This window comes from Erpetoichthys calabaricus, chromosome 3 (assembly GCF_900747795.2).
Source record: "Erpetoichthys calabaricus chromosome 3, fErpCal1.3, whole genome shotgun sequence".
Lineage (NCBI taxonomy): Eukaryota > Metazoa > Chordata > Cladistia > Polypteriformes > Polypteridae > Erpetoichthys > Erpetoichthys calabaricus.
The window spans coordinates 215,795,032-215,867,120 of record NC_041396.2 but is presented as its reverse complement, the minus strand read 5'-3'; the positions used below and the strand labels follow the sequence as shown (position 1 = coordinate 215,867,120).

The following is a 72,089-nucleotide window of genomic DNA, read 5'->3' as shown; positions in this document are numbered from 1 at the left end:
CAGTTCTTGAAGGGAGTGTCCTAGACCTAAACTCTGCCTTATTAAGTGGCAGCGGCGTCTTCACTGTGCCACCATGCTGCCTCAATTTAAGCCGTTAAACTTGGCCCCATTGTTTTGGACCTGTCAGAGGGACCGCAACAATGATGCATAATTTTTTTTTAATCCAGAAAGAACCATCATGTACTTATACAGTATATGTAGTAGGCACTATACAGTAAATAACCATTAATAAATCTGTGCCTCATGATTTTAAAAGGACTCTTGCTGCATAGAATAAAATAACTCCATGTTTTCTTAATCTGTTACTCTCCTGCTTGGTAGCCTACCATACATTAAAGAGTTCAGTTTGCTTTTCTTTATATTAGGACGTTTTTCGAAGTACAAAGATCCAACTTCATACGCAGAGAACCCTTCCCAGAATGGAATGGTGCTTTGTCAAGCAATGGTTCAACAAGGAACTACTCAGCTCAATAAAGAACCATACAATGCCATAAAGAAGCAATTGTTTGCTGCCTTGAACTAAATTAGGTGTGCATGAGAATGTCATCATATAAATGATGAACACAAGTTCACACAGTGGTATAAATCATTATAGTTCTTATTGCTTTCCGAGTGTGTTAACATTATCACGTTTTTGGAATCACATCCATTACTTAGCATTCTTTCAAATCCCACACCCTCAAACTACAAATTCTTAACGACTGTCCACATAAAGGACATATCGCAATTCATTTTGGTTCATGCTTGTTCAAGGCACACCTTGTTTTTCTGCAGGCCCGGCCTTAGGCATAGGCGAAGTAGGCGACCGCCTAGGGCCCCGGCGTCCGGGGGGCCCCGGATCGACGGCGGCCAGGCCCCCGGCCCGCCCCTCCCCTCGCAATGCATTCCAAAAGTTTCAAATATCCCAAAAAATAAAAAAGGACAAAAAAACTAAAAAAAGAAAAAATACAAAAAAACTAAGCTGGGCTTAGCTACATACCGCCACATGGTGCCCAGTGGAAACAGTTCAAACTGGCTAAATTGTAGCAGCTAACTACTCCATGCGAAAAAAGGGACGCAGGGTGATGACCTCGTAACGTTACAAGAAAACGTCTCCTTGGTCTAATTTTCACGCATTTCGCAGAGCTTCCAGGGGGGCTCCGCCCCTCTCAGGGGGCCCCTGGACCTCCCTTTCGCCTAGGGCCCCATAATACCCAAGACCGGGTCTGTTTTCTGTAAAACCCAATTTGATTTAACGTTGAGGATTTAAACAAACGAGTCGGAGGTACCCGATTTGCTCGTTCTAAATTACAATTCTTATGAGATCCATTTCATTTTGAATTTAAAATCACTGCAAATCTGGATGAAATATCATAATTCCTCTTCTTTTTTCAGTACTACTATGTCAGTTTTGATTGCCCTTTGCATATTTGTCCCATTTATTCAATTAGTTATAGCGCTCGGAAATGACATAAAAAATGGTGGTATTTGGATTGGACTTTTCAATACGTAAACGACAGATTTTATGTAATATTTATTGTTCATATTCAGGGCAACAATATTTTTAATGAATATTTCAGGTTAATCAGCTCCTTATTCTTCATTTGTCCAACGAATACAAATTCGACCTCTCATTCTTCCGCCCGCCACCTTTGTTGAGTTCCGATGCGCAACACTCCCAGGAGGCGCTATACGGGAAACACTCACTCACTATGGGCCAATTTAAAGTCTCACACTGTCACTTACTGATCTTTTGTTGAACACGTGAAGGGAAACCATGCATCTTGTTGCAGCTGGCACCTACACAACCTATTATGTCCTTACGCAATGGATCGTAAGGGCAAGATAAAAATGCAAGACAAATCCGATTTCAGCTCGCTTTGATACATGAAACTGACATTAAAATCTTACACTAAGGGCAGTCTTAGAGCCCCACCTGTCTACAAAGCCTGCGCACAACTCTTACCTACCGAACTTATAAACTTCATTACATGAAACCGGTTGCTCTTTCCTCAAGTTTAGTGACCACAACAGGATTTTTACTTGGCTAAGCAAAATCTGAATATGCATGCGTGGCTAATAATAACGGCGGAAAAAATTAACAAAATCAACCTCCAACATAACAAGATGAAGTAATACTTCTTAGAACGTGACACCTACATTGTATTCGCCACTGAGCTTTGCTTGTATACATCGAACGATAAGTAAGAGTATCTCGCTTTCTGGATTGTCAAATTAAGTCACTGCATATTATAAATATAAGCATGCAGTTTTAAAGCGCACGGCTAACAACATTCTTACCTGGCTTTTATCTGATGAAAACAGCTTGAATATAACAAAACAAAACATAAACAAAGCGTTCTACGCCGAGTTTAAAATGTATTTTAGCATGCATTTATATATGTAAATTCCTGTTGTATGTGAACTTCTTTTTTCACAAAAAGCAACAAAAAAATTCTATTCCAAGTATAATCGTTGAACGGTCACAGGAAGTAATTTTATCACTATGGAAACAAACCAACAACACGTCATGTGGGGTTCTTAGTGCAATGGATCATGGGAGTAAGGACTACGTACACAGAATTTAGCTGGTGTAAAGAAGCACTGCGCATTAATCATCAGATACAGGGATTCATTCACGTCAGACCCAAAAAATAAATAAACGAATGCGTTTATAAGCGGTAGCATTTCCATCATGTTACAATAGAACAGCCAAAAACAGATAAGTTAGGCGTCGATTTGCACGCAGATACGATGATGGATGGATGGTTGGGAATAGAATAGCATAATACATCTTAATTCGTAAAAGTAAAAACCAGTCTAGTCTGTTTAAAACACTGAATGCACACTTGATATTAAACATTTTAATTTCAGGTTTTTTAACGATATTAAACATTTTAATTTCAGGTTTTTTAACAAGATATTGTAGCTAGCAATATATAAGTGAAAAACAAATGGCACAGTGGTAGCGCTGCTTCCTCGCAATAAGGAGACCAGGATTCATGTCGGCGCACACTGTATGGAGTTTGCATGTTTTCACTCTGTCTGCATGGGTGTTTTTGCATACCTCAAAGAAACACAAGTTAGGTGAATTGGTGATGCTAAGTTGGTCTTGGTGTGTATGTATGTATGTGCTCACCCTGCGATGGAATGACATCTTGTCCCGGCATTGCACCCTCCTTTTGTCTGCTGGTTGCTGGTATAGACTACTTATGGCCACGCTCTACATAAGCTGATTTGGAAAGTGGATGCAAAAATTGAACCTTTCCAGGACAAACATGTTAAAAATTGAATGAAAAAATGGGCGCGAATACCTGGAGAAGCCGGCAATAAAAAGCAGTCCCTTAAGCAGTGCAGTGGAACAGGCGCAAACAGCCTCTTTCGGCTTTTTGCTTTACACTTACTACTGATTACGATGATCGCTGCCTCGTTGTGCCCCCTTAAGCCTTGTTTATACTTAGCGCTGTTAGCAATTAAAGTACATTCTGTTTGAGGCTGCCTGTTCGATCCGCACGTAGTCAGTCAGCAAGCAGGTGATAGTGTTCGGCCAATGTCGTATACCAAACAATTTTCATAAAAAGAGTTGTGCCTGTTTGTACTGACTTTATGAGAAAAAAGAAGGAAAAGGTGGAATGTCAAACCTTTTAAGCGACACTGGGAGGGGAGGGCGAGTATAATATTCGCGTAAGTGGGTGACCTACATGATGAAATACAAATATTTTCCTATGTTTTCCTTGCTGTTTGACGATTTCATGTGTCATAATCAGTACTGCGCTCATCATTCTAACACCCACGCAGCAATCGCCTCCTCTGAATTCATAATTTAAGATGCACGGGACCGCGTCCGTGAGCAGCGTGCGAGACACGCGACAGCACATGTCTTCTCGTCTGATGTCAGTTTTCACTTGCGACCCACGCGATCAATGTGATGACTCAAGTGTAAACCAGGCTTTGACCCGACCGGGCAAGTTTTTGTTGAAGAAGTAAATAGCGCAGTATATATAGCACTGGTATCACCCGTATACATTAGAATATATTACATTGGCGGTGTTAGAAGTTGTAACGCTTATCTGATTATTTTAAATATCACCAATATTTTTACTTCAAGAAAATCAATATTGCGTAACGATACACGTTACTATACGTAACGCGCTCCACTTTTAATGCCTTACTCCCAACACCAGGTATGACTGATGAGGGGGAAAGCGTGTGAGGAAGGCTAGGCCAGGGGTAGGCAACGTCGGTCCTGGTGAGCCGCAGTATGTGCAGGTTTTTGTTCCAACCCAGTTCCTTAACGAGAACTCAATTACTGCTGATGAAGCACATATTGCATAAGTGACATTTTGATGCTTCATTTTAGTGGTCTCGCTTGTTAAGGTTCTCCAAACTTAATTGCTTATTTCAATCTTAAACTGCTGCATTCAGTGTTTTAATTGGGATTAATAAAGTATCTATCTATCTATCTATCTATCTATCTATCTATCTATCTATCTATCTATCTATCTATCTATCTATCTAATTGCTCCTTATTAGCAATAAGATGTAAAAGACAAAGCAGCCAGCAGTTCTCCAGCTAGCTTTTTTCCAATTACATCTGTGTGTGTTCATCATGCACTGTTTGATTTAATAAAACACTTAATAGAAAAATGTGACAGACTGAAAATGATCTGTTTTAGGCTTCATATCATTTGGATGATATCCTTGGAAAGGAAAAAAATCTACGATATAAGAGCCTTACATTGCACAGACTAACAAGCCATAAAATTAAATAAGGTCTGAGATTGGCAATGATTGGTTTCTAATTAAGCAATTGGGTTGGAATGAAAACCTGTAGCCACTGCGGCTCACCAGGACCTACGTTGCCTACCCCTGGGCTAGGCCAACGGCAACCTTTAAGGAGCTGCAGTAATTAAAAGTAGCCTCTCCCTGCATATTATATGCATTTTGCCCCCACTAGTTTGAGGTATTGAGTAGCAGCCAGGATGGAAAATAGTTCCCAAAAACCAGAACGTTCATGCCTGTGTATATTTTTCAAGAAGATTCAACGAATCTCTGAAAACAATGCCTGTAACCAAGATAAAATTTTTACCCTTAATTTAAAAAATGTCTTGTTGAAAGCTAAAACTGCTCATCACCCAAAAATTGAATTCCCACCTTGTCAAACACAGCTACACTATAAAATAAAGCTGCCAAAGCGGTTCTTCAGAGCAATGCCTTAGGGATACCATTTTTTGTTCCCAAAAGACTCATCCACATGAAGGTTCCAGAAAGAACATTTGTTTAATTAGATGTGTAATTGGCTCCATACAGTAAATAACCATGAAAAGATGGTAACAGATCTGTGAAATACCAGTAACTTATGATTTTAATAGGATTGTTGTTGCATACAAAAACACAAGCAGGTTTTCATCATGTTAGTGTTCAGCTAGGTAGCCTACCATACATTAAAGATGTGTTTTTTTTTTAGAAAGCTTTTCAAAGTAGAAAGAACCAACTTCATATGCAAAGAACCCTTCCCACAATTAAATGGTGCTTTGTCATGGAATGGTTCTACAAAGAACTACACAAACTAGTAAAGAACCATAAAGTTCAATTAAAGAACCAATATTTTTAAGAGTGAATGGCAGCATCAAGCTATGGAGATGCCTTTCCTCAGCATGTTATGGGGCTCCGGTCGACACAAAGGGGAAGATGTATGGTTAAAATATCAAAGGTATTTTGGAACAAAACCTGCTGGATTCAATCAGAAAGCTGAAGGTAAAATAACATATTTTTTAACACAACAACAGAACTGTGAAAAATATTAAAACATGGAATGTCCCTGTCTTAGTCCAGAGCTCCATCATGTAGGGTCAAAGGAGCCTATCCCAGCTACCATAGGGTGCAAGACCAGGAACAACTCATGGACAGGGTGCAAGTGCATCTCAGGGTAAACACACACGCATATCACACAAACACTTGGTTCAGTTTCATGGCTAATTCACATAACCTGCATGTCTTTGGATAGTGGGAGGAAACTCGAGCAAATACAGGGAAAACCTGCAAACTCCACATAAGGAGGACCTGGGATGTGAACTCCTGTCTCCTTACTGGAAGGCAGCAGCAGTACCACTGTGCCACCCTATAAAACAAATAAAAAATTTGACATGATTTGTCTTGTTTTCAGTTTTTACATTGAGAGGAACAGATACTTCTGCAAGGGTGTGTAGAATTTTGTTGCCCACTAAAATTAAGTGCTATAAAATGCAATTGAAATACTTCTATTTATAGAGAAATTTAAAGGATACTCCACCTGAAAACTATATTTTTTTATATGTTAACTTTTCTAATTTCTAATCCCATGTTTTTAAACAGAATGGAGAGATAAACGTTTATGATATAACAGAAGCCAACAGTCACCAATGCAGTACAACAGTTAACAATGTGAAAAACGTATATGGAAAAAATGAAAATCTGAAGTTTATTGTGTTGCCTAATTATGTTGTGTTGCCACATTATCAGTCATCCAGTCGTGATGTGCAAAACACAGGCTTTTTTGCTAAAATATTGTTAGTTACATCTGTAAAAATCAATGCACAATATAAAAAGGACACTAAAGCTTCATGGGATTGTCTTTTGAGATGAAGACAGGACTCTTGACCAACAAATGAAAGGGAGAGGCAGATACTGGGACAGCACACCAAATCCAGGTGAAGTCGTACAAGTGGGGGTACTTAAGACTTAAGCCAAATAATGACTCAGGCACCGCCGAGAGTGGCAGCCTTTTCAGCAGGTCCACGTACGACTTAATTTTTCTACCTTTTATTTCTTTATTTCTTTTATGTGGATTCGTTCCCTGGACACTTTTACTTTTACAACGTGGACATGGATTTTTACACGCCGAGACTCGTCTATTAAAGTAGTCAACTTCAAGTGCTGAGAACAAATGCCAGTGTTGGTGTGTTTCCCTATTTACCTGACGAGGTAAGAAGGCGGTATCGTGGCAGCAGAGCCGGCACTAAGCTAAAAATGAAGCGGCTTGCGAGAAAGTGGCGTTGTAAGCCTTCAATGCCTTCTGTGATCCTGGGAAATGTGAACTCAATATCAAAAAAGATCGACGAACTGGCTGCGCTGGTGAAGAATGCAGTTTGTTGTGCTTTTGCGAAATGTGGCTAACTACCACCATCCCAGATGCTAACGTGGAGCTACCCGGGTTTAGCACAGTTAGAGCGAACAGAGATGCAAGTACCTGCGGGAAGCACAAAGTAGGAGGTCTAGCTCTCTATTTCAATACAAGGTGGTGTAACTCTGGACATGTAAACGTCAAATTCTCCACTTGCTGCAGGGACATCGAACTGTTGGCCGTAAGTTTGCGTCCCTATTACTTGCCCAGAGAGTTTGGACACGTCATTGTTATTGTTTACATCCCTCCTCGGGCGGACGTGGAGATAGCAAGTGACATAATACATTCTGCTTGTGCTAATCGCTGGAGATTTTAAACATGTGACGCTGGACAAAACATTACCTGCCTTCTCCCAGTATGTGGACTGTAACACCCGGGGAAATAAGACTATTGACTTACTGTATGCAAATGTTAAAGACGCATACAGCGCCACCCCGCTGCCTGCGCTTGGGAAAGCAGATCATAGCCTGGTTCTGCTTCAGCCTCACTACAAACCAAGAGTGAGGGAGCTACCTACAACCACACGCTCATTCAGGAAGTGGTCCCCTGAGGCACAGCAGGCTCTGAGAGACTGCTTCGGAACTACGGACTGGGATATCCTGCAGGGGTCACATAGTGAGAACATTGAGGAGGTTGTTGACTGCACTACTGACTACATCAACTTCTGTATGGACATTGTAGTTCCAGTAAGAACAGTACGCTGCTATGCTAACAACAAGCCATGGATTACAAGCGACATCAAGGGCCTTTTGAACCAGAAGAAAAGGGCTTTTAAAAGCGGTGATCAGCATGAGCTCAAGCGTGTGCAGAAGGAACTCTGAGTCCAGCTCAGGGCGGTGAAGGAGCAGTACAGGAGAAAGCTGGAGCAGAAGTTGCAGAATAAAAGCATGAAGGAAGTGTGGGATGGGATGAAGATCATCACTGGCTGCAGCTCGAAGCGGGGTACCACCATCGAGAGAGATGTGAAGAGAGCAAACCAAATTAACAACTTCTTTAACAGGTTTGACCGCCCTAACCCACTCTCACCTCGGAGTACTACACCCTCCACCCATCCTTCTGCTGATACCAGCAAAGGAGAGACATCCCCACCCACAATTACAGCAGCGCAGGTGAGCAGAGAGCTGAGTAGACTTCGTGCCAGCAAAGCAGCGGGTCCAGATGGAGTATGTTGAAGGTCTGTGCGCTGGAGCTGGGGAGTCCTCTACAGCGCATCTTCAACTTGAGCCTGGAACAGGGGAGAGTCCCGAGGCTTTGGAAAACATCTTGTATCACCCCAGTTCCAAAGGTATCACATCCTAGTGAGCTGAACGACTTCCGGCCTGTCGCTCTGACGTCACATGTGATGAAGATCATGGAGCAGCTGCTGCTTCACCATCTGAGGCCACAGGTATGCCATGCCCTCAACCCTCTGCAGTTCGCATACCAGGATAGATAGATAGATAGATAGATAGATAGATAGATAGATAGATAGATAGATAGATAGATAGATAGATAGATAGATAGATAGATAGATAGATAGATAGATAGATAGATAGATAGATAGATAGATAGATACTAGAAGGTGGGAGTGGAGGATGCCATCATCTACATGCTACACCGATCACTCTCCCACTTAGACAGAGGCAGTGGTGCGGTAAGAATTATGTTTCTAGACTTCTCTAGCGCCTTCAACACCATCCAACCTCTGCTCCTTAGGGACAAGCGGACAGAGATGGGAGTAGATTCATACCTAGTGGCATGGATCATGGACTATCTTAAAGACAGACCTCAGTATGTGCGTCTCGGGAACTGCAGGTCTGACATTGTGGTCAGCAACACAGGAGCGCCGCAGGGGACTGTACTTTCTCTAGTCCTGTTCAGCCTATATACATCGAACTTCCAATACAACTCGGAGTCCTGTCACATGCAAAGTTCTCTGATGACACTGCTATCGTGGGCTGCATCAGGAGTGGGCAGGAGGAGGAGTATAGGAACCTCATCAAGGACTTTGTTAAATGGTGCGACTCAAACCACCTACACCTGAACACCAGCAAAACCAAGGAGCTGGTGGTGGATTTTAGGAGGCCCAGGCCCCTCATATACCTCGTGATCATCAGAGGTGACTGTGTGCAGAGAGTACAGACCTATAAATACCTGGGAGTGCAGCTGGATGATAAATTGGACTGGACTGCCAATACTGATGCTCTGTGCAAAAGAGGACAGAGCCGACTATACTTCCTTAGAAGACTGCCGTCCTTCAACATCTGCAATAAGATGCTGCAGATGTTCTATCAGACGGTTGTGGCAAGCGCCCTCTTCTACGCGGTGGTGTGCTGGGGAGGCAGCATAAAGAAGAAGGATGCCTCACGCCTGGACAAACTGGTGAGGAAAGCAGGCTCTATTGTAGGCATGGAGCTGGACAGTTTGACATCCGTGGCAGAACGACGGGCGCTCAGCAGGCTCCTATCAATTATGGAGAATCCACTACATCCACTAAACAGTGTCATCTCCAGACAGAGGAGCAGTTTCAGCGACAGACTGCTGTCACTGTGCTGCTCCACTGACAGACTGAGGAGATCGTTCCGCCCCCAAACTATCCGACTCTTCAATTCCACCCAGGGGGGTAAACGTTAACATTATTCAAAGTTATTGTCAGTTTTTACCTGCATTTTTATTACTCTTTAATTTAATATTGTTTTTTTGTATCAGTATGCTGCAGCTGGAGTATGTATGTGAATTTCCCCTTGGGATTAATAAAGTATCTATCTATCTATCTTAAAAGTAGCTATACTGAAGTCTCATTTTTCTTAATGTAGCTGTACGTGTGAGGCACTCTAAAGCAGTTACACAGAAGTCTCAGTTTGTTTAAGGCATATGTTGACATGCAGGTAATGCTGTACACATGATGCTCTATAAAGTAGGTATACCTAGCTTTTATACGCAAATCATCCATCCATCCATTTTTCAACCCGCTGAATCCGAACACAGGGTCACAGGGGTCTGCTGGAGCTAATCCCAGCCAACACAGGGCGCAAGGCAGGAAACAAACCCCAAGCAGGGCGCCAGCCCACTGCAGGGCACACACCAATGCACTTAACCTGCATGACTTTGGGCTATGGGAGGAAACCAGAGCACCCAGAGGAAACCCACACAGACACGGGGAGAACATGCAAACTCCACGCAGGGAGGACCCAGGACGCGAACCCAGGTCTCCTGTGAGGCAGCAGCGCTACCACTGCGCCACCATGCCGCCCTATAACTGTGCAGCGTAGGTGAAACAAAATAGCAAATAGGTGAATTTCCTTGATAAGACAACTGAACATACCTTAGAGAATGTAAATGTAAAGCTTTGACATTGACTCTTGGTACAAATTGGACTAGACTGCTTTTTAGACGCTATAATCTATTGTACCCCAGGGCCTATACAGTATCTAGCTGAAGTTCCAGTTCCTGTTTACTTATACTTTCCTCGGTCTATTTTTCTTTTAGGTTTTAAATTACTTTATGAAGTGAAATACCACCCAAGTGTGACTATGCTCCACTCTTACTTCCCTTAGTTATACATTGGGCCAAAGAGTATTATTTATGCAATACACTGTATAAAAATACTCCCCCCACATGCAATTTGATTTGAAAGGATTGGTTAAAAGGGTTTGGGGCTCTTCTATGTGTCCCTGTTTACTTTACTTTGTCAAAGAGTCACCATTAGTCACAAAATCATGTAAATTTTAATTTGGGGGGGGGAATAATTTTGATTTGGCAAGTAGTTGAATGAATTTGGGAGATAAGGGGAGTAATGCAAGTTTAATATTAAACAGTAACAAGCCTGAAAGCAGAAAGGGTAATAAAGGGAATAAACTGAGTGTAGCTGGGTTTAAATTAGTCACAGTTCAATAAACGTTGGTGAGCAAAGAATGATAATGGACTTTAACCAAGCTTTACAGATGGATGACACTTGGTGGGCAAGTCATGGTAAATTACTAAGCTTAGATCAGTTTTAAGTTTTTAAAGATTGTTAGTGATAAAAAAATGTTATCTGCATTAATAAAAGGATAACTCTGCCCGGATGGTATGTCTCTGTCATTTCAACAGATAGCACATCACAAACAATAACACTGCTCTTACCAGTCCCTTATCAAATGGCATGTAACACAGACAAAGGAATTGCACTTGTCATTCCAACAGACAATGAACATTTGTAGTAATGTATTTTATTACTGTAAATGTTTGTGAGCACCATAAATGCTATGCATTTTCTTGCTACATGCATACAAAATACATTCCTATAGATAGTGTACTGCAAACTTTAACGCTGAGGTTTACATTGTTCACTTAGATTTCAACCTTAGACAGGTAGCACAACTAGCTTGACATAATGCTCTATGAAATCATGGTTTTGCATCTTCTGACTGAATAAGATAAACAACTTCAAATTATTAACCCTGTTTTTGATTATTATGGCTGTATCTTTTTCCATTCACTCATCTTGTAGCCCACCTAATACAGTTGTGTTGTTGGAAGCAAGTGTCAATTCTAGCAGAGCTAAACACTAATTCAAAACCAATCCTAGACAGGCTAGCAATCTACAGTAGGGAACATTTACATACACACATGCCCAATTAACTTCTTACCCCAAGTAGATGTAATGATGGCTGAGGAAAAAAAATATTCTAATGTTTTTGTGTAGGGTAGTGATAACATTTCTGATGGAATAGGAGACTATGTAACCAGTGCTGGACAACAGCACACAATATTATAAATGCCCATGAAAAAATCTCCTGAAGAAAGGACTCTTGACCAATTAATCAAAGGAGAAATGGACTTCAATTCAAAAGTACAACCTGTGTTAAGGGTTTGTGGACTAATTTCATTTGATTGTGGTATTTCTTTACCGATATTTTAACAAAAAAAAAATGCATGCGTTTTGCATATTATGAGCATACGATTTGGATGACTTGACGAGCAAAGGGGGATTTTTTCATGTACCACTTATTCAATCCTATTCAGTTTTGGGTGGGCCACCCTGCTATACATAGGATTATCACATACTGTAGTGGTCTGTTTTGTTTTTTTGTTTTTTTTTTTTAACTGGACTCTTCAAATGATTAGCTTCATTTACCTAAAAGGTCTTCTTTTATTAGTAACTCAGGTTATTGAGATTACCTTTTTATAGTCATAGTCTAATGTGTATGATTCAGTTTCCCCATCTTGATTACTAAGCTAACATAGGAAACTTGAGTTTTTTGTTATTTGTGCACCTCTCCAACAAACAGTCATTTTGATTATTTTAGTTTAGGAAAAGCTCTTACAGGATTTCAGTCAGATGCACTTCCCAGTGCTTGTGTTAGTGAGGCATCTTTATCCTGAAATTAGAAGGATAATTTAGGAAACAAAGGCAAAGGCCAAACAATTCACTGCAAGCCAATTTAAAGCTTTTTTTAAATCTCTGATGCAAAGCTGCTAGTACACAGAAACTTAAGTAGCCAACGTGTCCCAATTTCTTTGCAAGTCTCTTTTTTACTTGCTTTGTGTTACCAGTGTCTATTAACATTTGGAATATATTTGCTGGTAAGGCTTTTCCAGTTTTCTCTTTCATATTTCACAAATACTTTTTATCTAATTGTAACATGTGGTTAACCACCTCCTTTGTGTAAACTGTTTAAGAAAAAAACAAAAAACAACAAAAGACAATGTTAATCATAAATTTATCACTTTATTAAGGAACAAAAGCATCATAACACATACTATGTAATTATCAGCTTATTCAAACAAGGAAAATATAACAGTACTACTACTGTATGCATAAAAACTGGAAAAAATGAAAAAAAATTATACCACTTCAAAAAACACCTAGTCATTCATATTATTCAATTTTAAATGTTTGTACATATACATACTTTTTATACATAAGTTTTTATATTTGTTGCTCATTCTGTCTTTTCAGGAACATCAAATATTTTAACATCTACTACAACAGCTCTGAATTTTTATTCAGACATTTCTGCTCAGTATGAAATTATTTATTCTATTTTGCATAAGACACATTTATTACAGTACCAATGACAAAAGCTAGCATAGACTTTATTTTCTAATCATCAGCTTTCTGTTAGGCGTTTGTGAGGGTGATGTTACAAAAATGCCCATATGCAACAGCCTCCAAAGTGATGATTTTTCTTTGTAATTTTCACTCTATGACTCTTAAAGACATATTTGTAATGATGATCTATTTAATTAGGCCACTAAACAAAAACAGATTACATATAAAATACTTAGTAGTATTTCAGTATTCAACACCAAAAAGACTTTAAACAATAAATTATCCTTGTAAGCAGTTTCTGCTTATGAAAAACATTCAATAAACGGTTTTGCCTTGTAAATATTCTTATTTCTTTTGCATTCACAGGAGGGAATTTTTTAATATTATCAATAAGGGAATTCACATATCTGCTAGCTTTCATATAATGCAACTTGGCTAATTACAGTCTTTATAGTTCACTTAACATAGATGCAAGTTGCTGGTAAACCATTTAGTGTACAAACAGAATATTTCAGTCTTTGTGTTTGTATTTGTCAGCTTTTGAATTAACTGCTAGACTTCTGCTCTGCTAACACTTCTTCAATTATATTTTCTCATTAGATTCATCTCATGCACACAGATGAAACGCATATTTAACTTGTGATGAATACAATATGTTTATGTAACAGAGGACAAGGTCTACTCTGTCACATTGAACCTGTTTATGTTTATATTATTAAAAAAAATCCTAAAAAAATCCTTAGGAAAAAATAATGGTATAAAATCTAACAAACACATATATTTCTTAACATGAAAAAATGACATATCCTATGAATTTAAAATGCATAAACATAAGTGATTAGTGTTATCAGTTAAAACAAAATCTATTAGTCAAAAAATATATTTTTATTAAAGACAGCTTCTGTCTGATTAGTGCATTTTTTTTTAAACAAAAATGTTGAGAACACCTGACTTGTTTGAGAACACCTGACTTTACTTACAGAACAATATTTGGGTGGGGCAGGGTCTGTGAGCCAGTATGTCTAAAGTGGGCATGACCAGACCTATATTACATGTACAGTGTATTCTTTCTTACAATTTCCATGGTGAAGTTAACCACTGCCCCCCACTACATCCTCATAAGTATTTGGTTAGATCAAAATACATTTGAGAAACAGTGCATGAAAGCAAAATTACAAACTGTACATATATTCCATAAAAAAACAAGGAGGAAACAACTATAATTTAAAACAAGATGGAGATATTACTTTTACTTTTTTGACATTACATTTTACTTACATTACCTTGTATTTACAGTTGACTCACTCTTAATGAGGCTTTAAATGAAATGATACATGTTTACCTTTTATACTGTCCCTAAGGCCTGAGTTTAGGAAAGGCTGTGCCCTCAGACCCTTTAATGAGAGGTATAAGAATGTAAATTCAGGGTGTGACTGGCTAACCTGGGAAAATGACTATTAAAGTGAAGCTTGTCACCAAACACATTTAAAATATATTATAATCTGCTCACTCATCATGTAAAAACCAATACTAAGCCACAAATTTCAATTCTAATATAACTAACATTTGTTTCGTGGCTTGTAAAAACATGTAAATAGTTCAAGTGCAAATGTGCTATGAATGTGCAGTTTCAAAACAATTTAAGGCTGTATCAAAACTAAGCCACAAAAACAAAAAGGAATTCCACTGTTAAGTTACATTTTTTTCTGAATATAAACTTCTTTCACACAATAACAAAAGAACACCTGAAATACATCAATTTCAAGTTATTAAGAATACCAGATGTTTGTTATGGAATTCACAGTTGTGGTTAGTTAATATCAAGAATACACTGCTAATTTATGCAGCTTGTTCTTTTATTGCATATTGTTTGTACAAGATATTGGAGCCATACCCCCACATCCATTCAGGCATGTACTGGGCAAAGCAAAACTGTAAAAAAAAAAAAAATATATAACCATTAGCATAGTGCACTATTAATAAACAGGATTAGCAAATAAGATTAGCCAAACCTGAACTCTGTCGAGGTAAAAAGAATTAAGTAATTGAAGCAGAACAAGCACAACGTCAGCAAAATAAGTAAATAATAATACATGTAATAATAATAATAATAATAGTCCACGCTAACATGCATACATTTAAAAACTCATCCTTTAAGCAGGCAGTATGTCATAATGATTATGGCTTTGGACTTCAAACTCTTAGGTTATGGGTTCAAATTCTGCTTTGACACTGTGTGACAATAAGCAAGTCACTTCACCTGGCTGTGCTCCAATTGGGGAAAAAAAAGAAAAGTAACCAATTGTATTCTCAAATGTTGTAAGTCATCTTGGAAAAAGGTCTCAGCCAAATAAGTACATTTAATTTCAAGATAAGGTAATTATACTCATTACTTAAGGTTGTTGAGTACTGTAGCAAATGAAAGTATGAATTTTGCTATAATCTGTACACATGGCAATATTGGCCTTACTTTAAAGTAAGGAAGACAGAGGTTTCAAGGTAGTTGTATTTCTGTGTGTGTGTGTGTGTGCGTGTGTGTAAGATGGGGGTTGATGTTTACTATTGTATTTATATATTTTCTTAAGCTTCTAAAAAGTCTTAATTCTTTATTTGTCCCCAATGGGAAATTATCTATGTATCTATCTACTTATGACACCACAGCATAGCAGCATGTTGCATGTCGAGTGGCCCATGCAAGTTAAGAATTTTACTGTACTCTGTACACATGACAATAATGACCCTATAAACTTATGAACCCACTGGTAATTAGAGACTGGCACTCCTGATTAGATGATAATCTAGAATTTCTACCACCCATACATAAAAGCAGATTATTTAGTTGTTTAGTCTGGAACAGTGACATTTATGTGTTAATACCAGTAATAAAGTGTTATTACCATCATGCCTGTGGACATAGTCACCTGCAATGATCTCAGAGATATAACTGTTGCTGCTAATTAGTTTGGAAAAGTTTACAAGGCTGCTTCTAAATAATGTGAATTCAATTTTAATACAGTGAGTATTATTTACAAATGGAGAACATATACACAGTTGTCAATGTTTCCATAAGTGGGCATACCAGAAAAATGTATTCAAAGATCATACCATACAGTGCTCTAACAAACAGTAAAGCAACAACCACAGATCTACAGGGCCCTGACAATATAGCAAATGTTACAGTTTATGGGTCTACTGTCAGAAGAAAGAGAGAGTGAATAGAACCTTAATAAAAGGGTAGCCAGGTGCTCTTTCACTTTGAAAAAGAACACAGTTACATAGCTTACGCTTGGAAAGGTACCTCCAAACAGACCAGAAAATGTTTGTAACAATATCTTACAGGCAGACAAGTCAAATGTGGTGTGGTCTTGTTGTTATTCACAACAAAATGCCTGACAATGATGAAACACTGCTCATAAAGATCCAGCACCATGGTTTTGAATCCTGGTCACTGTACCTGTATAAGTGGAGTTTGCATGTTCTCTCTGCACCTGTGTGGGTTTCCCTCTGCATACTCCTGTTTTTCTCCCACATCCACAAAAGACTCAATTCAGTATGTTAACTGGCAGCTCTAAAAATGGGTCATACATGAGTGGACCTTGCAATGGACTGTTGCATGGCTATGCTGGGATATGTTCCAGCCTCCTGGGACCATTATCAGGATCAAACAGATCTGAAAATATTATGTTATATTCAAACTGATTCTTCAACCTAGGTAAAAGAAACCTTTGGCTAGTCATAACATGAGATTACATGAGCAAAAGATTAAGTACTCTGTTTGCACTCTTGACATTTAAAGGATGCAGTTGAATGCAGCAGCACTTAAAATAATGTGACAAACTATACTAATCACATTGTCAGTCAGAAAACAGTTGAGGCTTTATAGGCTGCTAGTTTCCATCGAGCCTTGGGACTTCCATTAGTAATTAGATCTGTGTTCTCAATGTTTACATTGTGTTGTCTGTTGTTTATTAACTTTATAACTTTCTGTTTATCACTTACATGTGTTGCATGTATTGATTTTCTGTACATCTCTTTCGATATATTATTTGTTGAATAATGATGATGATGATAAACCACTCACTGATAACTACATTTATTCATTTTGTTTGTGAAACATGTAAATAATCACATTGCTCAAGTTAATATAAATGAGAGCGTGGCTATGACATGTGCTTTAGACAGTGACAACACCCAGAAAGGATTTAAACTGTGTAAAACATGTTGTATAAATAACATTCTTTTCAATGCAAAATTTCTCCATAGCTCAAACTGTGTGAGAGTCAAAACAGAACTTACATGGCAAAGTGCATGCTGCTGCATCTTCTTTGGTTGTGTCAATTTATGAACATAATGAATCTATCATTTACTTCCATAGTAAGTGCACATCAGTCTTGAATAGCTGCTGTCCATGTTAGCAAGAGCTTAGAGATTAAAGAGCCTGACATGAAAGAGCCTGTTTTCTCAGAACAGAAGGCTATTAATAATAACTAGCAAAATACCCGTGCTTCGCAGCGGCAAGGTATTGCTTTAAAATTTTTATTAAGAAGAAAAGTAAACCTTTTTAAACTGAGGGAAAATGAATCAATAATTATTTGTTAAGGATCTCTTTGTATATCACGTTGTCAGTTTGCCCCTCTGGTTGTAATATGACCAAGCTGTGTGCTGAGCTTACTCTTGAGCATGCAACGTACAGTTTGCTATGTGAAAATCAGTCTTGCCTCAAATCAATGCCAACCTTTTGTGGGGTCTGTCCCTGAGACTTATTAATTGTCATTGCGAAGCAGAGCCTTAGTGGAAATTGGAGGAGTTTGAATTGAAATGGGAGATCAGAGGGTATAACGGGGATGCGAGGAATAAAAACTCTCTCCCCTGAGCCACCGCCAGTAAAAATAGCTGCCTCAATGACGTTCTTTTGCAGACACGTGACCTGAAGTCTCGTGCCGTCACAAAGTTTCAGTGGCTGTACGCAAATCCACAATTGGTTTCATATTGTTTTCGTACCTTATCAATTGTGTAATGTGTTTTTTGAACAGGTTTGATTCATCGAAGTGATCACTCCTGCTGCGTTCAGTCACTTCACGTGAGCCGCTGTCTTGTGTGATGTTGCGATGTCCACGGGTTTATTTAACCCTTTAACCGCCAACTCCCTAAATATTCCCCACGCCAGGCGAAATCTGAACAATTTTCGTTTTTTTACTTTTTTACATTTTTTTTACATTTTTTACATTTATGCAAGCAGTATTGACCACTAAATGTTGTGCAAGTTGCCAGTGTATACACGAAATCTATAAATGTAACCTGAATTCTCAGCTAAGCAAAACATCTTGATACCAAACGGTGCCCTTTTCAATGGTAGATACTGTCGAAACTGTAAGCGGCCCTTCCACGACAATAAACTTTCATCAACTGCAACTGACGGTCCTGGCATGTAGGGCAACTGAAATGCTTCAAATAAATGATCAATCAAAGGACGTAGCTTGAACAAGTGGTCGCGGTTTGGATCTTTCTTATCTGGCTCGTTTCTGTTGTCATTCAAATGAAAGAATTTCAGCAGCAAAGAGAATCGGTTACGTGTCATGACAGCTGCAAAAATAGGTGTTGCATACATAGGATCTGTAGACCCGTACATCTCAATATCTGGTTTTCTGATTATTCCCATCAACATCAATATCCCAATGAATTTTTTCATTTCGTTTTCATCAGTGTCAAACCAAGCACGAACACGGGAATGTGGAGGTAAATTGGGATTTTTCTCAGTAAACTGTGCTGCATACAGATTTGTCTGATGAACAAAATGTCTGATCAAATCAGGTGACACAAACAGCTCATAAAACTGCTCAGCAGTGTAATTGTTTACATCAACAATAAAGCCACACGTTCCCTCAAACGAATGCAGAAAAGGTAGTTCACCACGGGCAGCAGCCCAGCTGAAATGCTGGGGATACACCCACTCAGCGCCGTCATCCGATGCGTCTTCATTCACATTATCATGCAGCGCACGTTGCTGCTCATCACTGTCACTAAAATCTTCTTCAGAACTGCTACAATCATGATCAGAACTGTCCAAAATCGCCTGCAAAGCCTCACTTGAAGTCAGTTTACGTTTCGCCATATTCACAGCTGTTACATGCGAATCACGTCACATGACCGGCCAAAACAACTACAGACTTGTCGAAATACAACGTAGTAATAATACCCAGGCCAAACCGTCAGTTATACTACTTGCCAGGCATTCATATAACCACAGGCAAATGTGCCGGATAATTCCGGCAGTATGGCGTTAGCATTAAAACAACGGTGCCGGATATATCCGGCAGAGGGCGGTTAAGGGGTTAATGACCTGGCAGTTAAAAGTTTCTCGCTACAGCAATTTTAACTCTGTTACAAAGTGATCCAAACTGTCGTTTATACCTCGTGTCTTCTCATTAAACTTGTATCTCGCGAATATGGCATTGCAAACGGCAGCGGGTCAGTTCATGTGCTTACGTGGGAGGCGTGATGACGCGATATATTTTGATATATATCAAAATACCCGCGCTTCACAGCGGCGAAGTACTGCTTTAAAAATTTTATTAAGAAGAAAAGTAAACCTTTTTAAACTGAGGAAAATGAACCGGTTGTAATATGACCAAGCTGTGTGCTGAGTTTACTCTTGAGCATGAAATCTAACGTGGTTTGTGCCCTTCAGAATGAAAAGTTTGCATTTACCTCTTTAATAAAAGGCGAGCTTTTAAGCCTGAGAAATCACCCCGTAAATGCACACGTTTAATTGCACATGTGTTAATATGTATACTTACACAGTATTAAAAGACACTCAACAATTAACGTTATTTACCTTTGTTCCCGTGTTTGATAAAAGGCGAGCTTTTAAGCCTGAGAAATCACCCCGTAAATGCACACGTTTAATTGCATGTGTTAAAATGTATGCTTACACAGTATTAAAAGACACTCAAAAATTAACGTCATTTACCTTCGTTCCCGCATTTGACTCGTGCTGTAGATCTCTTCCTTGTTTTTAGTTCACGTGATTACGTAGGAGGCGTGATGACGCGATACGTGACTCCACCTCCTCCATTAGAGTATATGGACAAAAAACAGGTTCCAGTTATGACCATTACACGTAGAATTTTGAAATGAAACCTGCCTAATTTTTGTAAGTAAGCTGTAAGGAATGAGCCTGCCAAATTTCAGCCTTCTACCTACACGGAAAGTTGGAGAATTAGTGATGAGTGAGTGAGTGAGTGAGTGAGTGAGTCAGTCAGTGAGTCAGTCAGTGAGGGCTTTGCCTTTTATTAGTTTAGATTAGTTTAGATACAGGCTATCCAACCAAACAGTGGGTAGGCTGTTCCTGCAGTAAGTTACTGTATGTGCAAATGTGAGAGACAAACCTGAAAATCCAACAAGGTTAAATAGCAGTACATTGGGTAACGGAACACTGATTAGAGACAACTGAACTTTTCAATTATGTGTTGTAACATAATATCCTTTTGAACAAATCTAAAAAACAGTTATAAATGTTGGAATCCTGGCGCATGGAGCTACTACAGTAATCCCTCGCTATATCGCGCTTCGACTTTCACGGCTTCACTCTATCACGGATTTTATATGTAAGCATATTTAAATATATTTCGCGGATTTTTTGCTGGTTTGCGGATTTTTGCGGACAATGGGTCTTTTAATTTCTGGTACATGCTTCCTCAGTTGGTTTGCCCAGTTGATTTCATACAAGGGACGCTATTGGCAGATGGCTGAGAAGCTACCCAACCAGAGCGCGTATTACATATTAAATAAAACTCCTCAAATATATTGTGAGCACGGGGGCTGTTCGCACTCCTAGAGGATACGGCCACTCCTCAATATACGCTGAAAGATTACCTTCACATTGCTCTCTTTCTTGCTGGGCTTACATATGGCTGATTTGTCAAGCGATATGCTTCCAGCACGGTGCTTCGCATACTTAAAAGATCAAACAGCACGTATTGATTTTTGATTGTTTGCTTTCTCGCTCTGACATTCTCTACTCCTGGCGGAGGGGGTGTGAGCAGGGGGGCTGTTCGCACCCTTAGACGATATGGACGCTCGTCTAAAAATGCTGAAAGATTACCTTCACGTTGCTCCATTCTGTGCAGCTGCTTTATCAAGCGACATGCTTCCTGCACGGTGCTTCGCATACTTAAAAGCTCGAAGGGCACGTATTGATTTTTGATTGTTTGTTTGTTTTTCTCTGTCTCTCTCTCTCTCTCTGACATTCTCTGCACCTAACGGAGGGGGTGTGAGCAGAGGGGCTGTTCGCACACTGACCTAGAGGATACAGACGCTCCTCTAAAAAATGCTGAAAGACTACCTTTACATTGTACCGGCGGTGCTTCACATACTTAAAAGCCAAACAGCCCTATTGATTTTTGTTTGCTTTTTTCTCTCTCTCTCTCTCTGACATTCTCTGCTCCTGATGCGCACTCCTTTGGAGAGGAAGATATGTTTGCATTCTTTTAATTGTGAGACGGAACTGTCATCTCTGTCTTGTCATGGAGCACAGTTTAAACTTTTGAAAAAGAGACAAATGTTTGTTTGCAGTGTTTGAATAAAGTTCCTGTCTCTCTACAACCTCCTGTGTTTCTGTGCAAATCTGTGACCCAAGCATGACAATATAAAAATAACCATATAAACATATGGTTTCTACTTCGCGGATTTTCACCTTTCGCGGGGGGTTCTGGAACGCAACCCCCGCGATCGAGGAGGGATTACTCCTTCTAGCTTATCATTCAGGACAGAGTTTTGCAACTCCAGTTCAACTGCTACACTATAAAAATTAGATTAATTTTAAAAACTTATAACTGTCACTAAATATAATAGCAGAAAAGATAAGAAATGAGAATCAAGGGAAAAGTGACTCTCATCATTTCACACAAATTAGCAGTGTAGAGGTAAGGGTCACTTGTGTCATCATAAAGGCAGAAACATTAAAATCCACTTTCATTTCATTAGTAGTGAATGAGAAAGTATTATGAAATGAAAACTGGGACAAAAATGATAAAATCTGCCATTAAAAATATTTTTCTACTCACACCATGGGAAAGAACATGGCATACAATTAGGACTATATTTAGCAAGTGTATGGAATCTATTATCTATATTCAAGCATAGTGTAAATATAATTATTGATTATGCAATGTGGCATCTCATCATGAATATATGAATATTTTCTGTTTAACTTGACATTACATTTGTCTGCCACGCATTTTCAGCCCAGTATTAAGGCACACTAAATTATAGGATTACTCACATACCTAGCTGTGCTGTAAACCTAATTTGACTTTGCTGGCTACGTTGGAGAGACAAATCATCATTTTTTCACTACCAACATTTTGCATGAAACTACAGTGAACTGCGTTTGCTATAATTATGAATTTTTACTCAAATATGTTTCATACTTGAATGAATTGCCATGGGACTCTACTTTATCAATTGAAACATTGCATGTATTTTGTCTATGTATTTGCATATTTTTGTCCTTATTTATAACTTACATTATATTCCTAGGTTAGAATTGGTGATAACTCAAAGGCCAGGTGGGAGGTATATACTGTATATCTCTAGGGAACTAGATAAAATACTGACAAATGCTCTTGACATGGTGAAGTGTTTTGAACATACTTTCATTAATAAATTTTTCAGGCTGATCCATCCATCATTAGAGTACCCAGCCAATTATCTGTGCGTGACATTGTGGGTTTGAGAACATCTCTCAGTTTGTTGGGGACATGGCATAAAGAATGGATCGCAGTGTCATTCCTGGGGATCCCATGTGGCTGCAAGTTCCAACCAACTTCTTGTTTTAATTGGACTCCTTGCCTAATTAAGCAAGTTATTATTCCCAAATGTTTATGTTTTGAAGTCAATGGAGAAAATAGAAAACTAAGTTTAATAGGTCTAACCTCAAAATAGTTATATTGGGTCATTTTATTGTATGTCTGCTATGCACATTATTAATTGTCATTATTAGGATTAAAGTAAGTCAGTAAACTACACAGAAAAAGGTTTGAGATTTTAATTAGGAATCTACAGCAATAACAAAAATATTTCTAAATGGTTTTAGAAATGTAAAAATCCCATTGCTGTGCTTTTCTGTATTCAAAATAAGAAAAGAAGAAAAAAATGACTCAATAATTGTGAAACAAAATCCTGCAGCCACACTGGGTTGCCCAGAACTAAGTTTGAGAACCACTGGCATGCCAGCCTGAAGATGACCTCTCTCTTTTACTTCCTTGCAAAGATACATGCTCTATGAACACTACTCATCAGCTTTCATAACCTTTCTGAGAGTGTGAAACTTTCTGACTTTGAAACAAGGGTGTATTTTATTAGGGTGTTATATCCAGACTTTGTTGTTATTCATTTATTTTTGTTGCTATTACTGATTTTATTTGCTAATAAATACTTTACATTGAACTCCTACACTTTGTCTGCACATCTTAATTGATTGAGGAAATTAATTAAATAAATGTTTTCTCTAATCAGTAAATTGTTAACTAAATCATATTTAATATACAATGAGGCAGTTAAGACAGTTGATCCAAACTGAAAGACAGTTTGTGGCACAGCAACACGCCTAGCTCTCTACCCAGAGCGGAGCTACTGCTGGAAAGCTTGTTTAAAAAGAAACACAATTTCTTCTACAGTTTAGATTGCCAAATGTGCAGATCGTGCTGCTCAGCAAAATCAAATTTTTAACATTACAAAGGCTATGCACGTCTTAAATAAAATGGTTTTGGGCTTGTCCCAAGTTCTCTCTTAAAATGGTGCAGACAGCCTGATGACCATTCCACTCCCCTCGTCTTGCAGGAAAGGAGCACCTTGGAATGTTATACTGATTGCCACTTTATAAAGTATCTATCTATCTATCTATCTATCTACTTTATTAGTATTCTTCAGTGTAAAGGTTTACTCCCACTTCCCTTTACCTTCTATATCTGAAACAATTACAGAGAGTATTATCTTTAGTAAAAGACCTGTTCGGAGTGAACTTATTTGTGTTTTGCACAGAGCCTTTTGTACACGATTTTTGATTGATTATTAATGTCCACTTACTGTATGGGGTAACCTACTGATTACGATATCTAGTAGGTTGCTTTTGAAAAAGTGAAAAATTGCAAATGAAGAATTTAAAATGAATTACATGTGTATTATCAGCCTTGGGCAGCACGGTGGCGCAGTGGGTAGCGCTGCTGCCTCGCAGTTAGGAGACCCGGGTTCATTTTCCGGGTCCTCCCTGCGTGGAGTTTGTATGTTCTCCTTGTGTCTGAGTGGGTTTCCTCCAGGTACTCCGGTTTCCTCCCACAATCCAAAGACATGCAGGTTAGGTGCACTAGCGATCCTAAATTGTCCCTAGTGTGTGCTTGGTGTGCATGTGTGTGCCCTGGGATGGGCTGGCGCCCTGCCCTGGGTTTGTTTCCTGCCTTGCGCCCTGTGTTGGCTGGGATTGGCTCCAGCAGACCCCCGTGACCCTGAGGTTAGGATATAGCGGGTTGGATAATGGATGGATGGATGATCAGCCTTGCTGTTCATATGTTTTATAACTAATGTTTCAATGATGATGGCAATAAAAAGCAATGGGAATGAAACAAAAGTGCTCGCTGTGCAGACATTGCACCCTTCAGAACAAAGCGCAAAGCTGTACTAAAGTCAGAAGTCCATAAACTGTTACTGAAAAGTTTAACATATAATCATTTAATGTGTTGCGGCTGCAAAAGTACAGAATATTAGATTTTAACTCAATCTTATCTTCAAAAGATACTGTATAAGTTGCCCATCAACTGCAATATGATTTCAGTTTGCATGATTTATACTTTACAAACATTATTAAGCTGCTTTAGGCCAAATATGCCTTGCCACTATATTCATGTCTATGAATAGCATCTATCTCAATTTAAGATGGATAAAAAATGTGAGAAATAAACATTAGAATGGATAAATTTTAAGACTTAAGTCTAAAAGAGGACAAATTACTTGGTCTTGTTTCAACCTGCATTATTGACATCAAGTTATTTTAATAAGTCCATTATTAATTAAAAATATATTTTTTACTTTTTAGGCTTTTTGACTTAAATACTTAATGGATAACAGCATTGTCTTGTTTGCTTTCATGTTGGGAGTTATTTTATTTGTGTTTTTTTCATACACTGATGTTTTCAAATCTATGCTATAAATATAAAATCCTAAGCCTAAAAGTGCAACAGTGACGTTTTTATGTCACTTTTTTGTCACGCTTTAAATCAGGCTTATTTTAAAACCTACATATAAACGTTTGGTATCATTCTTTTCAAAATATATCAAACTTTAATGTGATGTTGTTAAGATTTTCAGATTCTTATTCCGTTTTAAAATTAGAGTTTGTGCCAAGAGACTTAACCACACCCGAGGCCAGAAATAAAACACAAAGAGTAGGACAACTGCTGTACAGGCTTTTAAATGTTTGAAGCACCATGTGAGATGCAAATCACATGGCACGACAGCAGTACCAAGGCAGCAGCTGATCGAGCAAAGAGGAGGTAAAAAAAAAAAAACTATATTTGTTTACCATTGTATCACCGTTTAAGAGGGGGTTTCGGAGGAACAACTGCGTCTCCTTGGGGTGCTTTCAGCCCCCCTCTTTACAATGCGAGCGGCAGAGAGGCAAAGTGGCTGGTGAGCAAAGCGAGCAGGGGGAAACCCCCTAGTTCTTTATATAAATGTATTCATTGTTTAAAAACACCACACATTCATATGGCTACTTGAATTACTTGGTCACAATTAGTCATTAGAATAACCTATTAATTGATAAAATAGTCGACAAATTAATAATTTACAAAATAATCGTGGATGGCAGCCATAAATACAGAGCACTTGATGTGGGCATATTGCAACATTTCTCCCACCGAGTTAGACAGCTAAGGAGGAAGTACTCCAATAGTAAGCTGCACAGAAAGAAATAGTACATTACTGGTAAATGACAATGAAGGAAAAAGCACAGTAGTCTCCTCTGTCTTGAAACACCTGTTTGATCTGCTAGTGAGACCCAGTCAGAAGCACTAGAGGAGTGATATTCTGTAGGCACCACTCATAATCAGTGCTTCAGTGTGTGTGTGTGTGTGTGGCAGAGTTGGCCAACAAAATAACAAACCTACCAACCCCTTTTTAGTGCACGATAATAGACAGGTTATATTTATCTGAAGCTGAGAAACACTCAACTGCCTTATTGATCTTCCTTCAGTATGACATTGGCCATTAGACAAGCATAGCTTCTGCTATCCCTTATCCAAGGGTATGATAGTTTTTTCTCTACTGTACAAAATTAATTACAACAGCTTTGTCTCCCAGAGATCTTTGAGTCTTGTGAACTCTGATCTCTTTGTCCATTGAAAATGATTAAAGATCTGACTTGTTGTTCTCAACCTGGGATTGATTCTTTGTGGCATTTTCTGTAAAGGCAAACTATGCAAAAACATGTGGGTTTACTTTACCTGAATGGAATGGGGCCAATATCCTGTGGTTCGGTGCGATATACCAAGAGTAGACACTGCATGCTGTGCATAAACCCGTGGAGATGGTGCAAGCCAAGAGCTAATATTCATCAAGCCAACGCAATCAGATGATTCAGTACCAATAGAAAATGGAACTAGACTCTGTATAAATATTCCTTTAGATGCATATTCATAATGCAGTGCACGACTAAAATGATCCAAATAAGCCTAGAGAGAAAAAAGAAAAAACAATGGCAATGAAAGGTATATCCATTGACTTTTAAATCCACATTTCAATGCATGCAAGAGCTTTTCTGTCTGGGGCAGGATTTCAAACATGACTGGAAATATTTAAACACAAATTCGTTCAAATTTACTTATAAAAGGCAAATGAATTATTGACCCTTCAACATACTTGCACGTCTTAGGAATGTGGGAAGAAACCAGAATAACTTACAGGAGAGATGAAATGAAAATATGAAGAGTATTTTGAATTTTACCTGATAGGTTTCCAGTTGCATTAAGTAGAGCAGGAACAACCAGACTTATCTATCTCAAGTAACAGTCTCCAGCTCTTTCTGAGTAATTCTGTAATCCCTCTGGTGTGTCCTGGGTCCTCTCAGTCATGCCTTGGTACCAGGTCAAATTATGAACAGCCTACTGTTCAAATATGGTTGTAGTTAATTATGTGTATGCGACAAGTAGCATACAATTTTAATAACAAGTCCACCTGTATTTAGACTATGTAAGCTGTTCCTCCTAATCAGAATCCTCTATGTGCCTCCAACATTCCTCATGTCAGTAATGCATTCTCTGTGTAATGCTACAAAAAGAAGAAGTGGCAATGCCCGAATACTATGTCTGTGTCTTACAACTATTACATTTTTTCCCATTATTAGAACTCAGAATAATATTGGTGATATGCCTTTAACTATCTGAACAAAGTTCAGGTACATGGCATCCAACTAGAATCTTGGTTATACTGGTACACCCACCTGGGACCTCTCTGACAGTGTGATACTCAGAGTAGGTAAAAAACCACCAATAATCAAGATGATTCATAAGCACTGCATACAAACCAGCTTTATGACTTGTGGTTGTTGAGTCTACACATAGATGTATGTAGGTTAAGTATCCACCACGAAAATAACAACAATACTACTTACTACTACTACTACTACTACTAATAATAATAATAATAATAATAATAATAATAATAATAATAATAATAATAATAATAATAATAATAATAATAATAATAATAATAATAATAATAATAATAATACATTTATCTAATTGTGCCTTTCAAGATACTTAAGGACACCTTACAAAACAAAACAGTACAATTAAACATAAGTAAACACAATAAATCAATTAACTACATCAATTAGAACAATAAAAACTATGGCGTCCAGAAGGAAATCCTGAAAAGGTGAATTTTAAAGTATATTTTAAATAATGAAATAGAATCAAGAGGCCAAATATTGTGAGGTAGAGAATTTCAGAACTGAGGTAGAAGTATAACTAAAGCACTAACTTCTATACAAGACAGGTGGACAGATGGGCAACAGGAAGTCCAGAAGAAGAAGCAGTGAATGGAGTGAATTGTAAGCTAAGACAAAGATCTTAACAGTCAATATGGTACTTAACTGGATGGTAGTGAAATTCATACAGACTATGAGCCTTAGTTTGATTCAACAAACATTCAGCAGAATTCTGAACTAACTGCAGCTCATTTAAAGTTTTTGTAGGCATACAAGATTATAGTGTTAAAATACTTGAGCACTGAGTTGACAAGTGTATTAATTTGTGCCTCAGCCACACGGTATAACATCGAGTAAAGTGGTCTTGAAATGTTACGAAGATGATAAAAGGTGGCGCAGGATATAGCATTAACATGACGCTAAAAAGATAGAGTGCTCTCAAAAACAACATCTGGGCTTTGAACTTGAGAACAGGCGTGTCATCAATGCAGATCGTAATGTTTCTAAATTTTTAAAGGGTGTATTTAGAGACTATAAGGATAATTTCAGATTTGTCCCTATTAAGCTTGTGGGGATGATGTGCCATCCAGATTTTGATATCTTGGAGGCAACTAACAATGGATGGAGGATGGAGAACAAATCTGACATGTTTTGTTAGAAATAGGAGACTAGATATAACAACAATGAACTGAATAACATAGTGATTCATGGTTGCACCAAGAGGAAGGAAGTAGATAATATAAAGCAAGGGGTCCATACTGAACCCTGTGGTGCACTATGGGCAACAAGTGAATGGTGAGAACTCCTTTTATTCTGTTGAATAAATAGAAATCTATTAGTTACGTAGGACTGAAACCATGAATTAGCAGTGCCAGTAACACCCAGGCATTCCGATCTAGACTATGAGAAATAGTGTCAAATGCTAAACTAAGATCAAGAAATATAAAAATACTTAGTAATCTGGAATCAGCAGCTTGAAGCAGATCATTTGCAACTATAAACAAGGCTGATTCAGCACTATGTTTAGAACAGAAAACAGACTGAAAAGATTGAAAATATCTATTATTGTTCAAATGGTACTGAGGTTAGGAAGCAATTAATAACACATTCAAAATTTTGGCAAGACATGGAAGATTAGAAATAGGAGAGTAATTGCTGAAATCACTGCAATTAGATTACTACCAGAATTTGTGAAAACCGGAGTCACGGCAGCAATTTTAAGATAATCAGAGATTATACCAGAGGAAAGAGAAGAATTAATAACAGTAGTCATAAGATGAACAAGGGAAGGCACACAAGGTTTGACTAAGGCAGTGTGAATAGGGCCAGTTCAAATGTAGATTTACAGACCATTAATTATATCAAAATATCATTAACTGCAGAGAGATTTGAAAAACAAAATGTTGTGACATGTCAGGCTGTATTCATCCAGGACAGAAGTGAATGTTGTTTAGTGCCAAGTTGTTGATGAACAAAGAATAACAAACTTCTGAAGAGGCAGTAAAAAGAAAATTATAGTGAGACTGGAACTGTTTTAACTAATGAAAAAATAATTTTGGAATTTCCTTGATCAGAACTAATAATAGTAGAAAGATAAGCAGATGTGACAGCTCAAAGTTCATCTTTATATTTAAGAAATTTATCAGCATGTGCATATTGGTGGAAATACACTGTAGATGGGAGACTTAAGACATCTTCTTTTACAAATTGAACATTCAATTTATGTCAATATATGCATTACAAGTTGATGATATAAAATAAGCTAATTAGGTACAATAGGTAGGAATCGTGAACAATGTGCCAGTACATTACACCTTCAAATACTGTTTCAAACTGGGCCAATTTGGATTTAAAAAGTACTAGTGACATAAAAACATGTAATGCCAAAACTAACAAATTAAAGCTACTTTTTCTGCTCATTTGGATGTACAATTATTGGAATAATAGATAAGACTGGTCCAGATCTATCAAGAAGAAGAAAAAACACACTACTTATACAAAAATTATTTATATGCATGACTGACTGTCAAACATTACCATCTTATGAGTGGGCACAATATCTAAATTATATGTGGAAAAGGGTCCATAACAAAACACATACTGTTGAATATCTTGCAATTAAGACAAGTTTTCTATGTGCATGACTGACTGTCAAACATTACCATCTTATGAGTGGGCACAATATCTAAATTATATGTGGAAAAGGGTCCATAACAAAACACATACTGTTGAATATCTTGCAATTAAGACAAGTTTTCAAAATAAACTAAAATTCATTCTTTAAAGATTATCTCACCTTGGAGGCAGAGTATGCAGCCATCTTAGGTGTTGGTTTACAACAACAACCAGAAGAGATGTTTACAATTGCACCCTTCTTTCTTTCCACCATTCCTGGTAGCACAAGATGCACCATCAAGCTTGCTGCTGTTATATTTCGGTTAATAATATCCCAAAGTCTTACTTCAGACAGCTCTGTAAAATAGTGAGGTCTTTCATAAGAAACTCCAATATCATTAACTAATATGCCAATTTCCTTGCTAGTAACAGCTTGCTTGATAGGTTTGCAGACTTCTTTCCCCTGGCTGAAGTCAGCTTCAATGATGGTAGTCTCCACCCCATAGGTCTCTGCAATGGTTTTGGCAGTATCCTCCAACTTGCTCCTGTCCTGACCAATAAGGATAATGTTTAGGCCTCGCTTTGCCAGTTCTGCTGCATAAGCTTTTCCAATAGCCTCTGTTCCTCCTGTCCAAAAATAAAATAAGTTAACCTCTATTCCCAGCTATTTACACTGTTTTCCAGAAAAAAACAGTAAGTGTGCAAGAATATATAAAATCATATACAACTAACAGAGGTTCAATACACATTTCAGCAGCAGCATGAAGGTCATTGTAAAAGTAGCATAGCTGGTTTCTGGTGCTGAAACATTCAAAAATGACATAGCACTTTATAAATAAAATGAAGACAGCAAAAATAACTAACAATTTAAGAGCTGTTAAAAATGAGTTTCTTCAAGTGGCATGTATAAGAAAAGCTTGCAAATACTTAGCAACATAAAAGAAAGTTTTTATTACAACCTTTCCTAAGAAAATAATTAATTAAGCCAGCTGAGAAATAAAATGTACAAATAAAAATTAAAACATTCAGGTTTTGCAAGTCTGTTAAACATTATAGTATGGACTAAGATTAAATCTGTGCTGGCTAGTCAATGTTAGTAAAATAAATGCAGTATTTCTGTAAGAAAATTAATTAAGAACCACAAGGATTTCAAATAATCCTTTACGGGAACACTGCCAAAGATTGTGCAGGCCGCAGTCACAAAAACACCATATTTAATATTGTGAATTACTTCTGCAACTTATGCCTCTAACTTGTTGCTGAAAATGTACTTTTAACACCTTCCTGTATTTCTGCAACCCTATGTGAAACTGAGAGTTAGAATTCTTTCTCTTCCTAAAACACCTTTTATGAATATTCATTTGTTTCTCTGTAATACCTGATGTTTACTGGTCTACAGCTCAACATTTCTCCTGGGTATTTATAGTTATTCAGAAACCTTTTTCTGATGTACCAAAACAATAAATGATAAACATGCAACTGAATTAATATCCAAATAATTTAGCCTGAATGATGTTAAAGGATACATTTGTTATAAAGTTTGCAATGTAAGCAGGGTATATGATGATGAAAAATTGGCCACAGTGATCTATATATCTTGCCTCTCAAAATTATCTTCCTTCTGCAGTATATCAGGTAAGATGACTTGTGGCTTCTGTTAAATGAAATGTAGTTCTCTATTGTAATATATTGCTTATCATGGCCCTGGTAAATGGCAAGTGCTGCATGTTGGTTGGATATGCAAGTAAGGAGTTCACAGCACTCTATACACAATACTACAAACTACTACTACTAATAATAATAGTAATTTGTTCAATTAAAAGCAAAGCTTTGTATTAAATAAACTAAATAAACAAATGCCTTCTGAAAGATAGCCCCATGCAAAGGCTATGTTATCAAAATTAGCACTAACTTAAGTTACTTTACGATTCCTACAGTCTGGAGCTGTAAATACTGCAAAGCTTTCATGATGTATGTTAAGTGCATGTGCATATTTGTACTTAGTTGCCAAATATTTATTAAAATAAAATTGTGGTAAGTTTAGTTGTATTTTTTGGCAACTTAGAATTACTGTACACTTCATTAATGCATAACGTTCACCCAATTACTTGAAGTGTTATATAAAAATTGCTATAACTACTGCAATGCTGAAAATACAAATGTCTGTATCTTTTCTAATTGGCACCCTGTAATACTGCAAATTGTACTTTAATGACAACAAACTATATTTTCAAAAACTCTATGGCTACAATTGTGCAAAAATTTCAAGAAAATATTATTCTTAAGTGCGGCATGGTAGCGCAGTGGTAGTACTGCTGCCTCGCAGTACGGAAACCTGCGTTCGCTTACCAGGTCCTCCCTGCGTGTAGTTTGCATGTTCTCCCCGTGTATGCGTGGGTTTCCTCCCACAGTCCAAAGACATGCAGGTTAGGTGTATTGGTGATCCTAAATTGTCCCTAGTGTGTGCTTGGTGTGTGGGTGTACTGTATGTGTGTGTGTGTGTGTGTGTGTGTGTGTGCGCACCCTGCCCGGGATTTGTTCCTGCTTTGTGCCCTGTGTTGGCTGGGATTGGCTCCAGCAGACCCCCGTGACCCTGTGTTAGGATATAGCGGCTTGGATAATGACTGACTATTATTTTTAAGTCACTTTGAGTTAAACTGTATGCTCATTTATAACAGACTATCAACACAGATGCAATATGTTGCAAAGTATAAAGGTAAATGACAAGAACAGTATGAAGTGGGTCACATGACATATATTAATATAAATATTGTAATGCAGTTGGTACACTAATTATATAGTCAAAAAACAAAAGGAGTAATATAGTCAGAAAAACTGATATCACATATTCATAATACAGATTAGGTGAGATGAGTGCAAGTTGATGGGGAGCACGCCTCATGGTTTTAGGAACCTCTTTCCACAATATGGAAATCAGAATTGAGAAACAATATTTACAGGCATAAAAGTGTCTGGTATAGATGGCAGGCTGATGTGGGGACTCACTGAAAGAATCTGCACACAGATACAAAAGGAAATGGGGGAGTAGAGCTGTATTGGTTACCTGTGATTCAAAACAAGACAAAAATTCTGAACTAGAAGCAAATCACGAAGCACTGGAAAAATTAAATAAAAGAGTAACATGAATGTAGTAAACCGTAGAGTATAGAACTTGGCAAGTAGCATCTTGAATGAGTTTTGGGGGAAAAAAATGCTTCCTAGATGATAAACAGCAAAATATTCTGGTAGACCACAAGAAACTAAGTAGCATTAAAGACCATATGCAGGGCTGTTTTAAGAAAGACATCTGCTAACTGAAGGACAGAGTCATTCAAGGTTACACCAAGGTTTCTAACAGCAAGTGAAGAATGGCATTGTTTTGAACACTGCTGAGAAAACTATCTATGGTGTGTTTACGATAATCAAGGTTAAAGAGTTTTTGCTGACAATGACAGCCATTCATTCAAAGGTTTTGCTCATGTAGAGTCAAGTTCTGCAATCGCTTATCTCCAATTAGTTTCTGCTTTAATTAAGACAATGGCAGATGTAAACACAAACTCCAAACAAAGTCTTTAATGGTTGAAAATCATTTTGAAATGGTGCATGTTGATTAGCACAAGCAAGTAAAAACTTCACTTACATAAACAGCTGGTGCACCCTGGGACACCTGTAGTCCTGAATCCTATGTAGCCTTAAAAGGGCCAGGACTCCTGTTAAAACGGGAGCAACATATTCTAAGTCCACCAAAGAACCTAAAAAGGAAAGTAACTGCCTCCACCTTACACTTAAAAGGTCAGCATGACTGCAACTTTCTGGCTAGAGACCATGCATTGTCCATTAAAGGAGAGAGGTCTTCCAACCTCTTCCTGAAAGACCTCCTCAGGGTCCCGCTTCTCCCTCAGTAGCAGATCTGGGCACACTGACCCATTCTACAGAACATCTCTTCTTCTTCTTCTGCTTACAATGACATTACTTTCCCAAACATGCTCCTCACAAACTGGGTATCTCTGCTCAATTAAGAATATTGCAGTAACTGACTATCTCCCTTTAGGTTGTAATTAAATTGCATAGAAGGTAGGCAAAGTAATAGCTTCTTATTCCAGGTACTTAATAAGTTGTTAAATAAAGTCCCTACATGCTAAGACTATGCTACAATGTAAAATAACTTTTGTTTATGCTCTACATATTATTGTAGTCAAGGTAATCAAGGCATGGAAGACTGCAACAGTGAAGTAAAGCTTTATCAATACTTATAACTCACTAGTATATTTAACACAGTCTCAACTGGGAAGACAAACATCCAGCAACTCCACAAGGTACAATTAAAAAAAAACTGAGAAGGAACCAATCTTTTTATATCAGAAACTCTCAAATTGTGACTTTTCTACAAACATTAATAAGACAAATGTCTAAATAAATAAATATCCATCCATCCATCCATTTTAACTATTCTAAAACCGTTAAGCAGTAAGAAAGACGACAAGAGAGAAGCAGACATTGGAACTCTTACATATAACATGCAACACTTTACATGTTGACAATATTACTACTCTGACCATGTGTTCAGATTGAGTGGGTTGGAAAATGGATGGATGGAATATTACTACTCTGAGAGTAAGCTCACTGAAGATGCGGGACTTGGCCCAGGCACTGTCAAGCAAACAGGATGTAGAGCCAGATGCCTGGCTGTAGTGGGTGGCTGCAGGAGCTTTGCAGCCTGCTCCTTAATCAAAGCATTTATTTTTCTGTGCATAGTAGTGTGGCAGAGAGTGTGCCTCTCGATGGCTGTGACTAAAGAGAGGAGATAGCTCGGGTTTAAGTCACTAGCATGCCAACTGGACAAGAGCCCACCTGGATAATGGCTCAAGACAGTAAAAGCCTTAAAACACCCACTGATTCCAGGAACATCACTGAAGATGTGCCCAGTAGCATCTGTAGATGTATCTCAATATTACTATTATAGGGAATTATGAAAAGTGGGGCCACTTGAAAAGAAGAGAAACTTCAGTTAAAGAGGGAACAATTTAAAGCTGAGGAACAGCACAAGGTATAATGAGAGGTCTGTATATAGAAGTAGAAGCATACAGAATGATTAAAAGAAAGTGAGAAAAAATGAAACAGTACACCTATTCAACTAACAGGTGGAAGGCGCATATTTGTTGTTGTAGGTGATGTATAGAATAGTAAGTATCTGTGCACCTGGTGAGGAGTACTGACGTTGGCAGGATCTAGGCAAGGCAAGCAAATGACCGACTTAAGGGACATTAGATTATTTTAGTAAATTTGTCACAAAATGAGGTGCAATAGCTAGGTTAAGTTAGCTCTGGTAAGCTTTATTATCCCTGAGGGATGTCTGTTTTCTGTAGAAATGTAAATATCTAAAACACTGTTCTACAGATACATGAAATGTGCCAAGAGACAATAAATTATATTGAATATTTTTATAATAAGAACACATTGCTACGAATCTTACTGAATTCCAACTGTGCACTGTAAAAACCTGGGAGTTTATCTTAGCCCCTGCACCCACTAGAACTCACACTGATATAGCACTGGGAATACAAGTTTTACATGTGCTGCTTTAGAGAGGCTTTAAAATTTATATCTGCAGCCTGACTGCTACAAATAAAACGTTGCAGAGAATGGCTACTGTGTGACAGAACCGATCTGACGTTCTTTCTGCCCTGCATGTATTACAGCACATTACTATAGGAATGTATATTTCATAGTGAAGTATTGAATTTTGTCAACATAATGGCACAATTGCTGCTGTTTCAAAACTGCAGGAGATTGGGTTCAAGTCGCAGTTTGGTTATTATCCACCAAATGAGCCTGGTGAAGCTTATATTATTTAAAAAGATGACAAGTGTGGATGTTTGCTAAAATGAATGGCACGCTTAGGAAACACGTCCTTCTGCACCGTAACTGCCACACTGTACACTTTTATATTATATTAAAATCAATGGCCACTTAAGTATAGTAATATTTATGTGTCTATTTCGTAGCGAGACTGACTTTCACGTCTCGTCTACCACAGTTGTTTGCTACGTCACATTTATATCACGTCGTTCGCTTACCCAAGACAACTGCCCATCTTCCGTATTGGCTGACAAGATTAGGTCGACTGATAAATCTGGGGATGAAGTGTAACCTGACGAGGTTGTAACAGTCCCTCGCGACGCCGACTGCCTTGCTCGCAGTGTAAAACGCACCCACCAGCGCCAGCGTTTCCACATAGCAGTTACACGAGCGGACAATTTCTCGATACAACAGGTAGAAACTATCTACTGCAGCCATGGTTTAGCGTGCACGGATCAGTGTGCTGTTAACTGGAGACAAGCGTCGGAAACAATAAAGGACAACCCTGGCGTGTGCATTCAAAAGGGATCGAGTTAAAAACACTGTTTACAAGCCATAACTGACACAAGCTAAAGAATACTGAAATAATCCGGAAGAGGATGCCGGGACAACGCAGTAGCTGTCACATGACAAAGTCACGTGTGTACACCATTTAGGCACCACCTTTGCATTGACAGCAAGTTGTCTGCCCGCACCTATAACGCTGAAGAGAAACATAGCGTTTTTCGGATTATCAATCTCCCAACATGTTTAAAAACCACGTCAGAAGCATGATGGGAGCAATTCAGCAATATATTCGAGGATCCTGCATGATTAAGTTTTAGGATCGTCACGAGGCCGGTCCAACGTTTACGGGAAACCAATTATCTTTGTAACACACCCTTGCAAGGAAAGCACCTCGTTTCTTTATATATCTGGTGTTTTGGAAAGTACTTCAAAGTAAAACCATTAGTTAGTAGCTTAAAAAATTATACCATCGGCCAGGTGTCAATTCCTCGAGGCAACACATTTGGACAGATCCTCTCTATAAAGTCTAGGGTAGGAAGTCTTGGGGAGCTGACCGAGGCAGTGTCGATACGATGTCTTCGGATAAGTTTAAAGTGTAAGCATTTTTGAGCATCTGATTAATTCACATTTTGGCTAAAGGAAATTTTGTAATTATGCATCATTATCTGAAATCCAATCCGTCCTGGAAAAATTGAGAAACGATTTGGAAGTGTACACATTAGTATTTTGCAGTTATATGTTATTAAAACTGTCAAAAATACTGGAAACAATATGTCATGCTGTGTTATATACAGCCGTTGTCATTCCTACATACAAGTCAATACAATAGTGGATTTTAATATAAAAATAAACTTGTTAACAGATGCAAGGTATATACAAACAATATACTGAACATATCTATCTATATACAGTATATATAAAGTGACCACAAAGCATTGTATTCACCACCACAACTCATTTTTTAATACACTGAAGATAAGAAGTAAAATAAATTTAGATTTTTAATTTGATACACTCTGTTAAGCCCCAAGGGGAAATTGTCCAGTGACCAGTAGATGCAGAAAATAAATATGTCTGGGATCTTTTCAAAATAATATACTACAATGACAGGGAAAAAAACACATAATATGACCAGAGGTTATATTGCAACTTCTAATGGCACTTGTTAAAAATACCTGGACACCATGTCTTCTGCTGATGGTACCCTTCAGACTAATCAAGGAGTCATGTTGAGTGTGTAAGACATTGTTCATGACTGCCTGTAGCTTCATTTAAGGATGCTTAGACTGTGACCATTTGCACCATCTGACCCATATAAACATTTATTACAGCTAATATTATAAAAGTGATACCAATTACTTCAGTTACAAATGAAGTAATAAACAAGAAAACAACTAAGGTTACCTCACAGTTATTGTTCTCTACTTTGATTCCCAGCTGAGCACTTCTCTGTGAGAGGTGTACATGCTCCCCCTTTGTCTGCCTGAGTTTCCTCTTATGATGTTTGTTTCTCTCTATGAGTAACACTGTAGATCCATTAATAACTGTTAATAAAATCAAGTGCAGGTGCAGGCATCCACCACATCAACTGTACCATTCCAACAGAATGTGCACAACATGTTCTGCTGCTTACTGTCTTACTATGAAAAATATACTCAAGAGGCACAGCTTCAGGCATTCTCATGAGAAGATTATTATGTTATATGTCATACAGTCTCAGAATATCTTATAGCAGCAGTAGGTATACTGAATATAGATTTCCAAGGTTCCTGAGGGTAAACATTTTAACTTTAAACATCACAGTTATGCTCACAACACACTTCCCACAGTATTGATGGTTGTGCCACTCGTAAAGATCTGCTTGGAATGTCTTATATTTCTTCTTGCTTCTCTCAATCACCAGAGACAAAAGAATAGAGAAAGGCCCACTCTCTGCATATTTATGCACATTTATTATTAGTTGATGCAATATCATCAGTGTAATTTTAAATTGGGAGTTATGAATACTATAATCACTTTTATTTAATTTGGCTTAAAGTATAGTATCCACACACCATCCATTTTAAAGTCACAGGGCCAGAGCCTGTTTTTGTGACTCAGGAGCTAAATTAGAAACTAAAGTAGAAACCAGCTGTGAGAGGGGTGCCAATCGATTGCATGGCCAATTCACCTGCATCCCCACACTCTCAATGGGCCACTTTGGCATCACCACTTAAGTTTACCTACATGCCTTTTGGGGATGTGAAAGGAGGATTGGGAGCACCCTGATATAGAAACAGAGAGAATGTGCAAACACTGCACTGACAGTGACCAGGCACTTAATTTAACCCAGAATACATAATCCAGGGGGCAGCAGCAATAGCAACTGCACCACCATGTAGCCCAAATGTAGTTTATTATTACCTTTATTTAAAGACTATCCTGAAACACTTTGAAAATCAGTATATTTGCAGCATGATATCTTGGAAAGATAGTGCCCAGTTAATGGACAATGACATTATTTCGTATAGTGTGTAACATGTAATACTTACATTGGCTGAAGAACTACAGTAGATGTCACATTAGAAACCTAGGAACAAGATCATTTAAGCATAGAGTACATTGTTAACAATCGAACACAGTGGCAAGTTTTAAGCAAGTTTTTTTTTTGTTGAGGTACGATGCATAAATTTCATTAAACTGGTAAATGATATTACAGTTAGATATACAGTAGTTTCACATTTTATGAGCAAGAAATGCAAAAAAGCAATACTTTTTATAATGGCTGCAGAGGAGGGGCACAGTAAAGAAGACAGACCAAGGCAGAAGATAGAGTTCATAAAGGAGCATACAGAGAGACAAAAGACACTAGAAGGAGAAAGATCGCACAGATATGCAGAAAGCAGTAAGCCAGGATAAGAGTTTTTAAAGAAAATCTTAGAAGCAAAGGGAAGTCACTGGTGAAGGTAGAGCAGAGAAGTGCAAGTTTGCAAAAGGGTAGAATTTAGTAGATGGGCCTCAACATTCTTGATGAGATATACACATCAGACACTGCTGATAGACGTACCATCTTGGGCTAGAAGTGGTTTAGGTTAGGAAGAACAAAAACCTGAACAAAATATTGAGTAGCTTATCTGGTGAGTAAGGAATGTACTGTATGTTGTGAATGTTGTGGACAAAGAATTAACAGGACTGGAACAGTAATGAAATATGAATGTAGAAGCAAGCCATCTATGGTCATGTAAAGCAGTGGTCCCCAACCTTTTTGACAGCAAGGACCACTTTATTAGATGCAAATTTTTCCACGGACCAGTCGGGGGGGGGGAGGAGGGGGGTGTGGGGGGGCAATTTTATACACAATTTACATAACATTTCTTTTATTATTAAGTTATTAAGCAGTTCGCCTACGTTTGCAACCTGAGATTTTTCTTCTTTTTTTGCATATAACAAAGACATATGCTTTGCATTTGCCATTCCAACTGATTGCACATCACAAACATTAACACTGTTATCGTTTTTTTCGTGTCTGCCGTTTCAATAGGAGGGTGACAATGAGTTAAATTCCAATGGATGTTTTTCAAATGTTGACAAGCAATAAGCAAAAGGTATCACTGAAAACCACAGAAAACAAAAACAGCAAAAAAAAAAAAACAGTACGAGGAAAGTTCGAAGAAAGAATTTTTTTTACAATGTTTCTGTTTGGGGATCATTGTGCAAACGTGCACATCTGAGCTGCGACCACAGATCTAACTGCTCTGTGGATGATTCATTCAGGCATTTCAAGGTCACTTCGTTGTAATGAAAGCATCTGCTGAATGTACTTCGTAGTAACGCGATTTCTATAGACTCGTGTCATATGGGGAAACTGTCGGGATCGTAACAATACTTTGTTGTAATACTCTCTCAGCTCGGTCTCTCTCCTGTCTCTGCGCCGCTGCAAAGCCCCGCCCGCCAAGCATTCTGAAAAGTCTGAGTGAGTCTCCGTTGCCGGCAGTTCTCTCGCGGCCCGGCTGTCAGACGGCTGCGGCCCGGTAGTGGGTCGCGGACCGGTGGTTGGGGACCCCTGATGTAAAGGATACGTACAGTTGATAATCCTGTTGGAAGTCACCTTAATACTTTAGCAGACCACAAAACTACAAAATGAGAAATTATATGCATTAATTAAACAATTTTGCTGATGGAACTATCACGCAATGGAAGTCAGCTTACATTTAATATTTATATAAGAATAGTTTATTAGCATTTAATACAGAATGTAATACTATTGGATTAATATCTGCTTTATAAAGTTTGTCATAGTTGGGTAGGGCTCCTAAACGCACCTTGGATCAGAGTTCAATTCAAGGTCCATTCCCAGTCTTCATGAATGTTTTCATGGGCCTGTACATGCTACAAGTATCCTCATACATCTTAAAGATGTGTGTGTTACTTCAGTTTCTGACTCTTTATTTGCCTTGTGGTTATCAACATGGTTGAGCCTTCTGACAAGATTGATGTCACGTCCATGACTTATTGTCTGTGCTGTTGAAATATTACACAAATCAACACAAATATGTGTGTGATATTTTTTTATTTTTGTGTATTTTGAGAAGAGAGCTATGTAAGGCTAATGTTTCCGAAGTTGATTGATTGCTAACTGCTGAAGGCATTACAAAACAACATTTCACAGTCAGTCTTTCGATGTACAGTAAATACCACCCAAACTTTTATTTTATGTAAAGCCTTTCTATAGTTAACACCATCCCCAAAAACTTTACAGGTTTAAAGATGTAATGCCACACATAGTTGGACATTGCCTTCATTATTAATGTGTTACAGTATGAGTACTGGTAGCTTAAGGGTCCCACAGTAAATCAGTGGCATGGACTGAAGAAATAACTCTGTGGTTTTAAGTTCAATACATTAGCCTGTAGGCCACACTGTTTTCTCTAATAAAATAAACTCTATTAACCTGAGGTGCAGTGGTAACTGTGCTATGTAGACAGACCACATTTAGAATCTGAACACAGAAAGATAGTAGAGGGCAGCAATACTAATTATCACAACATCACATTTCCCACTTGGTAAATGTTACTGTGCAGAATGAAGACCATTTGATAATATATGGCATCAAAAAGATTTTTCTTTTCTTTTTCTTCACTTTTTTGGTCTACATTTTCTCTTGGTTATAATATAAAGGTACACAGTACTGTAAATGGACTGAGAATGTGTTTAAACAATTTACTCCAGCAGATGTCACTATTGTTCTACAATTATAAATCTTACCATTTCAAGCTCCACTGGTTATCTGTCAGGGATGATTTCATTTTGGTTTCCTTTTATAATCACTATGCTAATTTTATTTTAGTTGTTCATTTGTATATTTGACACTGGCTTGTAATCATATTTGCTCTTTGGAACATTTTGTACTGATGCATGATGTTAATGACAACAGTGGAATTTAACATTGCTTCATTAATTGTTTAAATGATTACCTTGTGGAAGGCTAAATCTTTTTTTTTAAGTGCTGCCTTGCTGCAGTAGAATCTCAGCTGCATACCAATTACTTTTTTTAAAGGTTTTGCTAGTACGTTCTGCTATTAGAAGAGTTTAGGTTCCTATTAGGAATGAAGAACAGCATATGACAACAGAGAGTACTAATGTGTTTCATATTTGTCAGACTTTCAAGTGAGAACACTGTGATCCTGGACTTGATAGTCCTCAGATCATTTGACTTGACAGAGAAATATTTTTGACAAAAATTAAGAAACAGCATGACCAATACTTGACTTAAACTCCAAAAGCTATGAAAAAAGGATGAATAGTTAATCCTTCAAAAATATTACTACAGTAGCATAATGCATTATCTATTAATGATAATAATAGTAGATAGACAGAAAGTGCTTTATCTGTTCTAAAGGGAAATTTAGCTTTTTACAGACGTTCAAGAAATATAGAAAAATTATAACAAACAACAACAACCACCCTCAATCACACACACAAGGATTACAAAAAATTATTTCAAAAAAAGGTAATTACATTGGACCTGTGTGCATGAGTGGACTCTGTGGTGGATTAGCATCCTGTTAAGGGTTGATTGGTGCATTATGGCCAGTGTTGCTGGTGGGCCTGAGAATGCTATGTCATAATTATAAAAGCAGTGTAACAACAGTGCAGGCCCTTAAACCCAGTGCCAACAGTGGGTGAATAAAACAGACAGCAGGAGGCACAGTGTGTGGTCTTATACAGGAGGTTTGATAGTGTGCAGAGCTGCTCAGATGCAGTGACTGATCAACGTAAAGACAGAACAGGCAAGTATACTTCAGAAGGATTCTGTAGATTTGTTGTTTTGCTTGTGTCTGCTGTGGATAAAACAATAGCTGTGGGACGGATCACAGGCAGGCCTTCTGGTTTGCAAAACCCAAGTGTGTTGAGTCCATTATTCAGATGCTTGTCTCAGAAATAATAATACTAATAATACAAGGGGGAGTCAAGCTGAAGTTAGAAAATGGGATTTATCAGAACATGGAACGAACCTTAACAAAACCGATAATGCAATTTTTCAATGTAGTCTCCACCCTTCTCAATGTACTTGTGCCACCTGCCTGGAAGTGCCTGGATTCCAGCAGAATAAAAGGTTTTGTTTTGTCCTCCTGAAGGTTTGCTCAGAATCTAAAATAACACTGAGATTCTTTACTTCTGGCCTCATTTATAAAGCCACATGGCATAGTTTATTTATGTGGTCCTTATTATTTTGTTTGTTGCCAAATTAAGTTTAAGGAAATTATTATTAATCCATTTGATGATGCTGGTAAGACACTGGGTCAGAGGGTTTAGAGCCGCAGGGTCATCTGGTGCTATCGACAAATAAATCTGTTAATAAATCAAATAAGCCTAGGCAGAATTTCCCATAATCATTGTGCAGTGGACCACTTGATTGCCAAGGCTTTCCTCTCCACTGCCGCATACCTGGTTTCTCGGTCCAGTAATTTCCAACTCAGGAACACAATGGAATGTTCAACATCGTCAAACAGTAAAGTTAGGGGCTTTCAAGACATTTGCTGATGTAAGGGCCTATTTAAAGTCACTAAATGCAGCCTCTTCCATACCACATTTTTCAGGGCCCTCTTCTTTGTCAAATCAGTCATGGGAGCCGCTCTCTCTGAAAATTAGGGCACAAACCAGCGGTAGTATCCTGCTTAACAGAGAAAGGCTTGGACTTGCTGTTTGGTTCGTGGATGGGGCTATTTCAGTATGACATCTACTTTGGGGCACTGTGGCTTCACAGTACCCCAACCCACCACGTAGCCTAAATATTTGGCTTCGTTTAATCGAAAGAAGCATTTCTTGGGGTTAATCCGAAGCCCGGCCTTATCAAGTGTCAACAATACCGCTTGGGCCTGCTGCAGTTGTTCCCTCCCATGTACTGGAATAGCTGACCATGTCATCCAGGTAGGATGCACTATATGACTTATGAGGCCGGAGCACTTTATCCACCAGACACTGAAAAGTCACAGGAGCCCTATGTAACCCAAATGGAAGGACATAATACTGCCAGTGTCCGCTAGGGGTGTTAAATACCATTTTAGCCTTTGCAGAGTCCATTAAAGGAACCTGCCAGTACCCCTTAGTCATGTCAAGAGTGATCAAAGGTTGTCCACTCATGGCATTGGATAGGGATCAAACTGAGATTTTGGGAAACTTGATTAAGTCAATGGAAGTCATTGCAAAACCTTGGTCAGGCTTACTTACCAAGATGATGGGACTGGACCAGATACTATGACTGTCCTCTATTACTCCTAGTTTTAGCATGTGCTTGATCTCAAGTTTCAACTCTGCTCTTTTTGCCTCAGGAAGGCAATATGGGTGCTCTTGAACTATAACCCCGGATTCTGACACAGTATCGTGCACAACCAGAGAAGTCCTTCCAGGTGTTTCATTCACTACCTCCGGGAAGGACAGGATAACTGTTTCTAGCTCCCATCATTGTCATATAAATCCGCACTGAAGTTAAGGTTATTTTTGTGAGTGAAGAGTAAGCGCGGCTGACCGGAGGAGGGATCCGGATCCCTGTGCTTCCATGGCTTTAGCAGGTTTACATGATAGACCTTCTTGCTCTGTCAACAATTGATTGTTTCACCAAATAATTGACAAGTACTTTTCTCTCCTTAACTTCATAAGGGCCTTGCCAATGGGCTAGCAATTTAGAATGGGAGGTAGGAACAAGAGCCATGACTTGATCCCCTGGTTGGAATTCACGGAGAGTCATGCCTCAGTTGTAATATCGGGCCTGTACTGCTTGCGCCTCTTCCATGTGATTTTTGAGAATGGGACGAATCTTTCTGAATCTATCACGTAATTGGGCAAAATATTCTAATATATTTGTAGAGGGGAGAGGCTCTTCCTACCATCCTTCCTTTAGAATATCCAATATGCCTCTGGTATGGCGTCCATATAATAATTCAAAAAGGGAAAAGCGCGTAGAGGCTTGTGGGACTTCTCATTATGCAAAAAGAACCAGGGGGAGGAGTTGATCCCAGTTCTTCCCATCCTTGCTGACCACCTTGCTCGGGATTTGATTGAGAGTTTGATTAAATCTCTCTCTAGACCGTCAGTTTGAGGATGATACACCGTGGTCTTTAGATACTCTATTTTAAGTAATTTGGCTGTTTCCCTGAACATCTCCGAGGTGAAAGGCATCCCTTGGTCTGTTAGGACCTCCACCAATTCCCATGCGATAGCTTTAGAAGTGGCTGAGCACAACAGAACATCTTCAGGATACGGGTAGCATAATCCACTAGGATTAAAATATATTTATGTCCTCTAGCTGAGGGTTCCAGGGGTCCTCCTAAGTCGACCCCAATCCTTTCAAACAGGACATAAATCAGGGGAATGGGAACAAGAGGAGTGCGGTCCCTCCTTGGAATTTGTCTCAATTGACACTCTGAGCAGGACATGCAAAAGCAGCGAACCTCCTCAGTAATTCCTGGCCAATAAAATCGAAGCTTAATCTGCTTCAAATTCTTCTGCCCAAATGGCCTCCTTGGATATGGGCGTGCGCTAACTCACAAACCTGCCGCTGAAAGATTCATGGAATCAGCAACAACTTCCGTACCTCCCCCTCATCCTCTGCTACCCAATATAAAAGCTCGTTTTCTAAGACAAATTGAGGACCTTGTGGCATGGGCTGATGAGTGCGTTGGCCATTGACAAGTACAACTACATCTTTCACGAACTTAAGGGAATCGCCATTCCATTGTTCTCTTATAAAAGAAGCTGGTGTTTCTCTAAGCTGATAGTGGAATAGAAGGTCAAGAATGATCTCAAGGGGCGTGGTTTCCTCCCATGCCGATAGTTGATGACATTTCTGCCTACGCCAGCCCAAGAATTGCCATGTCACACTGAGGGGCCACATCTTCTCTCTCCGCCGATTCGTTACACAGCGTGGAGGCAGACTGAGAGGTAGCATCTCCGTCTATAGCTAGACCCAAACTTGACTTCAGAGTGGAAAGTGCTAAGCCGTTTTACTCTTTAAACCAGTTCCACCCCAGTATCACCGGGAATGGTGGATTCGGAAGGACCGCAATGTTCATCTTTTTTTAGCAATCCTTCACAACTGATGATAAAGGTGGCAGACCTGTACCAGGGGTTTCTCCATGGATGCAGGTTAGACAGGTCTTAATATTTAGCCATGTTGCAACCGGAGTCAAATAAGGCTTCATTTTTAAACCCATTTACAATTACCACTCCTGTATGTGGAATTGTCAGGGGATTTGTAAATGCACAAGACCCCTCCTTCCCCCTTCACCTGCATTCATCCTTGTCCCCAAGTAGGTTGTGCGTCCATGAATCCATGGACTTCAGTCCAGTTCATGACAGTGGGGCTGAAATTTTGAGACATGCTCCTTCTGGGTTTGACCAAAGGATAGTTCTGCCCTCCCTGCTGGTCTGGGGCACCCCCACTTTAACCAAGGGCTCTGCTTTGGTGAGGAGGAGGGCACTCTCCTCCAACAGAGCATAATAAGCCCCTTGTGTCTCAGCCCAATCCTGTTAACCCCTCCCGCACACTCCCCATGGTATCTGTTTTGCCTGGTTATGTGTATTGGGGACGGAGCCTGCACCTGGTCTTTCCAAATTACGAAATGAACTCCCCACCCGGAATATTAGCCATGGTACTTTACCACCTGGATCAGGTCCTGCTCCTGGTACTTCTGGGAGTCCATCCTGCCAACTAGACCATTTGTCAAAGATAAGACAATAGAGTCGCAAAAAGGTTTTGGGCAGCCACCTGTATAATTTTTCCTAGATGCGAAAGAGTTAAATTGGGAGTACATTGTGTACAGATAGAACAGAACTGACTTAAGGAGGCAAAGATGGCGGTTTTAAGGGAGAGGAGAGGAAGTGAGGTCATCAGGGCCAGAAACGCAAGTGACGTTATTGGACCCAGGTGGAATTTCCCATAATTGGTCTGCAGTGGAAAGAAAGAAAGTGTCAGTACACTCTGCCACCACCTGGTCTGTTGTGGAATTAACCTGATTCAGGCCCTTTAGCTGCCTCCCATGTGTATGTGTGTGACAACATGAGTCACCATGAAACAGAGGACTGTTATAGTTTTTACCTTAAAGTGGCTGGGGCTCTGGATTGTTTCGAAGCCCCAGTCCGAGTGCAGTCAGCATAAAGCCATACTCACTTCCCCTCAAAAGGACCTCCCTCTTTCACACCTACAAGCTGATAGAGGTAATTTTCTAATTCACCTTTTTAAAGCTCCCACCCACCACTCTTTGACGCCTAGCATAAACAGCTAATGCTTGATTCAACTTTCTTTACTAATAAATGTCTTAGTATAAAAGTTGTCATCACAGGACCCTTTTTGGGGTTTATAGCAAGTGCTGTGCTGTGATATATCTTTCTTTAAACTACTATCTAATTACCATTGTTACAAAAATTGTTATAGTGTATATACAATATTCATCCTTCTTTGCATCCCTCTAACCATTCTTCCTTTTTCATTTTAATTCACATGGTGCCAAACCATATCAGCATTAATGGCACGCCAGTAACTGAGCCTGTATGTAGGCCTACATTGCAGAGCAATATATAATATCCATTCATGATTAAGCATACACATTAATTTTCATTCTAAATGCAAAAATGTGATTTTAAAAGCCAAAATGGTCCATTGCTATATAATTTCTAATCCATTTTATTACTTTGATGTGCACTTTCACTTACAAGCTCAGTGCAAATAATTGCAAGTACTGTATAATGTGAAAAAAGAAATGCAGCATAAACACTAAAAATAATTTTGATAAATTAACCCAGAAACAACATGCAATATGTACAAAAATACATAAATCTAAATATATTCATGTTTTAAGTTCAAATTACTAATGTCCCTAGTTTTGGTATACTGTATTCTGAAACAAATAATTCTGAATTTAAATTATGATACTTTCATTTGGATAGCAGATGTCTGAAAATGGTCCTATTATTTGTGACAATGCAATCAGTGCCTGCACAATCACATAGAAGACAAGAACAATGGAAAAGACTTACTAATCGCAAATCAAAAACAATAATTACAAATAAAATGCAATATAAGAAAATATCATCATCTATTCTAACAAGACTATTCTACACTAAAATACTAAATATTTAGCCTTGATTTCAGTGCCAAGATCGATGTAACTTTTCTAATACTAGTAAGAATGTCATTTAAGAGTTTTCATGCTCTATAACTAAAGGCAATATCTCCAACACTAGCCTTAGGAGTACGCAAGGAGTACTGGAGCCCATCTCATCCAGTATAATGGAGAAGGTAGGAACAAATCCTTGACAGGATGCTAGTCCACCATAGGGTAAACTCACACACTAGGCCCAGTTTAACCACACCAATTCATCTAACCTGCATGTCTTCAGAGAGTGGGAGGAAACCCACACAGACACTGGCAGAACATGCAAACTCCATGCAGAGGACTCAAGACATGAACCCTGGTCTCCTTACTGTGAGGCAGCAGCACTACCCCTGTGCCACCGTGCTACTCTATCTTTAGGTATTTTTGGAACTTTAGGGAGACATTTGTTTTGCAATAGCAACACACTCTCAGTGTCATTGGCACTAATAATTTCTGTAAGGTAAAGGAGAGGGCAAATTAGTTATGCTTTTCTATGTGAGAAAGAGGATTTTAAAATTGTCTCTCAGCTTAATTAGAAGTTTTGCATTACTATAATAAGTGAACAATTTGAACATCCTGACCAAAGTACTATGATATTTTCCTGACAGCTCCAGAGTCCTGATTTTAAATCTTTAAAAGCCTGGACACTGTCTATGTCAGGTTTGCATATTCTCCATATTTTTGAGATTTTGGAGGAAAGTCAAAGCACCAGATGAGAGAAAAAAAGACAAAAACACATTTGACATGAGCAGAATGTTAAAATTCCACACAGACAGTGACCAGACTGAGCCAAGGACACAAACTATGAGGTAACATTAGTAGCCTGTACCTTTTTTGGTACAAATTATTCCCCATTTTTATAATCTGTTAAATTTTAAACCCACTTTGTAAGTTAGGGTCACAATTGGCTAGAACCTAGCTACACCGGCACAAAGCTGGAAGAAACAGAGTCTATCAAACACCAGTGACTCACACCAGGCCAATTTAAAGTCTCCAAATGGAGTGTTGGGGGAACATTAAGGGAATCTGTATCACTAACATGATATAAAATATTTTTCCCCTTTTAATTTATACAGTGGTGCCCTTTCCCTGCTCACATGTTAATAGGCAACAAGCAGAAGGAAAGGCTATAAGATCTAAGGTCTAATATTAATTTGGCTATTGAAAAATAAATGTTCACTCAGGTGCTCCTCTCATAACATCTTACATAATTAAACAAAATCTGTATTTTATGACTATTTGAAAAATTATTTTAACATTTTATGAAAGCAACTAATGCAACCAGACTTACATTTTTTAAAACTTCTTGATTTCTTTTTGTGAATTGAGATTTGAACTGAACCATTGACCAAACAAACCAAATTTAAAAAAACTATCTAACCATTAGTTTTATATCATTATAAGTGATTGTGTCATTCTATCCATCCAAGTTAATAACCCATTTATATCGATCAGGGTCAGAGTGAGAAGGAGACTATTATCTTGGCAGTACCGGGTGCAAGACCTTCATAATTCATTCTGCAATATCTTTGCAAAGCCACTTGTGAAAGTTTCGTCATACAGACATATAATACTTGATTTATGGACAGTATGTTTCTTCAAAAAAATAAATAAAAGGTGTTTTTTATTTACTTTGTCATTCATTTTGTTTGTAAACCAAAATACACTGGGAACATGGTATGGTAATTCTCTTTGTTCCACTAGATGTCAGTAGTGCTTTCATCATTAAAAGTTGTCAGCCTCCCTTCTGGATGTGTAAAAAATGGATTTTACTCAATGATTTTTGAAGTTACATTTATCACTAAGTCCCAGAAACATATTTAGTTGATAATGAAATATTAAGAATTTGTTTGTACAAGTACAAAATCTTTGTTCTCTCAGAAAATGGATGACAATTCCTCCTCAATAGGTTCTATGGAAACACAAAGTAAAAAAGTCACTGTTAATATTTCTTGCTGTAACAATTTTTTTTTAATGAAATTGTGTTTTTTGTTTATACTACTGCAATGGGGATAATACAAATTGCAAATTCAAACTCTCCTTTCTTTATTGTTGTTGTAACAGTACCATAATTAGTATAGCTTTCTATACTAATCTGTTCACTCTTTTATTTCATGTTATAGAACTCTGTTCCATAGAACATCTACTGTCAAAGTACATGGAACTCCACAACAGTACTAAGTAACTAAAGGCAGATCATCTAATAATCTCAGGCAGATCCCACAGTGTGTCCTGGCAAGGGGAATTGTCAACGGCACACCAGATATGAACTGGTGTAACCCAAGGATTGGTGCTGGGTCCTCTATTCTTCTCTCTGTATACCACCTCGTTGGGCTCCACCATCCAATCCCATAGCTTCTCTTACCAGTGCTATGCCAATGATACACAGCTATACCTGTCGTTCTCTCTGGAGGACAATACAGTGTCATTTAAAGTCTCTGCATGTCTTACTGGTAATTCAACCTGGACAAAGGACCACCATCTACAGTTCAACTTGGCAAAAACCGAGCTTCTTGTGATCTTGGCCAGCCAGTCTGCTCATCTCCCTATCTCTGTACAGCTTGGCTCATTGTTACTAATGCCAGGCAAGTCAGTACACAACCTTGGGGTGGTTAAAGATTGATGAGCAGGTATCTTTTTTTGACCACATATTTACTGTTTCTCGTTCATGCAGGTTCACGCTGTACAACATGTACAAGATCAGACCTTATCTGACAGCATGCAGCACAACTACTGGTCCAAGTTTTGGTCTTGTCACGTCTGGACTATTGCAAGTTGCTTCTGGCAGGAGTAGCTGCATGTGCTATCAAGCCGCTGCAGATTATGCAGAATGCAGCGGCCCATCTTGTATTTAATCAGTTTAGATGGACACACGTCACTCCTATCTTCAGGTTACTACATTGGCTCCCTGTAGAAGCACACATTACAATTCAAACCCCTGATGCTTGCCTACAGTGTAGTCAATAGGTCAGCACTTGAGTATATGGAGAAACTGGTGAAGTGTTATACTCCTTCTCGTGTTCTCAGGTCTGTCCGGGAACAGCGTCTGGTGATGCCACCTCTATGCAGCATCAAGTCTCAATCCAGACTCTTTTTCTTTGTAGTTCCTAGTTGATGGAACGGGCTGTCCACCTCCATCTGTACTGCTGACTCTCACAATGCATTTAAGAAGCGATGGAAGACCCATCTGTTCTGTGAATATCTGTCTAATTGATGAAGGAAATAAAAAACTTTGCTCTGCGATACTTTATATTCTTAATTTGTTTAAGTTTATATCACTTTACTGATTGTATTCTATGATTGTAAATGTATGAATTATTACATCTTTTCACTTGTGGCAATCAAATTTTGTTACCCGTCCTATTACATGTGCTGAACAAACAGGCTCTTGCCTAATGTTACTCGATTTTTTACCTCTTTTGAAAGTCACTTTGGATAAAAAGCATCTGCTAAGCAAATAAATATAAATGTAAATGTAATTTATGTGATACTCTGTGATTTACTGCATCTTATTCCAAGATCTGCAAACTGGATTTGAAGCCAGGGTTTCTACAGTAGCCCCACCTGTCTTGGGGATGAAAGGAAGCAGCTTATTATAATTAATTTTTTTTGTGTGCATAGTGCTCTTAATTTAAGACAGGCTCAAAGTGCTTATGCAATCACGGAATTTTTGCTCAGACGTACAGTTTATAAGGTGAACATACAGTATGATATATATCAAAGTTTCTATAACATACATTTACCATCCAAAATAAAATATTAATGACTCAATATCATGTATCATAAAGCTTAAGTTAGTTGGCAACATTCAATAGTGACTTTGCTGTTACTATCAGGCAAAGCTAAAGAGTGAAGTATTGACTCATAGGTTAGAATTCATCTAACCAGGATTTCAAAATCAGCCAACCATCTTTGCATAGGAAGGCAAAAAATTATATGAATTCAAGTGAAATTAAGCACTAGTTTTGATCTAGTTACCAAAGCAATGTGATCAGTAGGTCCATGTGGGACAGCAAAGCAAGGCATGTGATGCATCTAGGCTGATTAATAGGAGAATCAGCTCACTTTCTGAGTTATTGCTGTATTAAGTCAGCCCTCCTCCTCAGGCAATAACAACAGGCATCAGCAACAACAGAGTGAACCTTATCAGATCCAGACACCAATCTCATATCTTGTTATATCTCTCTTTCTCTCTCTCTCTCTCTCTCTCTCTCTCTTTCTCTGATGTTCACAACAAGCCACTTATTTGATGATATTCAGGGTTAGCCTGGGTAAAGAGTAGAAATTTTGAGTTAGACCAAAGCACACACAAGTCTGTTTGCTTTCTCTATACTCATAAGCAAGTCTACGTGATTATAACCATTGCCTCAGACATTATGGAGCAGAACATACATTTTAGTTATTAAAAATGAAACCTAAAATAATTTAAGAAATACAAATGTACAACACTAAGGGTACAAGATATTAGGCATTGCTATCTTAAACTGGTACAAATACAAAACAGCAAAGCAAAAGTAGTATGGAGGAGGAGGTCTTGGTAAGGGACAGGCAACACACTCAGTTGGTACAGGAGGAGGGTCAACTTATAAATGGATTGCCATGGTGTTCTGGCCCTTTAAGGCCAGTATTATATTGGAACTTGCAGGGACCGTAGAAGCTAATTTTAGGAGGTCTAGACAGAAAACTTCAAGTAGCTATCAGAATTGATTGTCAAAACCAAAAGCAAAAAACTAAAATTCATTCTTGAAAAAAAGGCTTCTCACTGGCTTATAAATTTGCTCCTAACTAACATTAATATTTGTTTATTTTCTAAAGAAAGGATCCAATGCTTGGAAGTTAGGTGTTGTGTACTTCCATGTTAAATGGGTGGGATGTTATGATGCAAAACATGTGACTAGCAACAGGGATAGCAACCATAAACAACATGGCTACAGCCAAGCAAAAACAATCACAAAATGGTGAAGCCTAAAACCAATTGCCATTGAAACTGATGGCAAATTGACGTCATTGTCAAAACAATATAAAACAAAAATAAAGAAATTTAAAAAATGAGACTCTTAGAAAGGGTGGCACGGTGGCGCAGTGGGTAGCGCTGCTGCCTCGCAGTTGGGACACCTGCGGACCTGGGTTCGATTCCCGGGTCCTCCCTGCGTGGAGTTTGCATGTTCTCCCCGTGTCTGTGTGGGTTTCCTCCGGGCGCTCCGGTTTCCTCCCACATTCCAAAGACATGCAGGTTAGGTGGATTGGCGATTCTAAATTGGCCCTAGTGTGTGCTTGGTGTGTGGGTGTGTTTGTGTGTGTCCTGCAGTGGGTTGGCACCCTGCCCGGGATTGGTTCCTGCCTTGTGCCCTGTGTTGGCTGGGATTGGCTCCAGCAGACCCCCGTGACCCTGTGTTCGGATTCAGCGGGTTGGACAATGGATGGATGGATGGACTCTTAGAAAGCCCATAGATTCACTATAAATAGACAGTGTGTTTTAGTGAACTTCAGGTTGGTAAGTACAACGGGCAACCCACGTAGTAGGAAGGGATCAAGAACCTGTTACAAAGGGCCATGAGAAGCAGTAAGGCTCATTTTTCCCCTTCTATTTGATGCTTTGAGCTTTCCTTTATTCTCCTTTCTTTGAATTTATTTTTTATTTAGTAAATTATTTTTGTTTACTGCATTTACTGACTTCTTGGAGTCACTCTGAGTTTGGGGATAAATTGACAGTGTTTCCTCTATACGCTACATAACCATGCAATATTTAATAATAATAATAATAATACATTTTATTTATATAGCGCCTTTCCCATGCTCAAGGCACTTACAGAATATAAGATAGAATGGCAGGGTATACTGTATATAGCATTGTACAAACCAGATAAATAAATAAAGAAGATTATAATTAATATATTATTATTATTATTTACCTACATAAGCACACATATCTGTTTAAATTAAGGGTAAATGAGTCCGTAAACATGGCTAAAATGCACAGCTTATATATTCTGGGAGAGTGGGGGTTTAACTCACAGGCAGTTTGATAAACTGGCACTGTAGGAATGGAAAGCAAAACTTTGTCTAACCATGCTCCCGGAGAAAATAAACTGCTAGGGATCCATAACCAGAGTTTGGCTTTCTCAACCTTGATAGTTGCTCTGTTTACTGGTAATGTATATGACTTGATTTTAAGCGGAGTTAGCACACCCATAAAGGTTTCCTCTCATTCTGAGTCTCCAGTACATCCCCTGTAGCAGAGTCTAGAATCCTTGGACAAAATTCAGACCCTGAATTTCTGCTAAAGTACAATGCCAATCATGAATTAAAGTAAAGAGATTACATAAAATGAGCTAAACTCACAATCATTTTCTAAAGAATACCAATGAGACCAAAAAAATAAAGAAAAAAATTGTTTACTATAAAGAAAAGGTAACAGTACAGATGGGGACATGACTTTGGAAGAAAAACATACAAAGATTAACAAAATAAATAAAATTATAAACCTTTTACATATTCACTATCTAATCCATCCACTCATCTTCCTTCTTGCACCTCTCTTCCTCCTGCCAGTTGTACTCCTATATGTTTTCTACCTGCATTATGGCCAGGAGGATGCTTTAATCGTGAGAGACAGATATTGGATGAATAGCCTCCCTGCAGCCACCTAACATCATGGTGGAGTTCAGGCATACAATCTGTCAACTCCCAGTACCCTGGACTTATATGGGTGCCCCAGCTGTCATTTTTTCTGGGGCTTCTATAAATGGGCTTGTACTTTTTCTTCACCCAGGAACTATTGTGGATGGGGACTGGATGACAAATTTGTTGACAGGTTGACAACAAGCCCTGGTGCCATCTTACAAAGTCTAGTTTGGTGTTTAGAGAATTGTTGCTGAAGACTATGCACTGCATTGAAGCATTAATATTCCCCATGAAGTCATAATCTCTTTGAAGCAATAAGGTGGGGGGTCCCATGTGAACCCCTGATTATTTTGTACTTTGCACCACATCACTCTTCTGTGCACGTTACATACTTTAGATAAAGGTTAAAGCTCCTAATCTGTGGAGGGAACCCAAAAAACAAAAATGTGGTCAGGGATCACAAGAGCACCTGGACCAACGTTATTCAGGAACTCATTGTTTCCTGAAAATAAAGTTCCCATGGTGAGAAAGCAACAAATATTCCAGTTGCCTCATATAACTGAATAAACCAATCAACATCTATAGCAAAGACATTCAAGATAGAAACCATGAAGCATTACTTCACAAGAAAGGTTTTAAATCACTGAATCATCGAGCTGTTCTAAAAGTGATGACTTTTACAATATGTCTGGGTGTAATAGTGGGATAAATTAGCTATCCATCTTAATAAAAGGATAGGTGACTGTGTATCTGTGTGTGCCCAGCTGCAATGTCTCTATTATTACAATAGATAGTGCATCACAACCATTTGTAGTAATAATGTGCATTGCTTTTCTCATTTCAACAGATGGCACATCACAAATATTAACACTGCTTTTATGAATCCCATACCAAATACTATATAACAGATATATGCATTGCATTTCCCATTACAACAGATAGTGCATCACAAACATTTTTAGCATTGCATTTTCTTACTAAAAATATTTATGATATGCCATCTGTTGAAATGACAAATGCAATGCATTTTATTATTACATGCATTACAGAATACATTCCAGTAGATAGTGCACTGCAAACATTAGCACTGATGTCTATGTTGTTTACTTAGATTTCAACTAATCTTAGATGGGTAGCACAGCTAGTTGGATAATAAAATTCTATTAATTAAATGAATGATCTCCTCTTGTACATAGAATTTCTTATATTCCAGGTGGTATGGGGCTGCATGGTGACACAATGATTAGTTCTTATTTGGACTGGGTTCAAAACCTAGCCTGGTTTATATGAGTTTTTCCTAAAACATTCCAAAGGCAGACAAGTTAGGTAAACTGGCAACACTAAAGTGGCGCAGTTTGGATGTGTATATATGTGTAAACCCTGCAGTGCAGTGGCACTTAGCCAAGGAGTTTTATCTTGTGTTGCATTAGATAGATAGATAGATAGATAGATAGATAGATAGATAGATAGATAGATAGATAGATAGATAGATAGATAGATAGATAGATAGATAGATAGATAGATAGATAGATAGATAGATAGATAGATAGATAGATACTTCATTAATCCCAAGGGGAAATTCACATACTGCATTAGTCTGCATCCTTAAGATTTCTATTAAGTAGGTTCAGAAAATGAATAAATGAGTATAATTTAATGCTGGGATATGTAATCTTAAAAATGGAAATCAAAATCATAAAAAAAGACATCAATAAAGATGTGAACACTGAATATTTGTCAAAAAATCAACTTCATAACTGGCTGAAAGAAATACACTGAAACTTAATTAATTAATAAATATAACTCACACCACACACTTGCCAACCCAATTAATTAAATTCAGAGTTGCCAGAACATATCCTGGTAACACTGGTGCCAAGACAGAAACTAAATCAGTTTGGAACTACCAATCAATGTAACCTACACATCTTTGAGATGTGGAACAAAACACTCTAATGGCAGAGAAAACCCATAAATATTCTAGCAGTTGTTCAAAACCCACACAGCCAGCCACCAGCCACAAGATTTGAAACCAGGATGCTGAATCTGTTAGAGAAAAATTCTAACCAATTTTCCACCCCAATGAACAGAAATATGACACATAATTTCCTTCCAAAATTTTAAATATCTTTTACAGTATTGTGTAGCTAGTGTAACTAAATCCTAACTGAACAGCAATGAAAGCAAGGCAGGATTCACCCTTGGATGAAATGCCAGTCTACAACATGGCACCCTCGCCCATAGAAACACCCAGCTGAACCCAATTTAGTATTGTCAACTGTCTATTAGAAAATTAGCGTCTCCATTAGTAGATCATGCTAGAAGAGATCAGCTTATCAGACAGGTTAACCCTGTCAGTAGTATTCAAGTACTGTGAGGTCGAAATCATTCAGCCGTTAACCATTTAACCATTATTCCACATAAAAGTTTTTTCCCCTTACTCTAGAGTTAGATGGTGACATTAGATTTATATTTATTATTTATTCTAAATTCATACACAAAAATCATATTGCACACATTCTGGACAAATTACATAGCAGTATCCTCTCATTATCTGCCCTCCTGCTAGGGTATAAGAAGCTAATGCTGTGTCTATGTAGACCTTACAAATTTGTCTAGTATTAGCATAGGCTTGGTACTCTGGCTTCCTTCCATATTCCAAATAAGTTTGGGTTTGGGTATCAATATGGGTCTGGGTATGTGTGCCCCTCCATAGACTGACATCCAGTTCAATGCTACTTCCTGCCTTGCACTCAATGCTGCTGAATTAGACTCCTGTCGTCTTGCAGATTATCAAGTCAAGCAAACAGATTCTTCAAATGAACACAAGAGGTCAGCAGAAACAAAGACATAGAAAGGTTATTTCGTTTCTTTCACTCACACGCTGAGGTTATGCAAGTGGGAAATTTATATTCACTCTCACTTTGATGATTCATAACTACACCCCAGACTCAATTTTACAAAAGATGTGATTTAATAATAGGAGGACATATAGAGGTATGCAAATAAAAGTTTGACACGTAGGTAAATGCTTCTGATTTTACCACCTCTGAAACAACAATTCAAAAATCTTACATTCATGCACCTCCCATCCCCAGCAGGAACATAAAAAGAAATAACAACATCTATATAAATATAAAACTATTAGGTTTATTACATTTATATCCAATGCACTTACATTTATATGTGTTTTTAAACTATTCAGTTTATTTTTAAAGATACCAAAAGTACATAGTAACCTAAACAAATTGAATACTACCTCCCTGTGTTATATTGTTATATAGTGCCTTTTCTATTTGTCTAACTATCGATCTATCTATCTTCCAACAAGCATCTATCAGAACAAACAGTATAATATCCTGCACTGAACTACAACGGTGTTAACTATCTTTTTTTTTTCAAAGCACCTTGCTCCATTCTGACTTGCGAGGAGATGTAGCTCAATCCTGGTAGGGACGCCACTTATGATGCCATAAATTAATTGACGTATTATCATCTTCCATCAGTTAATGGATATTTGGTGACAGTAAATCACTTAACAATAAATAGATTATACTTAAATTCTCAATGTGTTAAAACAGTTCATTTCACTTTTTTATTAATTTTGCAAAATAAATGACATTTTGTCTCTGCGTTTTCAGAAAATCTTTGCTAAAATTTGAAGACATGAATATTGAAATTGTATTCAGGCCTACTTTAGGGCATCATTTTTTGGAAATTAGCACTGTTACCTGACAGACGGGCCCCGACTCTGAATATTTCCATATTTAAAGACTTTTGAGCTCTGAGTTCATCGATCGGTAATTGTAAAAATTACGTATGGTCTCCTTTTGAGAGTGTCTGTCTGCGGCTGAACCCTCTTGAAATGTCGAAGGCGTTCGTGACGTCACGGATCAGGTGACTTAAACTTTTTTAAAACCCCGTAGAACAGATGAAGTTTGTCATCCTAAGCAGCTGCTGTTCTAGTCCGAAACGTGGATTTTTTTTCCCGAAACTTTAAGTGATATAACTTTTTTTAACTTCTGTCTGGCACCCAAGAGACTTGAGCTCGTAAGGTAGGCTTTCATTACTAGAAGTTGTTTAAGTAAAAATTATATTATGTCTGATTTTTTTGCAAACAATAAACATCCGAAAGAGAGATTAATAAGACTATGCAATGTTTTCTGTACATTTATTTTGGACAAAAGTTTCTAAAAAAGTTTTATGTTAACAATTATTCAGACAAAAGTAGATTTTTCCTGTTAGTATGTATCGATCATATGAGTATAAAGCTTGTGCGTATAGCTTATTTGTTAACGTGTGTATTTTGAATTCACGTACGCCATCTAAAGTATTCATTTTAGCCCCTTGTGTATATATGAACAACAAATGTGGTATAAAGCACACCATGAAAGAAATGTGTTAAGTACTTTTTTGACAGTTTCAGTTTGCGCATAACTGTAAAATATTAATGTGTACATTTCCAACTTATTTCTCAGTCTCCCCATAACGAAAACAGATCCTTGGATTTCATCTAACGGTGGATAATTATTCACTTTAGCCAACGAGCGAAACATATGAATGAATCAGTTTCTCCAAAATGCTTACACTTTAAACAGATCAGAAGACGGCGCATAGTTTACGCCGATCTCGATCAGTTCAGTTTTTCAGCTCCCCAAGTCCTCCTAGCCGAGACTTTAGTACTGACCTGTCTAAATGTGTTGCTTTTAGGAACTGACATCTGGGGCACATAATTCTATAAAGCGTGTAACTCTCGTGTCTACTTTGAAGTACTTTCCAAGAGACCAGATATGTAAAGAAACAGAAGGAAAATAAACGGAAAAAATCAACCGCTGCCAGTGGGAGGTACAGTGCAAAACGATTAAAAAAACTATCAAAAACATTGACTTGCTATTTAGTTTAATTCGCCTGGGAAATGTACACAACCAGTGTCTGCGTTTATTAATTAAATTCATTACAGATACACCTTCTAAAGATGTTTTTATTTTATTTACCAATCTTTCAAAGTAGTATTGGATCTGAGCGCTCCACTTGAAGAATCGGTAAAGTTGCATTCCTTCGACAAGAAAAGACCGAAGTTAAAGCCTTCAGGAATTCTCTGTGCCTCACGCAGTGAACATAAACCTGTCTTAAACATGTGTATTGGACACCGTTAGGGAGGTCTCATTTAACGTGTTAAAGTAGTTTTAAAAAGCTCCTTCTTGTGAAAAAAACAGCCTATACAAATGTAAAAATAAATCCGTCTTTCTTCTTTCTGTGATAATTTAGGATTATATCAAGATCTATCTATCTATCTATCTATCTATCTATCTATCTATCTATCTATCTATCTATCTATCTATCTATCTATCTATCTATCTATCTATCCACTTAAACGTTTTTATTCCAGCGCAGGGAATTATTTGTGTTTACATTAGTGGTAAATTATTGTTTCTCTCTGTTAAATATATAGAGAAGTACCCTCTTCTCCAGTTCTAACTGGATTAAGTGGGTTTGACAATTTTATGTTATGTTGTATAGAGACAAGCAACATTTACAGTTTAACTGGAAATATTTGCCCCATTTTAAATTTGCATTTTAAATTTGCTTATATATAAGTATTATCTAATGAAATGTACATCTATTTTCAATACTGATATATTCAGCTCAGGTTAATGAAGACAATGGCCTGCCAACACTGGAAGCATGATAGAAATAAGTTTGTAGAAAGGTGCTAGTGTTGTGGCAGTACACATTCAGTCCTTCGTGGCCAGTTTATACTCTCCAGTTTACCTAAAACACACGTCTTAGGAATGTTTTAAGAAAAACTGGTGTAACTGGGGAAAAAGCCACTTTGACACAAGGAAACATTGAAATTCCACACACACATAGTTACATCTCTGGGTTTTAAAATTAGGGACTGAAGCAGCAACGATAACTACTGTGTCTCCCCCACCATGCTTCCAATCCAATGAAATTATATGACTATATATATTATATATATGTATAAATACCCACACATACCTATATACATACACATACACACATGCAAACACATATATATATATATATATATATATATATATATATATATATATATATATATATATATATACAGTATATATATATATATATATATATATATACAGTATATATATATTGTGTATACATATCTATCAGTATGAAATAATCATACTGTACTACTTTTTTTAGTTATTTCCTTCTTTAGATCACTTGTCTATAACTGTACTTTCAGGCCTCTACTATCATGCCTGCCTCAGAACAATTCCAATGAACTTTAAGTGTTGACATAATTTTTTTTTTCAAATAAATATGATTTTCATTATTTTAATCCTCCTTTGTATTGGATCATATGTGCAGCTCCTTTTCCAACGGTTGTCAGTAGTACAGAGTGGCATTCAACTGGGCTCTGGGGTACTGTTGCCTTACCAGGTTGCTCAGGACACTACTTGTAATGTAAAAATGAGATGAGCAGGTAGTGTAGCTTAATTGGTAAAGTACTGAACTGTAAATCCTAAAGATGCTGCTTCAGCCCATTCTGTTGAGTCAATTCATCACCCAGAGTGACTGACGTAGCCATGTAAAAGCATATCTCATCAATTGTAATATGCTTGTAGGTCTGTAGTTACACAGTAGCCTGAGGACATTAAAGAAATATGATTTAAACACTTGCTCTTCTGTACTGGTATTAAAAAGGTACCATCCAGTTTAAAGTTTTGCTTTAACACATTATCGTTTGTCTCTTGCAGCTAGGACTCAGTCAACATGGGTGACTGGAGTGCTTTAGGAAGACTTCTTGACAAAGTCCAGGCTTATTCCACTGCCGGAGGAAAGGTCTGGCTCTCTGTTCTCTTCATTTTTCGAATCCTAGTCTTGGGGACAGCAGTCGAGTCAGCCTGGGGAGATGAACAGTCAGCTTTTAAATGTAACACCCAGCAACCAGGTTGTGAGAATGTATGCTATGACAAGTCTTTTCCTATCTCCCATGTCCGTTTCTGGGTGCTACAAATTATATTTGTGTCAACTCCCACGCTACTTTATCTAGCGCATGTTTTCTACCTAATGCGCAAAGAAGAGAAATTGAACAAAAAAGAAGAAGAACTGAAAATTGTCCAGAATGACGGTGGCGATGTAGATTTGCCACTCAAGCAAATTGAAATCAAGAAATTTAAGTATGGGCTGGAAGAGCATGGAAAAGTAAAAATGAAAGGAGCCTTGATGCGTACCTACATTGTGAGCATACTTTTCAAATCTGTCTTTGAAGTCGGCTTTCTGTTGATTCAATGGTACATTTATGGTTTTAAGCTGGAGGCCATTTACAGATGTGAAAGGGATCCTTGCCCTCATAAAGTGGACTGTTTCTTGTCCCGCCCTACTGAGAAAACCATCTTCATCATCTTTATGTTAGTAGTGTCTTTGGTGTCACTTCTACTAAATGTGATTGAGCTATTCTATGTCCTCTTCAAAGGCATCAAGGATCGGGTGAAAGGAAAAAGAGATCCCTACACAAACAATATGGTCATGAGTCCAGTAGCTAAAGACTGCACATCTCCAAAATATGCCTATTACAATGGCTGCTCCTCCCCAACAGCACCCATGTCTCCTATGTCTCCGCCAGGCTACAAACTTGCCACTGGAGACAGGACCAACTCTTGTCGCAATTACAATAAGCAAGCCAATGAGCAAAACTGGGCAAACTACAGCACTGAGCAGAACCGTCTGGGCCAAACAGGCAGCACCATCTCAAACTCCCATGCGCAAGCATTTGACTACCCGGATGATGTGCCAGACAATAAGAAGCTACCATCCGGACATGAGCTACAGCCTCTAGCTGTTGTGGATCAAAGGCCCTCAAGCAGAGCCAGTAGTCGAGTCAGCAGTAGAGCTCGACCTGATGATCTTGATGTGTAGCCCTTGTAACACTGTTTTGAAGGGTGGTACTTTCCATTTTATGGTCTCCTTCGGGAGCTCTAAAACTCAGAAACTTGTTCAGATACTTACACTGTTGGGGGTACTATCCATCTATGGAAAGTTGAGAAACTGATACTAAACAAATAGTAGGGAATAAATACTATGACTTTGGGAGACCTGAAGGGTCTTCAAAAGAGGATATGCTGGATAAGTCCCATTCACACTAACTTAGTTGAGTCGTTTTTTACAATTTTCTGTTTTAGTTTTTTGGCCCATACAATTACATTCCTTATTTTTTTTTTTTTTTTTTAATTTGTAATGCTGCACTTTGACACTGTGTTTGAAAAGTGTATTCATTGAATTAGGTATGAAAAGTTTAAAGCAAAACTTGCATTTGGAATAGAGTGATGTATGTCTGTAACATTGCAGAGTAGTCAAGTTTCCAACTAAATGCTGTAGAACAGGGTTTTGTCATTAAGGATAAGAAGAACCTTATGTATCTGTGCATTGATTACTATTTATTTGTGAGTTAACTATGCAGGATGTCCACCACTAAATAATGAGTGACTACTATCCTAGGTTGTTACTATAAATATATATATTTTTAATTTATATCATGTCATTCGACCTTCTCATCATATTTATTGCTCAGTGTTTCCCTGCTTCTAAAATACAGTAGGTTTCACACACAGAAGAGACTATAAGGGTGAATGCGCGCGTTTTGTTGTCTTTTTTTTTTGTTTTTTTAAGAACAGTTGTCCATTCCTGGTAAACTTTGAAATTCTGTGCCATGTGTTTGTTGTTACCTGCTTGTGGACATGATCTTATATGCACAGATTAAATCTAAATGTGCGGGTAATACAGCAACCTATTTTTCTTTCCTTTTGCATATGCATTCCCCTGAAATTTTCTTTTAAAGTGTATAATTTTTATATATAATTGGGATATTTGGGGTTTTGATAGACAGAAGAATTGTTTATATTTTTGGTGTGAATGATTGATTTTGTTGTTGTTGTTGTTGTATGTAATCATTGCTGCTTGAGAGATAGGTTTTTAGTACTGTAAATCAAGCTAGCTATGTCACTAATGTGAGTTTCTAGGAGAATGCTTAGAGCTGGACTAATATTTAGTCAGAATTATTAAAGGTTTATACCAGTGTAGCTCATCACTCAACAGACACTTTTAGGTCAACTTCTTGGGCTTGTTACTTATTCAATTTAACACATTATAGTATTTTATACTTGGTACTCAAAGTTAGACAGAGAATCCTTTTTTATTTTGATTGTTTTTATGTTCTTTTTGCTACAATGGTGTTTGCACTGAGACTGAGGTTAAGAATGCATTTTAATGCTGAAGGTTGTTGACTGTTGCAATCGTGTGCATGTTACTAATTTATTTTACAATACACCAGTCTTAGAATTCACTATGGTCAGATATTACAATACATTTCAGTATTTTGTGGGGGAAAAAAGCACATAACCGGTTTTAAATGAACAAGTGTTTTGTTTTATTTTTTTTTTTGGTTAAAATACAGATATTCCATGTTAACCCACTGTTGTAGAGTGCTTTGTTTGCATGTAAGCAACATGTCATTAATCATGTCTGTCAAAAATATTTTAATCAATAAAATTTTTGTTTTCATAAACTATTTGCAGATATTTCTTAACTTGGCTCATGATGTGTGCAACTGAGAATAAGTGTATGTTCACAAAGTTTTACTTGGACTGAACTCATCTCAATAAAGCTTTTTTTTTTTTTTTTTTAATATAGCCCTTTAGAGTCAGTCAGTCATCTTCCAACCCACTATATCCTAACACAGGGTCACGGGGGTCTGCTGGAGCCAATCCCAGCCAGCACAGGGTGCAAGGCAGGAGCAAATCCCTGGGCAGAGCGCCAGCCCACCACAGGGCACACACACACACCAAGCACACACTAGGCGACAATTTAGGATCGCCAATGCACCTAACCTGCATGTCTTTGGACTGTGGGAGGAAACCCACGCAGACACGGGGAGAACATGCAAACTCCATGCAGGGAAGACCTGGGAAGCAAACCCGGGTCTCCTAACTGCGAGGCAGCAGCGCTACCACTGTGCCACCATGCCGCCCTGCCCTTTAGAGTCTACTTCTATAAATATCTGGAAGGTATCCAGTTCAAGTCCCACTACTGCCAAAAGGGAACTTCCTCCATTGGGCCTTGAGCAAGGCCCTTAACCTGAAAATTGTTACAGGGGCACTCTATGCAATTTCTGACCCTATGCTCTGACCTCCAAAGGTCAATGTCCCCTTGGAGCTTAATAAAGTATATCAAATCAAAATAAGAAAAAAAAACTTATTTTATTTTATATGACATCTTTTATAAAGAAGACATTATAATGGTACTTAAATATAATACATGATTGTATACTCAGATATAAATTGTTCCTCACTATCAGAGGTGCACAGGTAACATGCCATCTTGCGGTTCACAAGTGAACTTCTTGACTGTTAAACAAATAAAAAGCTTTTTTTTAGTAGTTATCACCACCTCAAGTAAACATGTGCCGTACAACTACATAACATCCTCAAAACTGATTATTCTGGCCTCTTGGAACAGACCAGGCCTGAACAGGGCAATACTCTGTCACATAGAACTGCTTCTTACATTTATTTATTATAATCCAAGCATAGGAAGGGTTAGTGACTCACTCAGGGTCAAACAACAGCCAGACTGGCAGCCTTGTGCTTTAGAGTCCAGTGCGTTACAAGGCCCCACTACTTATACTTCAGTGGCATGTCGTTAACATGAAACTGGATGCTCACTGTATTGTAATCAAAATCAAATGTGGCATATAGTGTGTCACCCCTCACCTAGGATGCAGTCTTGGCTATTACATCTTTAAAATGTTGTACAAGTGATGTAACCAGCTGATGTAAAGAAACACTTTATATAGCCTGAGTGCCTTGTTATTTACTGGAGGCAGTAGTAGTAATAGTGTCACGAATATTGTGAAATTCTTACTTGCATGTCTGACCAATAAGCAACACATCACCACTCTTCAGTGCCAGGATATATGCCAATGTACTCTTTACTCCTGTTGCCATTCTATGTCTTCAGTGATTCTCCTAGTTCTAAACTACAAAAAGTGCTTCCATCTTGAATGCACTTTCTCCTAATTTTCATTTGTATTCCTGCATACTCGATTCAGTGTTTAATTGGAAGTATTCTGGTAGATCAGCTTTATCAATGCCCATATTAACAGCATCAATTTTTCTGCGTAATATTTATTTCAGGTGTGGGGCTACTCTTGCTAACCCATAACAACTGCAAGCTGAACACAGTTAAATTACGGTAGTGAAATAGATGTACTTCATTCATCTCAAAAACAGAAAAAAAGTTAATGTAAATGCTGGAGTTGCCTTTAAGCTTTATTATTTTAATATAAGACTGTGTTCCTGATGCTTTTATTGTTTAGGTTACTCAGCATTTTAGTTTATTGTACAAATATAACCGCCTTAAAACAACACTCTCAAACCTACTTAATCCAATTCATTTCATCAGATTTGGATGAGATGGCCATAGTTTATCCTTTCCCACATACAGAAACTCACATAAGGCCAATACAGAATGACCGTGTATAACTGACCTGAGAACATGTAATGCATTTGAATGCCTCATATATTGATGTCAATCTTAAAGAATCTGATAAGGAAACCGAAAGTATTGAAATCCTGGTGCAATTCAGAAGGTTCAGGATTTCTAATTGTAATATAAATTATGTAGCACTGTGGTGTTGGATAGGTAGGTACTGTTTTATTAAACTGCCACTTTAATAGTAACAAGATAATTTTCTGAAAAAAATATTTCAAAAAAAATATTTTAACAGGTGGCACGGTTGTGTAGTGGATAATACTGGCACCCCATTGCCCCGGAAGACTTGGTTCAAAACTCAACTAAGTGACTGGCTAAGTAGAGTTTGCAAATTTATTCCATTTCTGTAAACGTTTTATTCTGAGTTGGTACTGTTGCCTTCCTCACACAAGCCAAAGACAAGTAGTAGAGTAAGTGGCATCTCTAAACTCACTGTACCCTGTGATGAACTGGTGTCTTGTCCTTGTCCCAGAGGCTATCTGAGATACCAACAGTTAACTAGGATTCCATGTTGCTATAATATACTTAGTGTTTTTATGTTACATTTAAAAGGGGCAAACAAAATAAAAAAGTAAACAGAGTTGGCATTGGAGAAGCAACTTAGGGAAGCAAATATAAATCCATTAAGCATTCCATTCTTAAAGGAATTATTCTTCATACTGGAATACTACATGTTGAGCAGAGTGCAGATTCTCTAAATAGATGCTATAGTCCCCACGTCCAAAAATTGCTGGTCAGTTGTTATCATTTATACAAATAAGAGAATGTATTTAGTTGGGCTAAAATGTAAGATACCATACCACTTAGTAAATGTCTAGTCATGGGATGCCAGAACATATTCTGGCAGTAATCAACACTGTATGGAGCACCAGTCCATCTCGGGGACTGCTTACATACTTAAAGGTCCAATTTAGAGTCAATAATCAATACATGATGCAAATGATTGAAATGGGGAAAGTAAACCAGAACACCTGAAGAAAATCTCATGCAGACCCTGGGAAAACATACAACTCCACATATACAGCAACAGAATGTAGGATTTAAGCTATGGATTCTGAATGTGTGACACATCCAATTTATGAAACTGTAAAAAGTAGCCTGACTAAGCAGAATGTTGAGATGGCTACTATGAATGGTCAAATAAAGTCACTTATCTCATTCAATAATAATAATAATAATAATAATAATAATACATTTTATTTATATAGCGCCTTTCCCATGCTCAAGGCACTTACAGAATATAATAAAGAACGGCAGAATATACAGTATATAGCATTGTACAAACCAGATAAATAAATAAAGATTAAGACAGTAAATTCTGAAAAAAAACAGACAACATAATTGATGGTCTAGCACACACATACAGGTTACATTAGCATCTTGACAGAGAAGTAAACTGAGAGAAAGGTAATAAAGTCAAGTAGAGCTAAAAGCCTTCCTGAACAGATGAGTTTTGAGTTGTTTTTTAAAAGAATTCATGGAGTCAGCTGACCTAATTAATTTTGGTAGGTCATTCCAGAGTCTGGGCGCTATAGAGCTGAAGGCCCTGTCACCCATAGAGTGTAGATTAGTGAGGGGCACAACAAGATTACCAGAATCAGAGGACCTTAGTGGGCGGGCAGGCACATAGTGATGGAGGAGGTCACTGATGTAGTTTGGTGCGAGGTTATTTAAAGCTTTGTAGGTTATTAGTAGGATTTTATATTCGATTCTGTAGGACACAGGGAGCCAGTGAAGACGGAGCAGTATGGGTGTGATGTGCTCGCTGCTGCTGGTTCGAGTAAGGACTCTTGCAGCTGAGTTTTGAATAAGCTGGAGCTGTGATATAAGATTAGAAGGGGCACCTGCCAGTAGGGAATTACAATAATCGATGCGGGATGTGATAAAAGCATGGACAAGTTTCTCAGCATTAGAGAAGGAGAGGAAGGAGCAGACACGGGATATGTTACGGAGGTGAAAGTAAGAAAGTTTCTTAATGTGATTTATGTGGGCAGAATAAGTGAGGGAGGAATCAAAAATGACACCAAGATTTTTTACAGTAGAGGCAGGTCTGATGAGATCACTGCCAAGATGGACTGGGAAGGAGCTCATTTTATTAAGTTGCATTTTAGTCCCAATTTTCAGGAGTTCAGTTTTATTGCAATTTAATTTTAAAGAGTTCTGCTCCATCCAGGTTTTAATTTCACTAAGGCAGGTTGTGAGCTGAGAAAGCTCTGATGAAGTTCCACTTTTAACATTGAAGTAGAGCTGAGTATCATCTGCATAAAAATGATAACCCAATCCATAACTACGGATAATATGGCCAAGGGGAAGCATATAAATACAGAAAAGCAGAGGACCAAGGACAGAGCCCTGAGGGACTCCTTGTGTGACTGGCACGGAGTTGGATCTGCTGTTGCCAAGACTAACAAACTCTTGCCTATCAGTCAGATAGGACATGAACCACTGGAGGGCAGTGCCAGAGATACCCAGCATGTTCTCCATTCTGGACAGTAGGATGTCATGTCTAACAGTGTCAAATGCTGCACTGAGGTCTAACAGAATTAATATGCTAGTTTGTCCAGAGTCTGCTGCCATAAGCAAATCATTGGTTACCCGTAACAGAGCATTACTTCAGTTCATTACTTATTCCATCTCTCAACACTATTTGTAATTGTTTTACTAGCTTTACTCTTCCACGTTTAGGCAACTACATCTATATATGGCCTTTTTATTGTTAACTGGGGTCACTGCACAAAATCACAATTCATATAATGCACATGAAGTTCATAACTACCTCTAGTGACCTACAGCCTTGTGTCTTTTCAGTACAGCATCCCTCCATTGTGAAACTTGATTAAGTCAGAGATGCTTCGGACATAGGCATCTCTTGACAGAGTGTCAGTCCATCATAGAATGCACTCAACCCCCCATACCAAGCCAGTCCAGAGTTAACAATTGGCCTGTCCTCCATGTCTTTGGGATGTGGACGGAAACTTGTAAAAAAAACCATAAACACTGCAAGCTTGTGTTAGCTCCATACTAGACAATGATCAGATCAAGATTCAGACACCTTGTCTCCTAGATCATCAAGGTGGCAGTGCCAAACACTCCATCACTTTGCCACCTTTTCAAGTGATTATATGCATAACACACCTGGCAACCATATTGAAATTTCTATGTGTGGCATCACACAAGCCTGGGGCCTACATTCTTATTTATACCTGAATGTATTTTAAGTTGCTTCAGTGCTCCCATGCAATTTCCCTCACTTAAATGTGTTTAAAACTGGCCAGCTTTCATTGCATGCAAATTGAATAAGAAACTTGGATATTAAGCAATCAATACATACTAGAATCAGTAAGTCTATAATAGACTTACTGGGTTGAGAGAATGGTTGGATGGATGGAAACTTGTGGCCTTGAAATTCCATTGTTGACTGTTCATCCAGTATTTTACTTACCTCTAATCAGGAGATGTTTAGTTTGCCAAAGACAAAGCTTCAGGCAGTAAGGCTATGCTTTTGTTAGTTTTAGCAACTCATGGTAACAGAATTGTATTTTCAAGTCTGGACTGTTTTTGCAGAGCTAGAGGGTCCCTCTTGTTTTATTGGTTTCCCTTCACCTGTTCAAAGGCATATTTTCAGTTTGATTGATGAAATGAGAGTGCCTTATTGTATGTGAATAGTGTCTTTAAGATGCTCTGAATTCTTCTCTTAGATTTCTTGCTTTTGGGATAAGTCCAGCATGTGAACAACACCATCTGTGGCTACAGAAAGTAAATGCAGTTTAAAATATCCACAAGGCACACTGTAATTATAAAAAACAACTGTTGAAATACAGGTTTTGACTTCAGTTGCCATATTTAGAAAAGGTAAATCCTGCTGTTTATGGAAAATGTTTTAATTCAATTTCATGTTCATTTCCTGCTAAGGTAATAACAGCAACTGATATTATGAAACAAATATTATTTTTTTGCTCCTGCCAGGAGAATTTGAATCTGACGAATAAATTCCAATGTTGGGTAAAATTAGAGATCACTCCACCCTTCACCAGTCCACTGCTCGCCTAAATACTTGGCAGGGCATGCACAGGGCCTGACTCTACTACAGAAGAAACAAAATATTTCGGCACAAAATAACATTTTACCAAGTGATTTTAATCTCTTAAGTATTTTGTGGCAGAAACATTTTTGTATCTTGTATAGTTATATAAATTCCAATGCATAACTTTAACTATATATGAGTACTTTGAAAGAACAGTTAGTTTAAAAAAAAAACCTCCTATATAGTTTAAAACTTCACCAAAACATACTTTTAAGCACTTAATATTTTTGATCTGCAGTATTGGTAAGTGCTTTCACAGAGGTGTTTTACTGAGCAGCTCTTTTCCTGTAGCAGGAAGGAGCTAATTCCACCAGTCCAGGACATCACGCACCCATTCCCACATCCATATTCACTTACACAAGACCGGAACTGCCAGTCATCTTTGCATGGACCTATTTGGGATATGACCATTAGGTTTACCTAGATGGAATTCAGAGTTAGGCAGATAACTGGCTGATTAAATGTATTGGAAATATATGTTAAGGTTTTATGCATAATAAGTTAAAACCTTAGCTATAATTACTCAAGTATAACTTATGAAAAGGATTGTAGTAGACTCATCACAGGGCACAACCCGACAATACATGCACAAAGGTTTACTAATTTTGAAGCACCCTGTATCAAGTGCACATCAATGCCAGCTATGCTCATACTGTATTAGGGTTCATAGAAGAGGGCTCATACCTGACACCACAATGTCCACATGTCCCCCCACATAGTTTGTAACTGAGATGGACATAGTGGGCGAGTGAGAGACAGCTAGGTTTCATTAGCTAAAGTACAAAGTGCATGTTTATTAAAACCAAATCCAAACAATATAGTGCAGTTCAGATACAAATAAATATAGTTAAGAAAAATAATCCATTATAAACACCAGTGCATTTGTGGGGATTAAAAAGCAATAAATGAGTTAAAATCCAAATGAGAAATTTTCCCTGATTTCTGGTTTCGCTCCTCACTCTGTCTCCCCAGCACACCCAAGCAGGTCTTCCAGCTGGCAGTGACTCTGACAGTTGTGGTCGCCCCATCCCATCTGCCCTCTTCGGCCACCATAGGTCAGCAGGGACATCCCTTGAATTGCCATTAGCTATGCTCCCTTACAGGGGTGCAAACACATTTCCTCCTCTTTTTTACCACACTTACTTGCTCCTGAACTTGCCTAGTCATTTTTTTAGATGAAATTCTCTGACCATTCTTCCACTGTTCCCAGTTGTTCTTTGATTATTTCCCCCATTTACTGCGTGGACTCTCTTTTTAACTGTTGGCGGGCACCCCAGAGTGCTAGCAAAGCAATTGACCAAACCGTGTGCATGCACTGCTGATTACCTCACCAACACCCCGGAAACACGTCACTTAACCACACTGTTTTTTTTTTTTTAAACTTTGCACTGCCATGGACCTCGCCTCATGACACACTGCACAGCACACTTGTGAGGTTTTATCTGGAATAGTGTGGGTTCATGTTACAAAAGAAAAACACATACTGTATATAAAAGAGTTTAGACTGACCACAGAAATACTGAATAAGAGTTATTATCGAAGGAGTTGAATCTTTTCAGTTTAAACAATGAAAGGTTAAAAAGTTA

The 72,089-nt window shown here is 38.1% G+C and overlaps 3 protein-coding genes across 5 annotated transcripts in view; 1 reads left to right on the top strand and 2 right to left on the bottom strand.

The window, feature by feature from the left end:
• tbc1d32 (TBC1 domain family, member 32) overlaps window positions 1–2,449 on the bottom strand; it is a 229,058-nt gene extending 226,609 nt beyond the window's left edge. The window contains exon 1 of the mRNA XM_028797791.2: window positions 2,281–2,449. The gene's annotated coding sequence lies outside the window, so the exon portion shown is untranslated. The remainder of the gene's footprint in view (window positions 1–2,280) is intronic.
• A 10,474-nt stretch (window positions 2,450–12,923) lies between these two features.
• Window positions 12,924–58,740, bottom strand: hsdl1 (hydroxysteroid dehydrogenase like 1). Of its 2 annotated transcripts, none has more exons than XM_028797790.2 (4): window positions 58,610–58,740; window positions 30,437–30,882; window positions 26,657–26,884; window positions 12,924–15,089 (listed from the first exon to the last, which is right to left on the bottom strand). In XM_028797790.2, exons 1-4 carry the CDS (start codon window positions 58,641–58,643, stop codon window positions 14,997–14,999), a joined length of 801 nt encoding a protein of 266 aa, XP_028653623.1. In that variant the 5' UTR covers window positions 58,644–58,740; the 3' UTR covers window positions 12,924–14,996. The 2 variants fall into 2 exon arrangements, with proteins under 2 accessions (XP_028653623.1, XP_028653622.1); XM_028797789.2 differs by lacking the exon at window positions 58,610–58,740 and adding an exon at window positions 36,333–36,714.
• A 54-nt stretch (window positions 58,741–58,794) lies between these two features.
• LOC114648641 (gap junction alpha-1 protein) lies at window positions 58,795–64,434 on the top strand. 2 transcript variants are annotated; one of them, XM_051925339.1, is made up of 3 exons: window positions 58,812–58,933; window positions 59,589–59,723; window positions 61,628–64,434. In XM_051925339.1, the coding sequence occupies exon 3, from the start codon at window positions 61,644–61,646 to the stop codon at window positions 62,787–62,789; it is 1,146 nt and encodes a 381-aa protein (XP_051781299.1). In that variant the 5' UTR covers window positions 58,812–58,933; window positions 59,589–59,723; window positions 61,628–61,643; the 3' UTR covers window positions 62,790–64,434. The 2 variants fall into 2 exon arrangements, with proteins under 2 accessions (XP_028653620.1, XP_051781299.1); XM_028797787.2 differs by lacking the exon at window positions 59,589–59,723 and having other exon boundaries at window positions 58,795–58,933.
• Window positions 64,435–72,089: the final 7,655 nt, after the last annotated feature.

Coding starts and splice junctions, on each gene's coding strand:
- hsdl1 (XM_028797789.2), bottom strand. CDS start 36,552: ATGGCTGCAGTAGATAGTTTCTACCTGTTGTATCGAGAAATTGTCCGC. Junction 30,883..36,332: donor AAGATGGGCAGTTGTCTTGG/GTAAGCGAACGA, acceptor ATTTTTGGACAG/GAGGAACAGAGGCTATTGGA. Junction 15,090..26,656: donor ATTGGCCCCATTCCATTCAG/GTAAAGTAAACC, acceptor TTTTTTTTACAG/TTTTGCTTTGCCCAGTACAT.
- LOC114648641 (XM_028797787.2), top strand. CDS start 61,644: ATGGGTGACTGGAGTGCTTTAGGAAGACTTCTTGACAAAGTCCAGGCT.